The 69,701-nt window shown below is 53.1% G+C and overlaps 3 protein-coding genes across 6 annotated transcripts in view; 2 read left to right on the forward strand and 1 right to left on the reverse strand.

The window, feature by feature from the left end:
* Positions 1–20,116: 20,116 nt before the first annotated feature.
* MRPL14 (mitochondrial ribosomal protein L14) lies at positions 20,117–32,257 on the reverse strand. 3 transcript variants are annotated; one of them, XM_079713768.1, is made up of 3 exons: positions 32,138–32,257; positions 22,977–23,068; positions 20,117–20,602 (listed from the first exon to the last, which is right to left on the reverse strand). In XM_079713768.1, exons 2-3 carry the CDS (start codon positions 23,045–23,047, stop codon positions 20,236–20,238), a joined length of 438 nt encoding a protein of 145 aa, XP_079569894.1. In that variant the 5' UTR covers positions 23,048–23,068; positions 32,138–32,257; the 3' UTR covers positions 20,117–20,235. The 3 variants fall into 3 exon arrangements, with proteins under 3 accessions (XP_079569894.1, XP_079569895.1, XP_079569896.1); XM_079713769.1 differs by having other exon boundaries at positions 32,203–32,207; XM_079713770.1 differs by lacking the exon at positions 32,138–32,257 and adding an exon at positions 26,696–26,715.
* Positions 32,258–38,512: 6,255 nt separating this feature from the next.
* TMEM63B (transmembrane protein 63B) lies at positions 38,513–55,948 on the forward strand (the record flags this gene model as incomplete). Of its 2 annotated transcripts, XM_079712820.1 has the most annotated exons (23): positions 38,513–38,704; positions 38,984–39,063; positions 39,338–39,376; positions 40,353–40,443; positions 41,906–41,943; positions 42,920–43,062; positions 43,165–43,216; positions 43,678–43,786; positions 44,425–44,495; positions 47,496–47,576; positions 48,143–48,266; positions 48,883–49,016; positions 49,097–49,234; positions 49,375–49,528; positions 50,440–50,546; positions 50,791–50,877; positions 51,092–51,157; positions 52,397–52,559; positions 53,129–53,234; positions 54,223–54,390; positions 54,628–54,743; positions 54,910–54,990; positions 55,278–55,948. In XM_079712820.1, the coding sequence occupies 23 exons, from the start codon at positions 38,546–38,548 to the stop codon at positions 55,467–55,469; spliced, it is 2,499 nt and encodes an 832-aa protein (XP_079568946.1). In that variant the 3' UTR covers positions 55,470–55,948. The 2 variants fall into 2 exon arrangements, with proteins under 2 accessions (XP_079568946.1, XP_079568945.1); XM_079712819.1 differs by lacking the exon at positions 39,338–39,376 and having other exon boundaries at positions 38,546–38,704.
* A 4,136-nt stretch (positions 55,949–60,084) lies between these two features.
* CAPN11 (calpain 11) overlaps positions 60,085–69,701 on the forward strand; it is a gene marked incomplete at both ends in the record, with an annotated part of 17,999 nt that continues 8,382 nt past the window's right edge. Inside the window, 6 exons of the mRNA XM_079712648.1 lie at positions 60,085–60,115; positions 65,827–66,080; positions 66,439–66,508; positions 68,162–68,280; positions 69,302–69,435; positions 69,652–69,701. The exon at positions 69,652–69,701 is cut by the window's right edge and continues 119 nt beyond it. Of these exons, the coding sequence (XP_079568774.1) occupies positions 60,085–60,115; positions 65,827–66,080; positions 66,439–66,508; positions 68,162–68,280; positions 69,302–69,435; positions 69,652–69,701 (658 nt within the window). The remainder of the gene's footprint in view (positions 60,116–65,826; positions 66,081–66,438; positions 66,509–68,161; positions 68,281–69,301; positions 69,436–69,651) is intronic.

Genomic DNA, 69,701 nt, shown 5'->3' on the forward strand with positions numbered 1-69,701 from the left:
CAGACTGGTTTCTGCTTCCTCGTGCCAGAGGCCATCCTCCAGCAGTGGAGTGGGTAACACAGAGCCATGGCACTGTCCCCTTTACCAGGCCTCTGGTTCAGCTTAAGAAAGGACAAGCCATGTTCGGGGACCAATTTGCCTGTGAGCCAAATGAGGCTTCATTAGACTGCGTGGACCCCACTCAGCCTGGGCAACTCACAGCCCAAGCTCCCCGACCCGTGAGGAGCTGGTAGGCATCACTGGGACCTCCTGCCCTCTCCAAGTCCCTCAGGTTAGACCAGACCATTCTAGGTCACTGTCCTACCACCCAAGGCCTCTAAAACTCCAGTCAGAAATGAGACCCAAACTCCCCATTTAAAATCCTGTGTTTGGGGACTTCCCTGGTGGCACAGTGGTTAAGAATCCACCTGCCAATGCAGGGGACACAGGTTTGGGCCCTGGTCCAGGAAGATCCCACATGCCGCGGAGCAACTAAACCCGTGCACCACAACTACTGAGACTGCGCTCTAGAGCCCGCGAACCACAACTACTGAAGCCCACGTGCCTAGAGCCCGTGTTCCGCAATGAGAGAAGCTACCACAAAGAGAAGCCCAAGCACCGCAACCAACAGTAGCCCCCGCTCGCCACAATTAGAGAAGGCCGCAACAAAGACCCAATGCAGCCAAAAATAAATAAATAAAATAAATAAATTTATAAAAATAAAAAATAGGGGGCTTCCCTGGTGGCGCAGTGGTTGAGAGTCCGCCTGCCGATGCAGGGGACATGGGTTCGTGCCCCGGTCCGGGAGGATCCCACATGCCACGGAGCAGTTGGGCCTGTGAGCCATGGCCGCTGAGCCTGCGCGTCCGGAGCCTGTGCTCCGCAACGGGAAAGGCCACAACAGTGAGAGGCCCGCGTACCGCAAAATAAATAAATAAATAAATAAATAAATAAATAAATAAATAAATAAAATAAAATCCTGGGCTTCCCTGGTGGCGCAGTGGTTGAGAGTCCGCCTGCCGATGCAGGGGACGCGGGTTCATGCCCCAGTCCGGGAAGATCCTACATGCCGCGGAGCGGCTGGGCCCGTGAGCCATGGCTGCTGGGCCTGTGCGTCCGGAGCCTGTGCTCCGCAACGGGAGAGGCCACAACAGTGCAAGGTCCACGTACCGCAAAAAAATAAAATAATAAAATAAAATAAAGTAAAATCCTGTGTTTGACTTGGAAGCAAAGTAAATGGCAGAGACCTGGGGCCTGCCCGGGACATTCTCATTCTGGGAGACGCCAGGCTCAACCTGAGACACATTAGAAACCATCAGGGGCCACGAGGAGCTGTGAAGGGAAAACAGGGGCCAAGAACAAGGATGGGCAGGCAGCAAACACAGACTAAGTGTCCACTCTGGGCCGGGCACAGTGCTGGGTGCTAAGAAGGCAAACATGAGTGAGACACACACCTGCCCTGAGGGGCTGCCCGTGAGCAACCGGGGGAAGAGGCGAGGCCAGGAGTGACACTTAGCAAGCCTGTTCATTTCCCATAATCCCAGAGACAAGAGCCCCAGCCTAACAAAGCTGACAACCAAGTCAAAAAGTCGGAAAATTACAGATTGGGGTAAACCCTAGAAGAAAATAAACAGAACGTGAGACAAAGCAGAACGGGGTGTGGCGATTTCGAGGGTGGTTGCACAGGGCTTCTCTGAGGAGGTGACACTGGAGATGAAGTGGAGGAGGATGAGAAGGGAGAATGTTCTAGGTAGAGAGCAGCAGGTGCAAAGGCCAGGGGGCAGGAAAGGACTTGGTGAGTTCAAGGAAGAGCAGGGGGGCCGGTATGGTTGGAGTGTGGGGAGCCACGGGGAGAGAGGAAGGAGACAGGACAGGCAAGGCCTTACAGGCTGTGGTGAGGAATTTGGGTTGTGTAATAAGAGCTTTATCCCCATTTAGCAGATACAAAACCCAAGACTCAGAGAGGTTAACTACCTTGCCCAAAGTCACATAGCTGGTGAGTGGCCAAGTTGAGATTCCCAATCTGACGTCAAAGCCCCTACGTTTTCTTTCCTCTACCCACTAGCAGCACTAGGCTGGCTGTTCCATGACTGGTATATGATTAATGACAACAGATTTAACGACAGGGGCTTTGGGGTGGCCGGTTTGCCGGGGATGTCTTTGTGGAGGAACTGACCACTGAACCAGGCCTTTGAGAGTGAGGAGGACTTTGGGGAGTTCGCTGGTGGTCTAGTGGTTGGGATTCAGTGCTTTAACTGCTGTGGCCCCAGGTTCAATCCCTGGTTGGGGAACTGAGATCCTGCAAGCCACGCAGTACAGCCAAAGTAAAATTTAAAAAAAAATTTTTTTTTTTAAGTGAGGAGGACTGTACCAGGTGGAGAAGTAGGAGAAAGAGCATTCAAAACAAAGAGCACATGGAATGTTTGAGGGCAGTTGGGTTGTGGAGCATAGCAGCCGCAGTGTGAGAAGGCGTTGGGAGCTGGATTATAAGGGACCACAAAAGCCACCGAGGATGCCCGAATTGACTCACAGGCACTGAGAAGCCAAGGAAGGTTCTTGAACAGGCTAAGCTGTTCTGTCTTTAGGAAGATGATTCTGGTACAGGAGCCAGGAGAGGGATAGGGGGAAGGGACAGCTGAAATTAATGAGGGGACAGGGGCTGGTAGACAGGAGAGAGGGAAAAAGGAGGGAAGTGTGAACTGCAGAGGGAGGTAGGGGGCAGGGCAGGGCCCCTCTCACCCCAGAGACAATAGTACTGCTGGTCTCGGCTCCCCCGCCACGTGGGCATATTGATGCTGATCACACATAACCTCCACAACCTGGCTGGTGGGTATGTGGAGAAAGGGGAGCTCAGGCAGTAGATAGAGAGGTATTTTTGCAGACCCCAAGAATGGGGTAGCACAGCCTGGGTCCCCACCCTGCTTCACTCCAGGCCTGGTCTAGGTCCATAGTCCATTCCTAGCCAAGAGCCCCAGGCCCTGCTGTCAGTGACCCCCATCGGCCCAGGGCTTTCTCTTCTTTTTTTTTTTTTTTTGGCCATGCAGCTTGCAGGATCCCAATTCCCTGACCAAGGATCGAACCCGGGCCCCAGCACTGAAAATGACAAGTCCTAACCACTGGACGACCAGGGAATTCCCCAGGGCTTTCTGTTCATGCCCCTACGGCCCCCAGGCCCATCATCTTCCCTCAGAGCCCCCAGCCCCTACTCTCTGGGGAGCATGAAGGATGGGGTGCCAGCTTCACAGGGTTGGGTGACCCTCAGATACAGATACCAGCTTAACACTTAACAGCCCTCACTCTGAGAGGGGCCTGTTGTTTCATTTTTACTCATTTCATCCACACAACATCCCTACAAGGTAGATACAACTGTGTTCCAAAGAAGGGAAACTGAGGCACAAGGGACCTGCCCAAGGAATTGTCTGTGCTTATCGATTCTCCCCTGCGCTGGGTCTTCAGCCTGGCTACACTCTCTCTCCTCTCTCCTCGTTGCTTTCATGATGATCCTGACAGATGCTCCCATTCCTGCCAGGAGCAAGGGCTGTGTGTGGCGAGGTGGCATCTGGGCCTCAGGAACCATCTACCTGTAGCTCACCTGACGTGGGAAGGCCCCCCTGGGAGCAGGCCAAGTCTGTCTGAACCCTCCCCACCCTGGACCTGGAAGCCAGGCCCACAACCAACCCCAGCCAGCCCTCCCTGTCCCCTCTGCTCCAGTGCCCAGACAGGTAGCACCCACACCCCAACCCCCCAGGATGTCCTGTGGCCAGGGTGGTGGCAGCCCTGTGCCCACTAGGTGGCGCGATGCACACAGAAATACAGGTTTGACTGCTGGGCCGTTCTTCTCACCTGCAGCGGAGCTGAATTTTTCACTATGCACGCCCTCTGTATTTCTCTCACTTTTATCCCCATTCCTCACCCCCACCCCACAGCCAACCATTTGTGTGTGTGTTCTTGTGAAAACCTGAGCCTGTATTTTCTAGTTTCATACTTAATACATTGTATATATTCTCACTTTGTTCACTCAGCACCGTAGTTTTTAAACCCATCCATATTGCAATGGCAGGTGTCCTCCACATCTGTTTACCCACTCTGAGGGTGACGGGCACCCACGTCCCCTCCAACACCCCTCAACAATCCTGCATGAGCGTCCTTGTGCATGACACTCCCTGTGGCCCTGCCTAGGGAGCAGAATTGTCGGGTCACAGGGTATGTGTTGACTTCATTTAATGCAGCACCGCCAGCCAGCTTTCAACTCACCCATTTCTTGGAAGGTTCCTGGGAAAAGTCTCTCGGCCTCCCAGGACCACGCAGACTGGCATCCTCCCTGTGGGCTGCCCCAAATCCTTTCTACTTGGGCCTTAGGGCAGTTGGAAGGCTGCTGGTGGGTGGCCTCTGTCAAGAGCACCTTGTGGAATTCCCTGATTAGGACTCTGTGCTTTCACTGCTGAGGGCCAGGGTTCGATTCCTGGTCAGGGAACTAATATCCCACAAGCCTCGTGGCATGGCCACAAAAAAAAAACCAAAAAAATGGAAAACAAAAATAAAAGAGTGCCTTGTGATTGTAAGACCTGAGGTCCCGCTGTCCCCCTAGGCCTGCTCTGCCTGCCTCTACCGAGCCCTCACCAAGATCATGCTGGCCCGTGACACGGCCCCATCCCTGTCTTCAGGAGTCTTTCTGGTGCCAAGGCCCATTCTTTCCCACTTTCCTCTCCCACAGAACTACCCCAGTTTTCTGCATTTTCCTGAGTTCTCTGCATCAGCCCATCCCTTCCGTGTGATCAGTTCTACACTTCCTAGCTATGTGTCTATAGGCAACTTATTTAGACTCTCCAAGTATCTTTGTCTGTAACATGGAGATAGTAATATCATTACTGATAACGGGCACACAGATATGACCCCTCCTGGCCGCTGCACACAGCCCTCTCTCTGACTCACTGATGCCCTGATTCCCACACACTCAAGTAGCTGTAACTCCTCCTCCTCCAAGAAGTCACCTCTGATTGAACCAGTTATGGTCCCGAAGCCCTTAACCCAACTGTCACCTAGTGAGAGCTCGAATATTTGGGGGGCTGAAATTTAAAAAACAATAATGGCTATGATTCATTGAGCACCTACTATGTGCTAAGAGTTCTTTATCCTACTTCATCTTCATGAGAGCCCTGGAAGGCAGACATTATCATCCCCATTTCACAGAAGTTGGAGAGTTAAAGTGACTTGCCCAAGGTCACTGGCAGGTAATTGCCAAGGTCAAGACTGGAATACAGGGATGTCTGACATAAACGTTCTTCCCCTACCCCACCCCACCTCCTTCAGAATCCCTCCCTCCTGCCCTCCTTCCCCATATACCCAATGTGTGTGCTGCATTTGATAATTAGTTTTAAGTATACACATAAAACAGGGGTATATTGCCCTTATAAAAACATTAAAGCAGTATAGATAGGGCTGTGTCACCTGGGCCCAGGACCTTCTACTCTCCCCACAGAAACCCGCTATTAGCAGCATCCTGGATATCATTCAAGTCCATTTTCCATGCATTTTTCTACATGTGTAGGAAATAAGTAATATTGTTGAGTGTTTTCGTTTGAGTTTACATAAATGATGTATGTGTACATATCACTCTTGAACATGCTTTTTCCCAGTCAACAATATGTCTTGGGGAGCTGCACCTGTTTAGAGCTATACCATCCTTCCTTGGAACTGTCGTATGCTATTCCATGGCAAGGATGGGCTTTGCTTCCAGAACCACCCACTACTGATGTCCATTCAGGCTGCTCACAGCTCTCACGATGAAAAATGAGGCTGAGGGAATTCCTTGGCGGTCCAGTGGTTAGGAATCGCGCTTGCACTGCAGGGCGCATGGGTTCAATCCCTGGTCAGGGACTAGGATCCCACGAGCCGAGCGGTGCAGCCAAAACAAAGAAAAATGAAGCTGAAATGCCCGTCCACATACAAACGTTCTTGTGCACTGTGACGTGTCCCGTGAAGGGTGTGGAGAGTCACCGCTTCTCATCTGTCACACTGCTAACGACATGTGTCATGGGAGTTCTCAACCTGGTAGCCAGTGGAGGCCTCGGGGTGGGCCTCAAACCCCTGAAATCTCACCCAGAGTTATCTGCGTATGTGGACTATTCTGGGGAGAGGGTCCATAACCCTCACTCGTCTTGAGGTTTCCAAAGGGCCTTATAAAAGCTAAAAAGTGCTGTCCCGTGCTAACTTTTGTGCCTTTACGTAACACCACGGTCATGTGCTCACATGGACAGGGCAGGCGGCACAAAGCCTATTCCCTCCCAGAGGTTTTGCCAACAAGGATTCCATCTAGTGCTGAGAGGACCTTTAGAGCCAGATCTAGGTCAAAAATTCTGGCTCCAGCCCTTGTTGTGGGCAACTAAGTAACACCTGAGCCTCAGTTTCCACTTTACAAAGTCAGGTGAGTAATACCTGCTTGGTGGGGTTACTGTGAAGAGAGAATGAAATCACCTGCGCCAGGCATCCCGCCCCCCCCGCCACTCCACCCTCCCCCAGGGCCTCTGTCCATCAGACCCCCCGCCCTCCCCTCCAGCAGCATTGCAGAGGCTGAACACCCCAGCGCCACCAGTTCCTGGCCCTGGCACCTCAGCCAGGTACCAGGTAATCCTCCAATCCAAGCTTCAGCTCCCGCATCTGTAGCACAGGGCAAAACCCAGAAAGATTGACGGACCCTACCTCCTAGGGCCCTGGGAAGATGAGCTACCAGCGCATGAAGCGATTAGAAGCCGGGCTGGCCGACAGGGAGTGGTCCTCAATGTGCTCGCTGTTGCTCTGGCCCCTAGGCAACACCCACAGCATCTGAAGGGCACAAAGACACCGCTGAATGATCACCGGGTAATCAGGGATGCAGAGGCCAGGGGACGGCACCAAATGATTGCTTGCTCTCCTCATCAAATCATCTTTCAACCTAAGTCAGATGAACCCCCAAATCTGTCCCTCTTGGGGTCTTCACCCAGAGCCCCACCCTCCACCAGGCAGTTTTGTTCCACTCTCCTGTGAGGGGTGGAGGTCGGTTTCCACTGGTCTGGGCGTCCCTGGAGGCCTTCAGAGTGAAACACACACCAAGCTCGTGGGTCTTCTCATGCGGCTAACGTCAACCTCTTGGTACTCACCTTGCTAATATCTTCTTACCAAAGACCCCTCAAAGCCAGGGGAGAACCCATGTGTCTACAAAGAGTTGCTCAGGTCTCTCCATCCTAAAAAGCTCCTTCGGTCGCCCTCTAGCTACAGCCCCCTCTCCTCTTGAAGAAGTCCCCCGCCCCATCCCCTCCTCACCCCACCGTGGGCTGCCCCTGACCCAGCTCTGCACCAGTGACAGCTGTGTGGTCATTTCCCCGTCCCTCTACAGACCTCACTGCTAAGGGCCCGGTGACATGTGACCAGATCGACCACTTCCTCCTCAAACCTCGCCTCCCTGGCCTCCTGGCCTCCACTCCCCAGTCGGCCTCCTCCCTCCCTGGCCGTTTCTTCCAGATCTCCTGCCCAGCCGCCTCCTCCTCCACCCGCCGCCCAAGCATCAGTGTGGCCCCAAGTTCTGCCCTTGGCTCACTGCTCCCCCCTCCCTCTCTCCTTGTGACCTCATGGTCTGAAGTACCACGTATATCCTGATGCCTCTGAAATCTCCCACCCTGTTCTCTCCCCTGACCTTGTGTTGAGTGTAGCCCACTGTCCCCCAACACTTGCAGCTCGACAACCAGAAGATATCTCCCTTGCTCCTCTCCTCTCCTCTGCCAGGACCCCGGACTCCCTGAGGAGCCCTGCAGTGCCCCCCACCCCAGCTGGGAGACCTAGAAGGCTCCCTCGTCTCCTCCCACCTCCAGACATTCACGGGATGCTGCCCATCCCCCCTTGGGGCAGCTTGACAGTCGGGTGGCCCAGCAGCCGTAAGACTCAAGATGCAGGATGCTTGGATGCCTTTATTTCAAGGATGTGGCTCAGAGGAGGAGTGGCTCCGAATGTAAGGGCAGGGCCGAGAAGGGGCACAGGGCAGTGGAGGGTAGCAAGCCCCACGGCTGGGGTCACACGGCAGTCTGACCAGGCCATGCCATGGACCCCAGGGTGGTCTGCCCCAGCTGGACCAGGGATGTCGCAGCCATCTCCCCCCGCCCACCCAGCTCAGGCCACCACAAGTCACCCCTGAGCTGGCCGAGCATCTCACCCCCAAGCGGCTCCTCCCTCCCCACCCACCCTCTTTCACTGCTTCCCACCCCACCACACAGTTCCTCTGAATACAGACCTATCCCAAATAGCTTGGTTGTGCTAACTTGAATTTCTGGACCCCGGTCCTGTCTCCCAACATGACTCCTCTATGCCATGCTCCCCCAGCCTGCTAAACGCCTATTCCCCCCCACCCCCCAAATAGATCTTGACTGCCATCCTCCATCCCTGCCCTGGCCTGGTGTTCTTATCATCTCTTGAACTTACGGTTCCTGCTGCCCAGCTGGCCCCTTGCACCCTCCCTTAGAGGGGTCCTCTGCATAGCACCGGGCCATCTTGATAATGCACATCTGGGGCGAGGAGGCCCTGGCCGTGTAAAGCAGGGCAGTGATAGGTCTAAGTCTGGGCTCCTGGCTGGGCCCACCCGCCTCCACACTCACTGCTGCCTTCTAGGGCCCCCAAACTGCTGGCAGGTCCCTGTACACCCTACTGGGTATCACACTTCTGGCTCCGGCTGGGATGAAAGGTGCTCGGATGAAAGACTGTTGCTTGGCTAACTCTGACCAACCATCCAGCATCTAGAGATCCCCCCAGGAAGCCTCTCTGAATCTCCCAGGCTAATGGCTGCGTGGCACTTACCGTACAATGAACACATCTTGCCACCTCCTGGGAGCTTCTCCAGGGCAGGAACCATACTTTGCCCATCTGGGGACAAACAGTAAGTGTTTGCATGGGGCAGGGTCCAAGCAGACAGAGGTGCACATTCTATTAAGATCATTTGAGGGACTTCCCTGGTGGCACAGTGGTTGGGAGTCCCTCTGCCAATGCAGGGGACACGGGTTCGATCTCTGGTCCGGGAGGATCCCACGTGCCATGGAGCAACTAGGCCCGTGTGCCCCAACTGCTAAGCCTGTGCTCTGGAGCCCGCGAGCCACAACTGCTGAGCCCACGTGCCGCAACTACTGAAGCCCATACGCCTGGGGCCCATGCTCCGCAACGGGAGAGGCCACCATGGTGAGAGGCCCGCGCACCACAGCAAGGAGTAGCCCCTGCTCGCCGCAACTAGAGAAAGCCCACACGCAGCAACAAGGACCCAATGCAGCCAAAAATAAGTAAATAAGTTTATTAAAAAGAAAAAAGATCATTTGAGGAGGGTTTGACAAAGTGATGATTTACAAAGGTGTGGACCAGGGCAGTGGACCACAGGCTGTGGCCAATGCCCCCGGAAGGAGAGCTGCCATGAGAAGCTGTGACATATGCCTGAGGGTTGTGGCCAGCCCTGCAGGGAGAAAGCAGGGGTGACGGTGCCAAAGACCCCAAACCCTCTCTTTCTTCTGGTCCTTTGAGTTCCTGCTGGTGCCGCAACTGGCCAAACCCAGCTGGAAATCAGAGGGCCAGGGAGCCCCTGGTCCGTCATGCAGGTCAGCTTCGTGGGCACGGAGCAGGGTGGAAAGGGGGCAAGAGGGACTCTGAGGGGCAAGTTAAGATGTCAAGCCCCAGGCAACAAATGTGAGATCAGAACTGCACTGCTGAGACGTCTGATCAGGGCTCCATAGGCTGACTGGCCTCCACTCCAGGAGAAAAGGACATTCTGAGTGAAAGACGTGCACAGCCAGAGCTGTGGGCTCAGCGGGGCGTGTGCTGATGGAAAGGCAGGGGTCCAGTGGACGGGGCTGGAGAGACAAAGTGAGGTGCGGTTTCTGGGAGGGATAAACGACACTTCACGCTGAAGGGATGGGCGAGCAGAGTCTGGCCTCTGCAGGGCTGCCTTGGCCTGGGTTTTCCAGCTGAGGGATGGGTTTGGAGAAGCAGAGACAGCTTTTCCTGGGGGTGGGGAAGGACCCACGCTCTCCATCTGGGAACCCACTAAGGACTGGGTGCCGAGAGCTGCACAGTGAGACAGGGCAACATACCCCAGGCACAGTGACCGCAGTGTCACCGTAGAGACTACTTGGAACAGAAAGTGTAAAGCGCCTGGTACAACAGTGGCACAAAGTAAGCCCCCAATACATTGCTTTCTCAGTACAATAGTGTTTCTTTTCTGCTCCTACTGCCATGCGCTACAGACCCCAGGCCTCTAGATGGGATGATGGATGAAGAGATGAGATTTCTACACTGAGAGCTGCCTCCGGTGCGTGGCTGGATTGTGACAGTGACTAGGCAGCAGCATGCCCAGACTGGTTTGGGGCCCTGGGATGGACGAGGAGGACCACTGTGCTGTAAGAGAATGGGTAGCACTTTGTGAAAACTAAAAATGGACAGGGAACAGCAGGACAAACCCAAAAGTGACCCCAAAGTTGTGAGATTTGTAAGGTAGGAAGGCTGCTGGTGCCACTGCCAGGACAGTCATGGAGAATGAGCAGGGGCAGAAGCCAAAGTTTTGGGAAAAGTGACTTACGAAGGCAAGCCCACAAGCTGCTGACCTCGACCCCCAGCCCAGAGCCTCTCGTGTGGACCGCGTCCCACTATCTGCACTCTGTGAGCCAGATGCCCCAGTGCTCTGATGGCCTTGACTCTATTTTTCAACCCTTTGGCAAGCCACAGCCTTCTAGATTCTCCATCACCTGCTCTACCTCTAAGGCTCAAGTCAGGGCAATGGGCAGATAAATAGCAGCCAAGTGCAGAGTTGCAAGGGTTCCAGTGTGGGTTCCATTCCTATAATTCTACACTGTTACTTAGGAATCAACGGTTCACAGTGACTCCCAGGTGTCCTCTGTCCCCTTACACACAAGAGGTCCCACCGAGTCTCACACCAGGGTTTCTCACCCTTGGCACCATCTCCACTTGGGGCTGGTGGTTCTTTGTCGTGGAGGCTGTCCTGTACACTGTAGCATGTCTAGCAGCGTCCCTGGTCTCTAGGCACTAGATGTCACCCCCAGTTGTGAAAACCAAGTCTCCAGACACTGCCAAGTGTCTCCCGTGGAGAACCATTGCCTTATCCTTTGAACAGCTTTCTTTTTTCCTAAACATGGTGAAGAGTAAAAAATTCGGGCTTCCCTGGTGGCGCAGTGGTTGAGAGTCCGCCTGCCGATGCCGGGGACACGGGTTTGTACCCCGGTTCAGGAAGATCCCACATGCTGCGGAGCGGCTGGGCCTGTGAGCCATGGCCGCTGAGCCTGTGCATCTGGAGCCTGTGCTCCGCAACAGGAGAGGCCACAACAGTGAGAGGCCCGCGTACCGCCAAAAAAAAAAAAAAAAAAGAGTAAAATATTCAACATTAATCCATTAGTAAACTTGTTTATTCTACAACCCTCTGGGTAGGGAGAGTGGAGGAAACAAGACAAAGAAAGGTGGAAAAGCTTTGTCAAAAAGAAGCAACCGGCAGCCTGGGCACTGATGAACACTGAGGCCGATTTATGGTGACACATTGTCATTTTCCATCACGTGCACCGCTTTCTTTTCTCCTCCTACTCCCTTTCTTTCTGTCCCCTGCCTAAGCCTGAGGACTGCTGACTGCTTCCAAAGACATCATTTAACCCAATGAACTTGAGCCAAGGATTGAGCTGTTCATCTTCCCCCTCCCATCCATCCCACAGACATGCACCTGCCTGAAGGGACTGCTGCCCTCGGCACCCCGTAGAAACTATGGCCTTATAAGGTGCTTCATAACTATCTTTTTTATTGTTGCCTGAACATTTGAAGGTATTAAAATTTTTTGTGTGCCTGAAAGCAAGTTTAGGAATAGACTAAAGTAGTTTACGTTTGGAAAAGTTAGAAACCAAACTGCAGTTAAAGGCTCCTTGTTCATGCCTGGCTAGTCCTGGTAAGAGATACCCAAGGCATGGCCAAAAGCCATACCTCATCATGGGTTTTCTCCAAGGAAGCACACACTGATTCTTTGGACACAAACGTGAATTCCAGTTTAACAGGGTTATCAGTCCAGACTTGGCATGGGAAGACAGCCTATGAACAGGAAACGCTGGGCATCTCGCCAGCGTGGGTGAAGTCCACGGGGTAAGGATCTACATGCAGATCTGCAACGCTACCCAGCACCGGTCCTTGGAGATATACCATAAATGTCAATTTCTGCTGACTCCTATACTAGACATCTGTACAGACTCCTAAATTGAGAATCCAAATTTTAACCTTTGAGCTCTCAATATTTTTTTGATAGGTAAGAAGTGATTTATTAGAATAGGATGCTGGTGAGGCTTTCAAGCAGGCAGGCAAGCATTGCGCTGCCCTGACTACTTTAGTGGGTTACATTTTCATAATCAGAGGAAGACAGGGGAGGGGGAGAAGACCTTCTATATCTTTCTTGAATAGACATCATCGGCTCCTCCTCCAGGTTGGGCACAGGAGTTTTCTTGTCCCTACATGGTGAGGCCAGGACTGTCATGGAACTTTGGAAAAATTATTTCAGGTCTCAGTACAATGAGGGTCTTTCACTTTGAAATGTCACCTTTCCATAAATGATTGTTTTTGTGTGTGCGCAGAGCATGTGCTGGGGGTCATTAACTTGATGACACCACTGGGCAGGTTGTAGGTCTTATTCTCCAATATGTTTTATTGTTTTTAGGGCATTGTGCAAAGAGCAGGTCCTAGGGGTCAAAGAGCACATTTTGTGGGGTCATTAACTTACTGGGGCTCTCAATATTTTTTGTGCATTTACTGAGCATGGGGGAGACAGCCATGAACAAGATGGACACTGTTCCAGAGCCCATGGGGATTATCAATCATAAAGAGGTGTGAAAAGCACTGTGTCTGGCGGGGGCTGGGTACCAGTCATAGCAAGCACAGAGTAATAAGAACACTGGGCTCAATTCCACTGCACACTTACTCAGTTTTCAGGGGGACCTCAGCCCTACCTACCACCCAGCTGGAGGAAGCCTTAGCAGTAGGCATGAGGTGAGATCACAAAGATGGGGGCACCTGTACAGCGAAAGGGCTCTGCAGAGGTAGAGGTTTGCTCACAGCAGTGTTCAGAGACCACAAGGACCCCAGTGAGGAAGCACCTTGCTAATCAGCAGAAGGCTGTGAGGTGCTCTGAAGCCCTCGGACCCAGTGGGGGACCTAAAGGGTCAGAGGGGAGGTTTCAGACACAGCATCACAAACCTGCTTCCTCCCAATCCCATCACCGCTGCACACCCAACAGCCTGGTCACCACACCTTGGGAAATATGCTCACCAGGGAGCCCCGATCCTGCCAGCTGCTCACAAGCAATGCTGCTTCCTACCCCTACCGGCTGGGTACATATGGCCCCATCCAAATGTATTTTTCAGAAAGTTCCTCATGTTTTTATTTATTTTTTATTCTTTTCTTTATCATGTTTTGAAACTCAGTGGTGAAAGGAAGTGCTCAGTGATGCTGTGGAAAAGAACAGGACTAGGCACCAGAAAACCCAAGGTCTGATTGAATCTGCTACTTTCCTCTGTGGAATTCGGGGGGCTCCTCAGCCCCCAAGTCTACACAGTCATAGTGAAAGGTTCAAACCACGTGGGTGAGACAAAACCCCCAGTTTTGTTTTGAAATGAACTCAAGCCACAGGTGGGTTAGCTATGACATGCCCTTGGCAAGAGAGGTACCCTATGCCTTCCCCAAAACAAAGTACACATCGACTAACAGTGTTACTTAGGAAGCGCAAAGTTCTCCTCACCTTGAAAAGCGCAACACAGACTTGAACAGAGGAAATCTATTAGTTTGACATTTACCGCACACCTACTATGTGCCAGGTGCTGGGAACACAGAGTTAAAAGAAATAATATAGCCACGTTCCTAGAGAATACAACCCAAGGGGCCTCCCTGGTGGCGCAGTGGTTGAGAGTCCGCCTGCCGATGCAGGGGATACGGGTTCGTGCCCCGGTCTGGGAGGATCCCATATGCCGCGGAGCGGCTGGGCCCGTGAGCCATGGCTGCTGAGTCTGCGCGTCCGGAGCCTGTGCTCCGCAACGGGAGAGGCCACGACAGTGAGAGGCCCGCGTACCACAAAAAAAAAAAAAAAAAAAAAAAGAGAATACAACCCAAGCCCTGGCCCAGAAGTGGGGAGGGTGGTGAGAACGGCCAGGTCAGAAGCTGGTGCGTGGGCAGCAGTGAGTGGACTTGGCATCCCTGGCTCCTGCTGCCTGAACTGTCCCGTCCCCATCAGCCAGTGCACAGCCACAGCTCTGGGGGCCAGCCAGGGCCCCGGCCAATGCAAACACGTTTCACACACAGGTTTGGTTTTATCATCAGAATTTTTTTTTGTGGGAGGAGGTGAGAGCCACATCCTTCTATTCTGCCATCTTGATTCCTCCTCCCAGAATTTATTTTTTAAAAAGCAGTCATTCTTTTTTATTACTTTTATTAGTAACATGTTGAAAATGTCAGACCTTTGAAAAGTTGAAAAAATAATATAATCTCCAAATACTCCTCATTTAGATGTATCAATTGGTAATTTCTTGCAGATATCATGACACTTCACTCCCTAAGTGCTTCAGCACCAGACTTTTTAAAACCATAAATATATCTTATAAACAAAGGGAATGGGTAAGACTAAAATTAATTTTTTTATTTTACAAAAGAAAAAATATATATCAGTGGACTGTCTCTCTGAAAGCAGTTACCTACTAGAAAGCAATTTAATTAATTACAAAGGGAAGCCTATGGGACAGCAGATCTGCAGCAAACACTGCTCAAATAAATGGAGAACCATGTAAGTAATTCTTAATCGTTTGTCTATTGTAGAGACCTAGCCTGGAGAAACGAAATCCACAGACAACTCTAAAATCTCTTTTGAAGCAAGGGTTTCATTCTTCTTCCCTAGCGAACCTTTAACCAGAGCTAGCAGCAAACCGATGAGTTAATGTAACTGGGTAAGGACAGTGCCAGTGAGGTATATGAACAAACGAAACCTCTGCTCTGTGCCAGCCAGGAAGGGCACTGGGTTAGCCCATGGGGATGGGTCAGTACCGCCCACTCCCAGTCCGGGAAACCATGGGAGGCCAGGCATGGAATCCCTTGAAAAGGCCAGCACTGGGAGAGAAGTTCTCTCTTTCTCTCCTCTTCCAGCCCTAGGAGGTGGTACAAATCACCAGGGAGCCCAGAGCAGGGAGAGGGCAGGATGGCTCTGATCCCACACCAGATCATCAGTCTCGATTGACAAAGAGTTGCATCTATTTGCCATATAAATATTTGGCCTAAAATCAACTGCCAAGCAGTTTCATAATATCCAGGGGTATCCCAATTATTCAAGGGTTCTTATGAAATTCTCAAAATAAGTTTAAATTCATTTTCATTTAAAAAAGAAAAAGCACGGACTTCCCTGGTGGTCCAGTGGTTAAAAATCCTCCTGCCAGTGCAGGGGACACGGGTTCGATCCCTGGTCCGGGAAGATCCCACGTGCCGTGGGGCAACTAAGCCCATGTGCCACAACTACTGAGCCCGCACTCCAGAGCCCACACACCGCAACTACTGAGCCCTCGTGCCACAACTACTAAAGCCTGCGTGCCTAGAGCCCATGCTCCGCAACAAGAGAAGCCACCGCAATGAGAAGCCCGCGCACCACAACGAGGAGTAGCCCCTGCTCACCGCAACTAGAAAAAGCCCACGCGCAGCAACGAAGACCCAGCGCAGCCAAAAAAAAGAAAGAAAAAGCTTGTGGTATGTCTTACAAGATAGTCTGTCATGATATCAAGCAAGTGACAACAGGTTACCACCGAATCTGGCTGGAAACCACTGGCTTTATAAAGTCATAATGAAACTGGCTTGATGCTGAAAATTGAGAAGCAAACTCATTTTCACTTTGAGCCTAGAAAGTCCACCTAATTTGGAAAATTACCTAATATTTGGCAAAAGAATTCAGCAAGCGTCCAAAATACTGAGGGGAAGTGAACTGTGGTCCATCCTCCAGGTGGGAAAGAATAAAATGAAATCCTGAAATTTTTTGTTAAAGGATTGAATCACAAGACTAGGGGAAGGAAAGAAATGCAGCTGCTGGGACAGATTTGAATTTCAGGTAAGCATTTGATTCCAATATCATGCAATTTTCGTCAAAAACAAGAATCCTCAGCAACTGAGAAAGAACAAGAGAGAACAAGCGGCCAAGAAAGGCAATGGGAGGATGGAGCAGGGAAGCTAAGGAGGCTGTGCCCAGCTGAGGCCCAGCCATGCCCCGCGGGGGCCTCCTCCTCACTCTGATTCTGGAGGAACCAGGCCTCTGGGGCATCCTGCCCACCAGGGGGCACCCCCTCCCTTCTGCCCCCACCCGGCACCTCACTAAAGCAGGGCTGGGCTTGAGGGTTTCAGGAGGGAACTGCCTGCTATGCGAGCAGTGCTGTAGCCTTGCCACCCAGATGGGAGGTGGTTGGCTTCTGGCTACTTTTCCAGGAGTATTGATGGTGACAGGGTGAGCCCTGCATTCTTCGGCCAGGTCCCCATCTGCAGCCAGGGGCACACCCTCCAAGGTCGCTGGGGCAAGGGTGCAGTCAGAGCCATGCCTGGTGACCCTGGAGGCATGCCCACCAGTGGAGGCACCAAGCCCCCAAGGGGTGAGCTCCCCAGCTCCCCAGGCGGTGACTCGCCCAGGGTCACATGGCTAGTTAGCACAGGCCCAACTGGAACCCAGGTCTCCCAACCACAACCCCCAATGTACAGCTTTCCACGTTTCTTCAGCAGTGGGGCAGCAGAGGGAGTCAACCTGTGGGTGGAGCTGGCCGCTGCAGCAGACGCTTGGATGAGGTCTACGAACCCAGAGAGATGAGGCTCTTTGACTTGTCTTAAGGGCATAGAAGGGAAAAAAACAAAAGCAAGTTTATACTCATAGGGAAACATAATCTGTGATTATAAATATTTCATGAGCAAAGAAAGCGGTACTGACTGAGAGACTGGGGCGGGGAGGGTGGACAGCAAATTAGATTCCAGTTTGCAAAGTGATAGGGCAGCTGGGAAAGCAGCAGAGCTGAGGCTATTCTGGGCTGTGTGCTGCCAGGGCCTGCGTCACGGTCGGGGAGCGGTCTCTGGCCCCCAGCCCCTGGAAACCACAGCCTTCCAGCGGTCAGCACAGAACACCTTGGGAAGAGTGTTTAAGCCCATGGAAGACCTGAGCTGAGGGGGGATGGCAGGACAGTCATTTGAAAGACTCCCGCAAACCTCCACAGGAGGGAGGCAGGAGCGGGGCTGGAGCAGGGCAGCTGGTGCCCTGTAGACCCGTGAACGGATGGACGCACGTTCTGCTGACTAAGGGCAGGGGAAGAAGTGAGCCCGACCCTAGACAGCGAGTGCCCTTCAAAGCTAGAGGGCAGCTTTGGTCAAGCTGCCCTGGTCAGAGCAAAGGCCATGCCCTGAGCAGGTGGGGCCAGGCTGAGAATGGCAATCCCGCCCTTCCTTTCCCTCAGGACAGGGGTCTCTTCCTCCCCCAGCCTTCGGGAAGCAGCCCAGAAAGCAGAAGAATTAAGAACTTGCTGAGTAGCAGCTGCTGCAGCTGGGGAGACACTCCCCCCCTGGCAAAGCAGGCCCCGGTGCAGACGATTCCTCCTCCGTGGCCAGCGTCAGCTGCTGAAGCAGAGCAGGTCAGCCAGAGTATGCCGGCCCTTCCAGAGGGCCCAGTGAAGCGGGCTGCTAGCTCCTAAAATACCCAGAGGCACCTTGAATCAGCCTTTAATCAGAGCAGCCCTGGAGAGCGGTGCACGCCCCGACCAGGAAGATGGAAAACGAAGAGCCTTCGCTTCCCAGCAGTCAAGGCTGAGCTGGTGAGGCTCCAAGTGTACCCACTGAATTCGGGAAAACCAGATTATTATCCCCTAGACTCACAGCTAGTGAGAATCAGCTCAAGATGGCAAGGACTCATCAACCACAAAAGTAAGACCCCCGGACATTGTGGGAAGACCCCTGCGTTGAAGTCATAGGATCTGGCTTTGAGAACAGCCAGAACAGCCACGTTAGCTCTGAAACTCAGTGTCCTCATGTAAAACACGGGACCAGTGGCCGCCAGACCTAAGGACTGTGAGAAATACCAAGAATGCACGTACACATAAATGCTTTCAAAATAGACACTGAGTGCTATTCCAATTTAAGAGACTATTTACATCCAGCTACCTACTTCACACCTCTTGGACATCTCAGAGGTGCCGCCATGCAGACGCCATTCAGCTGCTCGTCCTCCCCCACCCTCGGGCCTCTCCCAGAGCACCCAGCTTGGTGTTCTGCAAGACCAACCCTCCAGGCGCGGAAGCTGGACACCTGAGACACATTCTTGGCCCTTCCCCACCATCCTAACGCACTGCCAAGCCCAGTCAACTGCACCCGCTAAAGGCTTCTGCTCCCCTCCTTCACCACCGCCCTAGGCCAGCAGGTCATCATCATGCAAAGCCTACATTTGTCCACTCTGGACTCCCTCAGCCCCACTCCACAGTCAATCCAACCATATCTCCCCTCCCACCACCCTGACCCTCCTTGCTGAATACCCTCCAACAGCGTCCCAACGCCCTCAGGATAAGGAAGGCTTCCCAGGCTTGGCCGGCCCTGCCTCTCCAGCCCCATCCCACACCACAGTCCCTCCTGCTCGCCCTGCTCCAGCCACATCGGCTTTTCCTTCGAGTCCCTGGGACTCACCCCATTCCCTTCTGCCACAGGGTTTTTGCATATGCTCTTCCCTCTGCCTGGAACACTTTCCCCTCCTCTATCACCTAGCTAATGCCTATGCATTTATTTTTACTAAGGTGTAAAGTACAGTGCACTGAAGTATATAGCTCAATAATTATTTAGATGTATACACTCACGTGACTCCCACCCAGATCTAGATTTAGAACATTTCCAACACCCGTAAGTTTCCCTTGTGACCTTTGTGGTCTATGCTCTTCCCCACTCCCCCAGGTAGCCACTATTCTATCACAACGCCTATTCATTCTTCAAAAGGCAGCCGATGCAATCTTTTCTCAGGGAAGCCACCTCCTGTCCCACGGAAAAAGTCTAACCTCTCCATCGAAGGCACTTGTTACACTTGGGGATCTGCATGTGTTGGAGTCATTAGGTGATCTGTGTCAATTTGCCCAGGAGAGCACGGACATGTACTTATCCTCACCTCTCTTTCCCAGCGCTGGCAGCCGCAGAGCAATGATGACAGAAAACAGCTGATGCCCATCAAGTGCTTATTATCGCCAGGTACTCATAGGCACGAACTCATTTCTTACATCCACCGTATCAAGCAGGTACCATTATCATATCCCCATTTTACAGGTGAGGAAACAGAAGGTGTAAGAAGCACAATAACCTGCCCAAAGGCATTACGTGTAAGTGGTGGAGTCAGGATTGGAACCCAGGCAGTCTGGCTACAGAGCGTGTGTTCTTAATCATCACGCCACTCTGCCTCTCAGAGGCCACTGGAATGTTTAATGAGACGTGCCCAGGACAGTTTGAATGAATAAAGGAGTGACTTGAGAAATAAGTTGATGAGATTCCATTTAAAGAGACTAAGGGAGTGCCCCCAGAACCTCCCCAAGGAGACCAACAAACAAATGGGAGGTAAACTGTCACTGAATCCCCTGCACAGGCCCACGATTTGGTGCTCTGCAAACACCGGAGCTAGTGCACTTCCCCACGAGTCAAGGCAGGAAGCTGTCTGCTCTGGGCACAGAGAAGCAGCTGGTGCCTAGCAGAGGGCACCCCATGGTGGAGGAAGGATCACGGTGCGGGTTCTCTCGGAGGCTGGAGGCCACGCTGTGCTGGAGGAAACGGTCCCCCGGCTCCATTCACGCTAACCCAGCAACCCAGTCACCTTCATACCCATTTAGCACCTCCGGCCCTCTGACACAGGAAGATGACACTCTGGAAGGCAAATAAACAGTTTGCCTGGCTAGAAAGTGAGATTCCATTGCATATCTACAAACTGGCATTTGGCTTGTACCCCAGTTTTCCAGAGCCTGATAATCCTGGGTGAGTTCACAGGCTACTGCAGGCAAAGACCACCATCTCACGTGGGACCTTTTAACTGTTTCAGTACCGTTGACCCCATGGCCACACCCAGAAAGCTCAGGAAGAAACGTACAGGAAAACATTTATTTTCTCACAGCACGCTGCGCCCCGGGCTCCCTCTCAGCAGAGGCACAGCTCTCAGAACGGCTCCATCCATGAGCCCCCAGGCAGCCGGCGCCTGGGCTCTGCTCACACAAAGTTCTGGGCGATGGCCAGCACCTTGGAAAACTCGCCTGCCCTCTGGCGTAGGCTGGTGGGGATGGGTGTCTTGATTCGGGTCCCCACAGGGTTCCCGTTGTCCTCGATGAGGACCACGTTGTTAGAGTCGAACCTGGGGGTCATCCTGGGACCGGGCATACGATGCCCCACAATAAGCGCCTTTTTCTTCTGCCCCTTGATGGCCAGCAGGATCCGGTCGCCCACTTTGCCCACCCCGTTCTTGTTATAGACGTGGATGCAGCGAGGAGGGCGATGGTACGGGGTGTTTCCCAGGGCACTGTTGTCCACCACACGCACCCGCGTCATCTTCTGAATGGCACCAAGGCTCCCAGTGGTGCTGGCAGAAGAGGAAAAGAGTCTGAGGTCTGCATCTCTGCTGGTCAGGGCGCAGAGGCCTCTGCCAGACCAGGCTTGGCAGCGTGCACGTTAGCAGGGCCCTGACAGAGGTGGTGACTGGGAAGCCTTCCCTGTGCCCAAGGCAGTGCCCTCACAGTCCTTCACGGCTTCTGCTGCCGGGTCAGGACCTCGACCTGGATGGGTTTTAAAGAGGACCTGATATTCTGTTACAACAAACTGCACAGCAGACTTAATTTAAAGCCTTTGGTTTCCAAAAAGCCTCTGAGGATTAAGGGAATACCTTATGGGCCAGGCCTCGCCCACTGCATAGCCTGCAAAACCTGCTCCCCCGGAACACACTGACTACCAAGTGTCCCATCTACATGTTGCTGAGAAACAGAAGGTACAAGTGAGTATGTCTGCTAAGGGAGTCCTTTGACACAACATAGCAGAAACTGAAAATAAGTCAAGGTAACAATCTTTTGTTTTAATGTACTTTCCCCCACTATAAAGAGTACCTATTAAAGGCAAAAAAGCTATTATTAAGCCACCTGATGACAGTGGGAATTCTAGTTTGCTGCCACTAGGACCCTAGTGCTGGTGTTCTCCCGGGTGACCCGGCGTCCTCTTCTGTCATTCCACATGCCTACCCTGGGCAAGGTTCTCTATCCCCATTGTTTCCAGCTAGTAAATTCCATCTCCAGCCCCACTTCTCTCCTATCTTTCGGTCCTATATTTCCACTCTAACTCCTCATGTGTCCTACAGATGCTGCAAACTCAGTAGGTCCTAAAGTGACTTCATCGCCTCCCCCTGCAAACCTCCTCCCACTGCTGTGTTTCCTGCCTAGATGATGGCTTCTCCAGAAAATTCAGCTCCTGAGCCATAAACCTCTCTCCATCACCATACACTGGCTACCCCGTTCTACTGACACCACTCCTAAACACCTCTGTCCTTTCCCTCCACCCCCGTCGACACTTCCTCCATCCAGCAGCTCACTCTCTTACACCAAGACTGTTACGCTGGTGTCCTAACCAGCTCCCTGCGCACCTCACTCTGCCAACCAAGAGCTCTTTTTAGAATATAAAACGGAGGCCACTCCCCTGCTCAGGACTGGTCAGTGGTTCCCCACTGTATACACTGTCAACAACCTGGCCTCTACGTACCTGCCCTCTGAGGTCCTCTATCCTGCCACTCACACATTCACTCTGAGCCCCGACGGCCGGGAATCCCTGGAGCTCTCCAAGCGTGCCCAGCCTCTTGGCCCTCCCTGGGGGCCTGGACAGGACCTGCCCCCATGTGCCTTCTGGGAAGGCAGCTGCTACCCTCCTCCTCCGTTAGCAGCCCCTGCCTCAGGCCTTCCAAAGAACTGTACAAGCCTCTATTATTATACTGGTCACATTTTCTTAGAGTTATTTGTTTCCAACTTTGCTCCCGTGGCCAACTGTGAGAACTCTTCCAGGGCAGGAAGCAATTCTTATTCATCTCTCTATGACCAACCCTGGGCACAGGGCTCAGTAAACACTTGTGGAATGAGTGCACGAACAGGGCCAAAAGGCATGTTTGCCAACAGGAATGCAACCTGTGCTCTCCGCCCTGGCTTAGCATCTAAACGGGGAGGGGAGAGGTTGTCAAACTTCCATCATGCTTGAGTTTATGGTAATAAGTATGTGATTTTTAAAAAAATATATATATATATTCCATTTTTAAGAGAGAAGGGTTTTTTCCCCCTTTTATTTTGTTTATGTTTTTTTAAAATGAAGCATTATAGTTGATTTACAATGTTCTGTTAGTTTCAGGTGTATAGCAATGTGACTAAGAATGAGTATATATACTCATATATATATAAAGTATACAGATATATACTTTATATATATATAAAATGTGTATATATGCATATATATGTATATAGAGTATATCTGTGTAAATATACACATATATAAGCATATAGAGAGTATATATTTATATATACACATATATGTATATATAGAGAATATATATGTGTATATATGTGTGTGTATATATATATAAAGTGTATATAAAATGTATATATAGACATTTTCTTAAAAGAGAAGGTTTTAATGCACTGGAGGAATGAGGGTTGAGAGACATCAGATTCACTGTAAGAGTCTGGCAAGGATGGAGGTTTCATCATTCTCCATATCCATTCCCAATCCCATCCTCAACAGCAATATCGCCTCCTTACCTATCCCCCTCACCTGGCCTGACCAAACCCCAGGTCCATCTCTGCCTTTAGATTTCCCTGACCCCAAGCCCACCTCCCTGAGTTTCCACTCCCACTCTAGTCACCAGTACCCCACCCTGATGGGAGGCTCACTTAAAGACACAGCTGTCAGAACTGAATAGGAAAAGTTACCCGAAACAGCGCTGGCTCAGTGCTCTGCTCACGTGGGCGAAGGGGCCCCAGAGCCCAGTAAAGAAAGCCATGGGGTCCCAAGATGGCAAATCCTGCAGGGACAAAGAGGGGAAAAGGATTTATTTCTAAGTCAATGTCCACACTCAGAGCCAGTAGTTTTTGGTGTTTGGTGTTTTTTTTTTTTTTAAAGACTTTTGGGGACTTGTGTGGGAGATGGCACTTTGAGCACAAGATCATTAGTCACTAAATATATATCTTAGTGGTTAAAAGATACGCAGATGATTAGATGGAACTCCAGCCACAATTTTGCTGATTCATATTCTAACTGGGGTCAGAGAACTGGAATGGCCCACCACAGTTCTCGCTGTAGCTTACACAACAGCACAGAGAATGCCTTCATAATTATATCACCTCCACAGCACGAATCCTCTGGGACACACCCAGGGAGGAAGCACTTCCCACATCCTCCACAGAGGAAAACCTGCACACTGGCCTCTTGTTGACACTCGTGTGCCTCTTGAAACCAGAACTTTTACTCCCTGGAGGAAAGTAGATTATCTGAGCAGCTGCCCAGGTTGTCTGTCACCACATCACCTTTCCCCCAAATGTAAAAGCCAGAACACCTGGACAGCTCAAGGTTAGCAAAGTAGTGCCAAAGGATGCCCTTGCCAAGTCACTGACCAAGGCCTCTATTTGGGTCGGTCTCCCAAATGACAACGTAACACAGAAAAACTACCTACTCGCTGTACAGCAGAAACTAACACAATATTGTAAAGCAACTATACCCCAATTTAAAAAAAAAAAGAAAGAAAGAAAGAAAAAGAAAAACTACCTACCCCACACTGCAGCTGAAAGTGGGCTTTGGGAGAGCAAGCTGGAGACAAAAGAGCAAACGCCAGCCCAACACTGGTGACAGTAGCTTGCAGAACCTCAACCCTGTGCTCCCTAGCACCAACCTATATGGCCATCGCCAGGTTCCTGAAACACCTGGGCACCAGTGAGGGGAGTATTTAAGAAAAACCTACAGCCAGCTGGTAATTCCAGCTGCAAGACATGCCTGTTTTCCACCCACATGTTTGGCTACAGAGGGCCTCATTCGAGAGCTCTGCTGAGAAAGCCTCTACCACTGTAGTATTTACACACAGCTTTGCCTTGCATAAGTTCAAAGCACCTTAGATAAGATTTTATTTAATAATGGTGGGGGAAAATTCACTATTCACTTTCACAGAAATACCTAAACACTCCAGTAATGCTTATTAACTACAATTTAGCCTCAAACCTCAAACTTATTCGCCATTGTTTTCCTTAAGACAACCCAGGAAGCGTTGGCCAAAATGTAAATATGATCAGAAAGATATGCAAAAGAAGGCGGCCTACTTATAGAACTACTAACATCTGACACACAGAATCAAAGACTATCAGATGAGGCCAGCTTTACCTTCACAGCTTGGTAGCCCTGGAGAAGAAACTATGAGCTTCGGCTTCCCCATCTGTCACACGGGGTTTCCCCACCTGTAACACCTACTCACAAGACGGTCGTGAGGTAAGCCACGCAAAGCACAGAGCATGATGCCCGCACTCAATACGCACTCAATACCTATTAGCCCCCTCCATCATCATCGTCATCACATCACGTCCCGTTTCGAAGATTAGGAAACTGAGATACAGAGAGAGGAAGGGACTTGCATAAAGCCCCATAACTAGCCAAGGGCAGAAGCAGAACCAGAAGTGGACTCAGCTTAGGTCCAAGGGTCTTCCCTCCACCCCCTATGGCCTCACTCTGCCGTACAAAGCCCACTTCACACAGGAGCTCAGGGTGAGAAGCAGCTTTGACGGTCACCTGGTCTTTTTCTGCTTTCTTTCTTTATGAAAATGTATCGACTAGTTATAATGTGTCTAAGTGCTTTACATTATCATCTCATTTAAGCCTCACAAAAACTACGAAATGGAAACTATTATTAGCCCCATTTTATACAGGAGGAAATGAGGCCCAGAGAGGTTAGATAATCTGCCCAAGTCGCACAGTTAGGAGTGACAAAGCTGAAATCTGAACTCCAGTAGTCGGCTTCCTGAACCCACCCTCTGAATCAGCAGAGTTAACATGGTAACTTTAACTTAAATATTAATATTTTTCCAACTGTTAGATCATCCTTGTTCCATCAAGAATACTGATGTCACATGAACATTTTACTCAGACCTAACTCAGTGCTTGCTGAATCAACTGAAATGTAGACAAACACCAGGTTAAAGTCATTCACTTTCATCCAATTTAGGTTTTGAATACAATTTGAAGTGTAGGTGGCAAGAAGAGCTGCACACTCTGAGCAATAATGGAAAATTGGCTTTTAAAAAAAGGAATAAAAAAAGTAGCTCTGAAAAGCAGTCCTTCTGGTCCAGGCTGCAGTTACGTCCAATCTCAGCCAAGCCTTCCCATATGATGCTGGCGGGCCCCTACTCTCACCCCCTGGGAGAAAAGAGGCTCCTCGGTTCCTCCACAGAACCCTCAAGGTTAGTCCAGCGCCACCCACATTCCTTCTCCTGAGAATTGCAACATCCAGCCTCTTCACACTGCATCGCTTCCTCCAGAGCATTTATGTGAGTCCAAGAAGTGCAGAAGTGCCTGGAGGCTTCCCAGAACTTTCCCAACTTGGGCATAACAAACCCCACCATTCAAGGAACCTCCCTAAAATCTACAGGGCAGCCTGTGCACAAACCACACCCAGGCCCCCTCTCTGTGCCTTGCTGAGAAGCCACCACCACAACCTGGGTCCATCTCTGCCCAACCAAACTGCCCTGGCCCCAAACACACCTCCTGCGAGCAGCTCTGTGTAAGGCTACAGCATCAGCTGTCACCCCTCCTGCACACCAAGGACATCCGGGCGTCCTGTGCCAAAGGAACTCTCACTGTTCCAATTTTCACTATCCAAACTCAGACATGGAATAAATCTGGATTTTTTTTTTTTTTTTGGAGATAAGGCTGATAGCCCTTAACATTCTAGTTCTTGCTACTCACTATCCACAGAAACCACAGAGATCTTGACAACATGGCATCTGAACTCACTATAGGAACTCAGGAATCACACAGACTCCGGATTACCTGTACTACCCTCAAACACAAAAGTAATACATTCACGGCTGCAGGGAGCACCTCCATTTTCACAAATAAAGACCAAATTCAAAGACTTTTCACTAGCTCTTTGGTGGATCTGATAGTGACCTCCAGACCCAAAGGACTTAAAGACATCAAATGGACAGCAGTAAGCATTCCTATGAACTTGAAAGCTAAAAGAAGCAAATATACTTGTATATTTGTATACAAAAAAATCTGTGGTCCCCTCCACTGTCACCCCAGCAAAAGATCCCAGCAGGTCCTGACAGAGTGTGAGTACAATAAATACGTGTTGAATAAAATAAATGAGGTAGCCAACAGAAAGACAGATTCCCCCACCCACGGCTCGACACAGGGAAATCCAGACACTGTAGAGACCTCATCTGTATATCGGGAACCAGCACATCACATGCAAACATGCTTTAGGAGAACCATGGTGCTGGTCATGAGAGGATTAGCTCATGCTATGTCTACAGGCCCGTGGAATCATCTCCTGGGTCTGGTGCTTACACCGCCCACTGTGAAAAAACACCATTGCACCACTAAACAACTGGCTCACATCAGGTAAGAGTAATGAGGGCTGCAATTTATTTCAAAGCAACTGACTGACCTTGATGTTATTTCCTAGGATAAATCCATCCTGTAGACATAGGCCCTGATTCACTTCAAATCAGTCTGTATAGAGTGCTTTGTCTCACAAGCAATGTTATTCTGAGTCCTGTGTTTGCACAGGAAGCTAACTCCAATGATATTTCCTCCTCTACTCTCACTCAGAGGAGGCCAGGTATTCGGAAGACTTCAGCGCCAGAGATGGCTTTTCATGCCACTTCTTGGTCAGCACTAGTACTGCCATCCAGGTTTAGAGTGTGAATCATAACCTCTGGGGGTGGGGGGATGGGGAAGGCAAGAGAGAGTGAGAGAGGGACAGGGAGAGAAATTACTTAATACAATCCAAGAGCCGTGCTTACTTCAAATCTTAGTTTAACTTTCAGATCTCCCTTCAGTTCTGGAGGCCAGGGAGGACTGTAGATTTTAGGGACACACAGGTGAGTTTTTCACTTGGCATCACCTTATAGGTCCCATTGGAAGAACATTGCTCCGTGAGAGCAGGGACCATGCCTGCCCTGTCCAGTGCTGCATGCTCAGGACCTAGAACAGTGCCTGGCACACAAATGGAGCTCAGTGAGTATCTGTTAAATGTATCAAATTTATCTGCAATTGCAATTCATCCTCCAGCTCCAGAGAGGCTCCATGTTGGTGGGTTGGTGGTCTTTCTTGTGCCCTTCACCCAGGCTCTCAATAACTTGGGGGAGCTTCCTAGACACTGAGAGCTCATTTTTAGCTAATTGTAATACATAGAGACTGAACTAGAAAAGCAGACAGAAAAAGCCTGATGCTTTGTGAAAAGTTAGAAAGTACCATTACTTGAACTTTAGGAATCAGTAAAATGTTGAACTTAGTATCACAGATCCACATATATTTATACATTGTTTCTACCTGAACAATTTCCATCTTTAGGTGCCTGGCACATTTCATAAATTTTAAAGGCCTTTCAAGAGAAACAGGTTCTAAAGAAAAGAGACAAAACAAAAAGTTCAGCCCAACTGCAAAAGAGTGTTTAAAGGAGATTCTGTTAGTAAGTGACAGAAGTGAAAAGAAACACTAGGAGAAATCAAGTGCAAAGCCCAGCCACAAAACGGACAAACTCTGCCTAGTGTAAGGATATAAATGTCCTTCTTAATTAAAGCAGGAAAAAGCAGAGGCCTGGCAGCTTCGAGGAAACAAAAAACAAAAGGGAACTCCCTGGACCCTCTGCCCTGTCATGCTGACAGCCCTTCCCATCTCCTGCAGGTTTCGCCCCAATCATTCTGGACCAAAAAGTACTCTTGTTTGTTGCTTAAATACTCATTACTGATTTGTCCCGGAAGGATTCTCTTTCAGGAAGTTTTGTGAATTTTTTTTTTTAAAAACATCTTTTGTGAGTTTTTTTAACCTCACATAAGTATACATGTTACAGTTCTCAAAGTACTTTCACACAGATCACTTTCTTGGTTGATTTCATTCTTGAGCACCCAGTGGAAACAGAAAGATGAATAACAGAGCAACAGTTTGGCACGGTTGATTCCTAAGGATTTTGAACAGTTCTGAAGGTTCAACAGAGTAAGTGCCATTTCGCAGGTGAAGAAATTAAGTCAGAGTTGCTAAGCGACTTGTCGGCTTGTCCTAGGAAGGGAAGAAGGGTAGGAGGCTGTTTCTACTACACCCTGCACAATACTCGCCCAGCTAAGGTGCTGCTTTAACCACTAATAAACTTCACAGAAACAAAAACGCCCCACACACTGCAAGTATTCTTTCTCCTCTCTTAAAGCTGCCACATAATCTTTTAAAACTCAGGAATTAAAAAGCTGTCTTTTCAATAGATATCTGCACCACAAACAGCACAGCCTGGGACCAATGCAAAGGTGTGAGTTTTCACAGCGTTACTATCAAGAAGCAATAGCAATCCCTCATTAGCACCATGGGCCGTTTCTACCATGGCTACCAGTGAGGACCCCAGTTCTCAATCTGGTTCACAAAGGAAAAAACGTTTGCAGGGTTCTTGTCTCTATCTGTTGGTTAACTATACGTGTTTATTTACCTGTATATTTGTTTGCTCAGCCTTGTTACAGATTTAAAATCGTGGTTCTTAAAAATATCTGACAGTTCTCCATTATTCAAGTTGGCTTTTCAATGTGTAGATCTTACCTATTTCTAGCTTTGCTCCCCTGCCATCCCCACCTCACAGGTGTGCAAACACCTATAGTTCCAGAAATAAGTTTATAACATTCTTGGTATGGTCTAACTCAGAAAAACTGCACAAGGCAAAGGTAAATTCTACTTAATCACGTACATATTTCTTTCCTATTAGTACCTCTACCAAGCCAGTGGCAAGGAGCCAGGTTTATAGAGATGTCAGGTGGGCAGGCAGGGGGATGGGGGTGGGATGAAAAGCCCAAAAAAAGGGTATCTCCTCCACCCCTCCTCCCCTCCTCTCCTGCCAAGTCTGTTTCCTTGGAATCCACTACTCCAGGCCTCAGTGACTCTGTCAAGCAAGGGTCACTGGTAAGAGCAAAGAGGCAAGGAAATGAACGTGTTTTAGCTTCACTCACATAAGGGATGGTTTTTCAAGTGGGAGAACCCCTCTCTGAATTAACCAGTAGGGCCCAGGTCTGCAGCATAAGCAGTTTGTTTCCCAGATTCTGACCAGGGAGAAGAGTCTCACTCCCTGATTCTCAGGGCAGCACTATGGGTGTCTCTTTAAGATCGCTCAGTCCTGAAAGTGTTTTTCAGCTTAAAGTAGACTAGGAAAAGTACTCCTCTTTTCTAAAGACATAGATGATTTTTTTTTTTAAGTTTTCGACAAGGAGACTTTCTCACTCTGAGTTGTGTTTCACTGGTGAATAATAAGCTAGCTGGCACTTTTCTTAATAAGAGAGCATATTACCTGACCCAGAGCAACATTTCTGGGATGTGAATCATAGCCCTCTCTTACAAGCTGGTTGTCATTGTTAAATACACATGTAAAATCACACCAGGGTGAACCAGAACAAACCACTGGCCTCTAAAAAGAATCAATTGTAACCTGATTTTTGAGACCCTCCCAAGTTCCCACATGGCCATAAGAACTATCCAAGTAATGAAAACAATAGGAAAATCCATCTTATGTGGGTCCAGGTGTCATAATCCCCTAAGACAGGGGTGGGGTAAGACAGGTTTCAAAGGACTCTTGCATCATGTAAGATTCTAGATGATGAGGAGAGTCTAAATAATTATGTTCAGTGCTCAACAGAGCACCTAAAAAATGGGCTCCAGGGAAGGTTTTTATCCTTCATATTCAGGGGCACTAATAAAACATTTTGGCCATTGTTCCTTCATGGATTCCACAGTGTACTTCATTCAGTTCTCATTTCGGTCTTTCTGAAATGTTTCCTCTTCTCTCTGTCTGTTAGTATGTGGTGACCCTAATTAGGCACAGGCAGAAATAGATCTGGAATCCACCACATGTTAACACGCCTAACTGCATTATTAAAAAGATAATAATACATGAGAAGTGCCTCCTAGTGGTCCTCAGGGGTCCCAAACCCAGGTAACTCTGGACTCCCATTTCCATTTTCCACATATCCATTACAAGGGCTACTTGGCAATGGATCACACCAGATTTACAACTATAAAATCAACACAACGTGTAAAAACTTCCATAGAAAATATACATCCAAGAAGCTCTAAGGGCAAAATGGACAATTCCATAAAAGGGAACAACAACAACAACACAAATAGGACAGATTCCTTTTCATCTAAAGGTCTTGCTGCTACCCAAAACAGCTCCCAGAATTCAAACCTACAAAGACTCCTCTCACCAGGCAGTCTACCATACACAGCTTAACCCCACCTCCCTTTCTGGCCTTCTTAGTAAGGCAACCTACTTCCTACCCCAACAAAATCCTTGCTCTTCCATTGTACGTATTTCCATGAGTGAAGGGTAAACTGTCTTCTAGCGTAGTAACCTCCCTGAAAAAAGAGACCCACTCTGTTCTTTATTCTATATCCCTGGTGTGCTAACTGCATCCTCGTGGACAATTTTAAATGACTCTAAACGCAGGCTGATGAAGGCAAGAGCGCAAACAGGAGAACACAGGAAACCAACGTTTCGAACTTTTCTGTGACACACAGAAACGCATTGCATAACACCTCCTAATACACTCACACACACTCACACGTGTGTATACCTGAAGCAAGTGTCCAGAAACAATACTTACCCTAAGTACAATGCTCTCTGATATTTTCTATTCTACTTCATTTTTTCTTAAACGATGGCCATGATCCACTAAACTGATTTCCAACTAACCGATGAGACTCACTTTGAATGGGAATTCAGTTTGAACTGCATCAAAACCTTACAGCTGCATTAAACAAGCTACTAATGAACCCTTGAAAAAGCCAGCAGACAGCAGAGACACTGATCAGCCACAAGAACCAGACACACCCAGGTAGGCAGTGCCCTTCCTCTGTCCAGCAGCCCAAGTTCAAGTATCTCCCAACTTCCCACCTTTTCCTAGTAACCCGAGGTGACTCTGTCATATGCTCTTTTGTTAACCTCTTTATAAATTCAGTCCATCAATCTCTTTGGGTAGCAAAGTTCATTTACTGCCCACCGTGAAAAGCAATACTTCCTTTCTGTCCCCAGACCATCCCCCATCAAGCCTGAAGGGAAGAGAGCCTTCCAGGAACCCACAATTAAATGGAAAAGTTGGTATTCCGTGTGCCTCTGTGATCTATTTTGTGGGTAACATACAGGAGTTATGCACACGCGCAGACACACACACACACACACACACACACACACACACACACACACACACACACACACACACACACACACACACACACACACACACACACACACACACACACACACACCTCTCTCTCCTTCCCCTCTCTCTCTCTCTTCCTTCCAGCCTTAATCCCTGGCAGGTGCAGCCTCTGATGAAATGAGAAACCAGGGAAACCCCTTCAGCCAGGGTAGCCACTCATCGGCATGACAGTGAAAGCGGTGGACTCACTCTCCACACCACAGAAGCGCCTGGCAAACGAGTCACAAAGTCATCTCAAGACCCAAGTTGGGAAAGGAAAGGGAGAAACAGAGAAGTAGACAAACCCGAGGAGCCGCGCCAGAGTGACCGGCCGAGGCCACCTCGGGAGACCTAGCGGCAGACCGCCCAGTCCCCGGGAAGGCAGGTGAGCGCGGGCCGGGGGCACGGGGTCGCAATGGCCACCGGAGCCCTCGCCGCCCTTGGGGGATGGGAGGGAGGAGGGCCCGGGTCAGAGGCCTCCTTCCCCGTCGGGACCCTCCCACTGCCCCTCCACCCCCAGAGGGCCCACGATCCTCGCACTCCGGCCTTTCCTCACCCATCCCGAAGTGCGCGCCACCCCGCCTGCGGGGAAGCAAGGGAGAGAGGAAGCAGAGAAGTTAGGAGAGTGACGTCCCCTCCGCCCCCCCTCCCCCACTCCATACCGCCTTCGCCGCCCTGGAATATCCTGCCGCGGGCCCCCACAGGCCCAAGGCCGCCTTCCCCTTACGCGGCCTCTCGCCCTGCGCCTGCGCGTCGGACCCAGCTAGGCGGACGGCGATCTGAGAGTGCGCCCGCTCCTTGCGTATGCCGGCGTAGGGGGAGGGACCTGCGCGGCCCCGCCCCCTCATCCTCCCCCTCCCTCCTCCCGCTCCCCCTCCCCCAGACACTGCCGCGGCCGCCGCAGGAGCCCGGAGCTCCAGCCGCCCAGCGACTCCCCTCCCCCTCCCCCAGCCCCGCCCCGCCCCAACCCGGGGCTCCGAGCCGGAGCTGAGTCTGCGCCTGGGGGTGAGTACGAGACCCTTCCCCAGCCCCCTCTCTTTTCTTTGAGGATCCCACCACCACCCAAAGAAAAACCCCGGTCTCAGCTGCGCGTCCCCTCCCTTCAACCTCCTGCGGGACCCAGAGGTGCCCGGGCCCGCGGGACCAGTGGTGCCGCGCGCTGCCCCCAACCCCGCACCGTCCTGAGCCTATCATGTGAGTGCTCCAACCCCTGCCGGGGGTCCAGAGGTACACCTACCTCTATCCCCACCCCTCGAGAGATCCGACGGGTGGGACCCCCGCCCCCGGCCCCCTAGCGCCACTCTTCTCCCACCTGCCCGGTCCAGGTGCGCGTCCCCTCCGCGGTTCCAGCAGCGCCCCATCAGCCCGCCGCCGCTGTGAGGAATCTGCCGCCCCCGCCCCCGAGTTTTGAATTCCAGGGTCTCCAAGTCCAATGTCCTCGGTGTCTTTTATCTTTTCTCCTGCTCCAGGGGCCGAGTACCCCAGAAGCCGGCCCGGGGCAGGGGTTCGGGCTTCGGCAAGGGCAAGGTTTGCGAGGCCGGCCGCTGCCCCCGGTCCGTCTGGGGACTGGTCGGAGGACTGGGGAGGCGACTGGCCCCGGTAGTGTGTCCTCTCCTTGCACCCCACACAGTACAGTTCATTCATGAGCCGCCCGGGCCTGCGTTGGAGGGTGCGGTGGGGAAAGGATTCGGACTCGGAACCGGAGTGGGGCAAAGGCCCTGTTGGGGGGAGGGGGGGCTGTGTGCTTTGTCCCTCCTGGCCTGCTGGACCACCTAGGGAGGACAGTCCCAAAGCTTTGGCGCCTTCTTTCCCAGAAGAGGAGGACGCTTGGGAAGTGGAGAGGAGAGGTCAGAGGGGCCGGCTGCCCTTGGGGCTCTGTGCTGCTTCCTGCCTGGGTCCCCTGGGTGGAGGTCTGGCCGCTCAGCACTCCACTTTCCTGGAGGGGGGGCGGCGCACAGGCGGGAGGGCCAGGACTTCTGTACCCAATACTACTCTCTAGCCTCTCCCTGGGTCTGCAGCAGCCCAGGAAGAGTGAGGCCGCCCTAGCCCCTCCTGAGGAGGGGCCCCCAGACCTGCCTCCCAGGAACATGTGAGGAGGGGAGTGACAGTGTCTGTCAGGCTTCCAGTGGGGGGCTGGGGGGTGGGGTGCTGGCAGCATGACTGTCCTCCAGGGTACCAGAGGGTCCAGGCCCTGGCATGCCCCAGGTGGCACATGCTGGGGCCTGCTGTTGGCTCACCCAGTTGGGTCTTGGCCTATGGGTGGGTGGGTAGGGATGTGTCAAGGCAGAAGGCAGGTGGTGAGTAGCTAACAATCCCCTTTTGGACACCCTACAAGTTCCCTCCAATTACAACAGTTTTGAAGACCTGGGTTCAAATTCCAGCTCTGCCATTCTTTAGCTGTGCGACTTTGACAAGTTACTTAACTTGTCTGAACCTTAGTGTCAGTTAAAAAGTATGTTTACTACCATCTCCTTACGAGATTACTCATGGGCATCAAACTAGATAGTACAGGTAAAGAGCCTGGCACCCTGCCTGGTAGTGTATCAATAAGAGTTCTCTTCCCTGAACTTCTGACCCATCCTGGCATAGCACCACCCTCCCATGCCCCCACCTCTCAGCCTGCTATAGATGGATCAGTTTGTTTGAAGAGTTTGGAAACATTCTCTGCCACTCGGTGGCAGAGTCCTGAAAGCATTGTAAGCCCTTAGGTCTAGACAAGAAGCCCATCCAGACTGAGGGGTTCTAGCATATTAAATTCTGTTTTATTTTGCTTTTTACCAGTTCTCCTTCATTAAACCAACCCCTTTTATTCCACACTTTATTGATAACAGTAGCTAATTTTTTTAGAATCCATTTGTACCTTGAACTGTATTAAGAGCTTTACCTAAATCATCTTGTTTAATCCTCAAAACAACCACATGATTGAATTATTATCCCCATTTACAGACGAAGGAACTGAGGCCCGGGGTGGTGAGGTAGTGTCGCCAGGTCAGAAGCCAGATCTGTCTCATCCTAGAGCCTGTACTCTTAACCACCAGGCTCTGTTGCTGGTCCCCTACACCTGTCTCAGAACCTGAAATCACAAACCCAGGGTGGAAGGTCTGGGAGCTAGAAGCAAGAGGGAAGGCAAACAGGTAGAAATAGGATGTGGCATTTCTCCAGAGCTGTAGCTGGCAACCCCCAGCCCCCAACCCCCAGCATCCTGATGGAAGTGGCTCCTCTGTTGGCTGAGGCCGAAAAGTGCAGTGGTTAAAAGCATGGGCTTGAGCCCGGTTGCCTAGGTCCATACCCAGATCTATCACAGACTAGCTGTGTGCCATTGAGCAGGTGATGTACGCTCTCTGTACCTCAGTGTCCTCCTAGGGTTGTGATGGCGAGTAAACAAGATAACATTTGTAAAGCACTTTGAACAGTGCCTGGCGCAAAATACGAGTTAAATAGGTATTTGATAAATGCATTCTTTTCCTACCACTTTTATCCCCATTTGTGGATACATTTTTGCCCATCTCTCTTAATAGAGCATTAATATCTCTTTGTTACATATTGAAAGACTGAGGCCCAGGTTACATAGTAACAGAACTAGCCTCCATCTTCATCTCCTCCCAACAGACCACACTGCCTTCCTATGATCCCAAGCCCTAAATTAAATCTTTCCTAGTAACTCTTTAAGAAAAAAACTTTTAGTTTATAGCTCCCTCCCCACCCCACCCCCACCGTGCAAACACTTCTTGATGATAAAGTAACCATCAGTTAGCTAGAAATAAAATCCCCCATCACTTTCCCTGCACACTTCCAGCTAAAGCCTCAGTGTCAGGCTAGAGAAATTCTGGGATACCACTGCTCAGGCAACCCTGTGGAGTGGATAAACTGCCCCTCCCTCCCCCAAACATTCTGCCTCAGTCTCTTCCCTTCTCTCATCTGCTCTCAGTGAAGGCTTTGAGAGCAGCTGCTCTGGGTGAAATTGAGCCCAGCAACCCCGCCTCCACAATTAAGAGCTTGGAGTACCCTGTCAGCAAGCCGAGCCACCAGCCCTGGCTCCACCCTTTCCTGCCCTGTGACCTCCCTGTGAGTGGCTTCTCCACCTCGGTCCCTGCTTCCTGCCCTGTCAAATGGGGAGTGTGCCCTGCCTTCCTGTTGGTGCAGGTGGGAAGAGCAGTGCAGTTGCAGAGGGGAGAGTGCTTTGTGACTGTAAAGAGGGAGGCAGCAGATGGACCTGGTGACTTCAGTTACTAAGCACGTACCTGGACCCTCACCTACTCTACTGGGTCCCCTTATGTAGGAGCTCCCAGAATGTTCCACCCTCCTTGGAGTGGAGAGGATAGAATGGAGGGGGGATGCTGCTCCAGGGGTTTGTACCCATTACATTCTGGCCTGGTGGAGCCTTGGAGTTTTGGAAACAGGCAAGGGGTGGGTATGGGCTGGATCAATTTCTGGAGTGCATTAGAGTTGGGACTTAACGGAGGGGGGACTTGTGTAGAGGCCCCCCAATTACCACAGCAAGATACCTATACCTACCTTTAACCTTTCCTGGTGCACCTTATGTTTACATACCCAGGCTCCCAGACACACCCACATACACACCCCCACTTAGAGACCAACGACTCTCTTCATTTCCGTGGACTGCCATGTAGTCACCCAGCTCCCCACCTCTCACCCCACACACACACAGATACACATATCTACACAAGTTTACACACCTAAACACACACATTCTCACAGAGCTGTGGTGTTCTCTAGCCAGAGAACACGTAATGAGTGTTCGTGAAGCTTCTGTGGTCTGCAGAGTCCTGTTCTAGGCGCATCAGAAAAGCATCAAGGTACCCTGAAAAGTGTTAAAGCTTTAGAAAGAAGTTGACCTAGGTTTGATCCCCAGGTCCATTATTTTATGAGCAGTGTGACTTTGGGAAACTTACTTAACTTCTCTGAGCCCCATGCCCTCATCTTAAAATGGCAATGACATCCAACCCTGGAGTGTCAATGATTAAATGAAAAATGTATATATTCTTGAAACAGTGGGCGCTCCATACATGGCACCTGCTACAACTACTAAGTTAATGGGGTTTTTTTTAAGGCAACTTGGGCTGGAAAGGAAGAGGGAGGCATAACACACAGGGCAGTTATTCCCTTAGCCTTCCTAACCCAGAGACTCCCTGGGACCAAGTGAGACACACAGACAACCCCAGCTTCCCTTCCATCTGAGAGCTGGTGCGTCTTGCCCTGCAGTTGAAATTTTAGGAAGAGGCAGGGGAAAATATGGGATTGGTGAGCAGGAGAAACCCTCCAAACCACCCCAGGGGGCTGGGGGACGCTTGCTTTCCAGTTACAGTCACCGATTCTAGGTTTGTTGTTCTCTGTCTTTGCCTGGTTTCCTTTCTTCCCTGGGGATTCCCCACACACACCCCTACAAGGCAGAGCTTCAGTGTTGTCAGCAGAAGGGGCCCCCAGGGGCCCTCCAGTAGGATGGGGGTGGGGCAGTGGTGCCACAGCCATACTTCTCCTCCACCCCAGGAGCCTCCCCAGAACCGGGCTCAGCTCGGTCCCCAGGCACTTGCAGAACCCAGGCATCCAGGCTGGCTGCCCCTTTCCTCCTCCTCCCTACCCATCCACCAGACCCTAGAGGGCTGGACAACCAGACAGTGGCAGGGAACCAGGCCGGAGGACACTACCCTGGCTGCAGGGGGCTTGGGCCAGGTGAGAGGCCGCCACCCACTCTCCCTTCCTTTGCCAATGGAAAAGCTTGCTGCAGGGCATGGCATTCCCAGCCTGCCCTGCTCCAGGGGCAGGAGCAGGGCACTCTGGGAGTTGTAGTCCTCACAACTCAGGTGCAAAGAAAATTGATAAGAGGTGAGGAGGCTGGAGCGGGGAAAGGTGTAGTTTCTGCCATGGCCCAGGAAAAAGAATGAGGGTAAACAGGTATAGCTGGGGTGAGTGAGGCAGGTCACACAAACCCAGAAGTCCTGCTTTTTTTTTTTAATCTCTCAGAGATTACTTTTTAAAATAAATTTATTTCTTTATTTTTGGCTGCATCGGGTCTTCGTTGCTGTGCACAGGCTTCCTCTAGTTGCAGCGAGCGGGGGCTACTCTTCATTGCGGTGTGTGTGCTTCTCATTGCGGTGGCTTCTCTTGTTGCGGAGCACGGGCTCTAGGCATGCGGACTTCAGTAGTTGTGGTGAGGGGGCTCAGTAGTTGTGGCTCGCGGGCTCTAGAGCGCAGGCTCAGTAGTTGTGGTGCACGGGCTTAGTTGCTAACAGCATGTGGGATGTTCCCGGACCAGGGCTCGAACCCGTGTCCCCTGCATTGGCAGGAGGATTCTCAACCACTGCGCCACCAGGGAAGCCCCAGAAGTCCTGCTTTTTAATGGACCTCCCACTCTGACTCCATCCTCAGACCCCTACTCTGAGGACAGAGGGACAATTCTAAAGCTGAACATCTTATTTTGAAGCCAATTATATTGGGAAGGTGATTAACAGAGTTGAAAACTGAACAAATGAAACCATGCCATTTTTCTAATAGGGGTAGAAAGAAAAGATCAAGATTAGGTAACTGGCTCCTGACCCATCCTCCTCTGGCCTAGAAACCCCTCCACTTAGACCTAAGAACCCTCCCCATCTTCCCTCAGGCTCAGCTCTGCCCCCTGCCTGAGACAGAGACAGAGACAGAGACAGAGGCAGAGGGTTTGTGTTGGGAAAGAGAGAGAGAGAGGGAGGGAGAGGCAATGTGTGTGTATGGAGGTGGTAGGAGGTAAATGCTAGAGACTCACAGACAGCTTCCAGCTTAGAAAAACCAGTCTCCCTAGTCCAGACCTGAGCCAAGTTCTCTAGATCCAGGGTGGGGTTGCATCCCGAGAGCCAGTGAAGGTAAATCCATGTGACTCAACCCTCCCCTCCCCAGGCCCTTATCTCCAGAGGCCACAGCTTCCACCCACCCAGGCAGCCCGGGGATCTGCCCTCACTGTCCCCTGCCCACGCCCATCCTGCCGGAGCCATGAACAGAACCGTGAGGGGGACAGGGGCCGAGCCCAGCTGACTGCTCTGCCCTCTTCCCAGGAGGACCATGCGGCAGTAGCAGCCATGCTGCCCTTCCTGCTGGCCACACTGGGCACCACAGCCCTCAACAACAGCAATCCCAAGGACTACTGCTACAGTGCCCGCATCCGCAGCACCGTCCTGCAGGGCCTGCCGTTCGGGGGCGTCCCCACCGTGCTGGCTCTGGATTTCATGTGCTTCCTTGTGAGTGCCCACATGCCACCCTCCACCCTTGGCACTCACACCCTGTACATAGCTGGCCAACATCTGCAGCTCTAACCACTCTCCCACCTGCCCCTGACTCTCCAGGCATGACTGCAGGAGGGAATGCCCATCACCCAGCCCAAGCCTAGCCTCTGACCATTCACCCCAGCCAGAGTCATCCCTTTCTAAGACAAAAATTCTGCCCCTCTGCCCTGCCGTCCTGGCTAGTCCAGGGGATGAACGACCTCTCCTCCTGCCAACCACCCTCTCCTTCCTCAGGCACTGCTGTTCTTGTTCTCTATCCTCCGGAAGGTGGCCTGGGACTATGGGCGGCTGGCCTTGGTGACAGATGCGGACAGGTAAGGCTCCGGGACCCGCCCCTACCCGTACACGCAGGCTTGCGTGTGCACGCACATGCGCACACAACACACGTGCACCCACACATCTCGTCCACACTCCTCGGGGATAGGAGAAGAGCCAGCCCGTTCTCATCCTCTTTGGTGGGGGGATGAAGAGGGACTGGTCCCCGAGCGGGCGTGGGGGCATGAGGGCCCACAGCTGGGCCTTTGTCCCTTGCCAGTCCCTGGAGACCCACCCCTGCCCCCGCTAACTCTGTCTGTTCTCTGTCCCCAGGCACCAGCGGCAGGAGAGGGACCGAGTGGAACAGGAATAGTATGTGGGGCAGCAGCCCCCTCATCCCCACTAAACCAGCTTTCCCTTTTCTTCTCTTTCATGCTTCTCTTCTCTTCCTGCCACGTTGCCGGTTTCTCTTTTCAGCTTTCTCCTCTGCAGGCTCATGTTCGGATTAACACAGGTGGTGTGCTTTGCAGAGCAGGGGGCTCCCCAGCTTGTCTCTGCCACACTCCCCCATCTCTCCCTCCGGCCCCCAGCCTGGGAGAAAACCCTCCCCATGTGCCCCATACACGCAGGCCTCAGCAGTCCGGGTTCGCTGGGGTGGAGGAGCCATCCTCCCGAGAGCCCACAGTATAGTCATCCTGTTGGTTGCAGAGACAAGATTGGGTGTCTCCAGTGGCTTCTCACCCCCTAACAGCTAGTTCTTCCTATTCCAGGGTTCCCTGCTCACTTCTGGAGGCCTGGGAGGGGGGCTGCCAGAGAAGTTCAGAGTCTGGCCTTCTGTGTCCATCACCGTCTCTGTCTATAGGCCTGGCATTGGAGTTTCAGCAGCGGCTGGGGTCAGGGAACAGGGAGGGTGGAGGACACCCCCCAGCCCCCCTCACCCCCAGCCCCTCTAGGGCTCTGCTGGCCCAGCCTGTCCTTCACCGCACGCCCTCCACTGCCCTGTGCCCGGTGTGGGCTCTGCTCCCCCATCCCCCACTGGTCAGCTCCGGAACTGCAGGGCCAGCTCACACTCTTCCTTCAACCTCCACGGGGTGCTGATGAACACTACCCCCTCCCTTCACCCCCATGCCCTGCATCAGTGCTCCCCAGGTCCCCCGGGTCCCCTGAAGGGAAGGGGCGGGTTTAAGGGAGGCAGGGAGAGAGCAGTCACTCATCCCTGCTTCTGCCTCTGTGCTTTCTGTGCCTTGTCGGGACCCTGGAACTCTGGAGTGGAAGCCCACCCACTTCACCTGGCTCCCCAGGGACTCGGACTCACCAGCTCTCTGATCTCTCGTCTCCCCACCCCCAGTGTGGCCTCAGCTATGCACGGGGACAGTCATGACCGGTATGAGCGTCTCACGTCTGTCTCCAGCTCCGTCGACTTTGACCAAAGAGACAATGTGAGTGCCCTCTCCCCAACTTCTTATCACCCCCTCCTCCAGGGCAGGTGGGCTCAGCAGCCTGTAGCTTCCAGTGTTATGGAGTCAAGGGCCTATGGAGTGTGGCCTTTTCCTCAGCAAGCGTAACGCTTGTCTGGGAGTCACGGGGTAGCCCCTGGACCCAGAACTCCTGGCTCTGTCTTCTATGGCAGCCTCCAAACCAGCATAGGTTGAACATCTGTGATTTCTAAATGTCATTTGCCGTGATAGAGTTCTGTGCCCGCCTCCAGTGATCGATGCTAAGGGCGACTTTTTTCTTAGATGTGGTTCTAGAAGTAATAATGAGCCTTCCAGGCCCACCTAGCAAAACACACAATCCATTGTGCTGCTCAGAGGTTGCAGGCTGGCAGCCCCTGGCTGCCTGGGGCCAGCTGACCTGCTTGCAGATTGGAGCTGAGGGGCAGGGGCCCCTGTAGACAAGGCATGTACTTGGTGATGCAAGGGGACCCCAGACCCCTTTCAGGTCAGACACCACACTCCGACATTACCTGCCTGGCCCTCTGTCATTCTGCCGGGGTCAGAACTCTAATCCTGGTCAGAACTCTAATCCTCAGGCCCTAGGGTGGCACTGATCAGTCCAGCTTAGGCTATGGGCCCTGGGGGCGGCAGCTCCTGTAGCCGCTATAGCAAAAGAGGCCTGTCAGCTTCCTGAGTTGGACTCATACTGGTAAGTGGCAAAGCAAAGCTATCACCCCTGCCAGCCAGAGGTGTCCAGATGATCCCCAGACTCAGGTGATGTTGGCAACAGGTAGCACAGTCCTGCATCTCAGCTGGAGGGCACCTCTCTCCCTCATCCCGTGTTATGTCTGTACCTCCTCCCGGTAGGAAGTTGGGGGAGGGTCTCTCTGTCCAACCCTGCCCCACGTATCCCCACTCTGCCCTGAGTGGGGTCTCTGTCTGAAGACAAGCCTTGGGGCTTGAGAGCAGGAGATTGCAGCTCACAGTGACCCTGGGTTGGTCCCTCTGGGGCATCCTGGAAGGTAGGTGCAGGACCTTGGGCAGCGTGGCCCACCACTCTGCTCTTGGCAGCCACGTTGCAAACTCTCCATGTTAGCTGCAGGCCTGAGGTCCCTTCCTAGAGCCCTGAACCCCACCCATCCCCACCCTGGCCCACACAACTTCAGGACTTTCTCCAGTTCTGCTGCCCCCTTGGGTGTTTGTGGGGATCTGCACTCTGGGCACGAGGGTCCGCCGATGACCCCCTTTGGCCTTGGTCCTTTTTCTTCTCTGAGGGCTGGCACCTTTCCTGTCCCCTTCTCTGGGGATGAGCTAGTTTCTGTGGGGACTGTGGGAGCTGTGACAGGTGAGCCACAGCCTGCAGGTGGGTACGAGGTCGGGGTTGGGTGGAGGGCAGGCTTGAGGGGGAAGGGAGGCTCGGGCTGGTGGGGTGAGGACTCTAGCCGATAGCCCTCTGTCCCCGCAGGGTTTCTGTTCCTGGCTGACAGCCATCTTCAGGATAAAGTAAGTGAACGGTCTTCAGGCTCTAAAGAAAGAAAGAAACAGAGAGAAACTTCAGACCTGTCATCTCCCTACAAAGTCCAGAGACCAGCAGCTTTGAGGGCCTTAGCACTCCTAGCCAGCCCAGCACCTTCCTCCCTGCTCCAGGCAGCCAGGCCCCTGCTGTTCCTGCAAGCCGGCCTCACTTTACCCCCCGACAGTCTCCTGTGCACCCCCCTGCCTGGGGTCCCGCTCTGCCCTCAGCTCTCCCCACCCCTGCCACCCCATGAGAGCAGGGGCTCACGCCACCACCTCAGAGCCTCGGGCAGCTAGCGGGTGGGGGCATCAGGTAGGCTGGGAGCAGCCAGCCAGCAGCAGGCAGGAGCCAGGATCTGGCAGGCAGAAGTGAGGAGATGGAGCCAGAGTGCGGCAGGCAGGCAGTGAGCCCTGAAGGAGGCAGGAAGCCCGGACAGGTCAGCACCACCACCGCCCTCGCCCCTGGGCCCCTGGGGCCCCTCCCCAAGTCTAAAGGGCTTCGCCAGCACCCCTAAAGCACCACTGCTTCCCAGACCTCCCTCCTCCCTCCCGCCTCTGCCTCTACCTGCCCCCATCCTCGTCCTCCCTTTCCAGATTATCCTCTTACTTTTCTCCCCATTCCTCACTGTTCTTCCTCTCTGCAGTCTTCCTTCTTCTTTTCCTTCTTTCTTTCCCCCCTTCTTTTTCTTTCTTCGCCCCTCATCCCTCTCCTCCTCCCCTATTTTCCCTTTCCCTCCCCTTCTCTCTGCATCCTTCCTTTTTCTCCCCCCACTTCCCTCTCTCTCTTTCCTCCCTCCCCTCCCAGAACATGGGGGACCCAGAGCTCCCCCTTTCAACCCCGTGCTGCTGCCAGACTGGCAGGGGCTAGGGCGGACGTGGGCTGGGGTGGGCAAGGGCAGGCGAGCCAAGCGGCCCCTCTGTCGCCCTGGTCCTCACCGCATCCCTCTGTCCCCGGCGCCTGCAGGGATGACGAGATCCGGGATAAATGTGGCGGCGACGCTGTGCACTACCTGTCCTTCCAGCGACACATCATTGGGCTGCTGGTGGTCGTGGGCGTCCTCTCCGTAGGCATCGTGCTGCCCGTCAACTTCTCAGGGGACCTGCTGGGTCAGTGAGGGCCAGGATGGGCGGGGCGGGGAGAGGAGGGGGCAGGAGAGGATGTGCCCTGACCCCACCGTCGTCCTCTCCCTCCTCCCACCCCCCCCCCAGAGAACAATGCCTACAGCTTCGGGAGAACCACCATTGCCAACTTGAAATCAGGGTAAGGGTGGGAAGCTGGTCAGTGAGGCCTGGGTCTGCGGCCAGGGTCTGGGTGGGAACAGGGAGGAGAGGAAAAGGGGAGTGTTCAGGAGAGAGATGCTGAGGCTGCAGAGATGGCTGTGGGTCCCTGAGGGCTTGGGATGGAAACAGAAGGAGCAGATCCCAGGGGTGGCCGACAAAGAAGAGCCGTGTGCGACCCCGGGCCAAGGAGGCCTGGCTGGTGATGGTTGGAGGGCGGTATAGCCAGCAGGTAGGGCATGAAGAGATGACTTCTTGGGGACATTTCAGTTGGAATGGAACAATCTTGGGGTCTAGAGGATGTGGGGTGTGGGGCCCACCTTGGGAGGGGATCAGAAGTGCTCTAGAGGGGCCTTGTACCAGGGTTTAATTAACGGTGGGAGGTTGGGGGTGTCTGAGAGTGTTCCCAACCCCGGTGGCTCCACGCATCCCTCTGCCCGCCAGGAACAACCTGCTCTGGCTGCACACCTCCTTCGCCTTCCTGTACCTGCTGCTCACCGTCTACAGCATGCGCAGACACACCTCCAAGATGCGCTACAAGGAGGACGACCTGGTGAGTGGAGCCGAGCCCAGGTCCGCGCCCGAGCCCAGCCCCTCCCCTTCCCTCCAGGCCTCTCCTGCCCAAGTCCTAAGGCGTATCGGCTCCCGGTGAGGCCAGCTGGCTTTGAATCCTGGCTCAGCAGCTCAGGATTCCTCTGCCCCACCATCCTGCCAGTTAAGTGACCTCTCCCAGCCTCAGTTTCCTCATCCGTGAAATGAGAGAACAGTCCCTCTCCCGACGTAGGTGGGGGGTGAGGTGAGGCCGTGCGTGGAAGGCACCGGGGCAGGAAATATCTGCAGTGGATATTACGGGAGTGATTGTCTCTCTCCTTCAATATTCACTCCCAAAACCAGTACTGAATACCCACTGCATGCCACCCACTGTGCTGGGGCCTCACAGCCTGAGGATCTGAGAGTAGAACCCCCTCTTCCCACTGTGTAACCCCTCAGGGAGCAAGGGGCCTGGGGCTCTCACTCTGTTCACTGCCTGATTTCTATTAGAAACACTCCCCCTGCTTTCCCTGGGCCTGGCTTCTCCCAAGGCCTCCTTCTACTCTTGTCTGCTCCTCTCTGCTCACCTATTCCCCACCCCTCCCTGCATTCTCCTGGATCGGAGCCTCAGGAAGGCCAACCTGCCCCATCTCACCCCAGGTGAAGCGGACTCTCTTCATCAACGGAATCTCCAAATATGCAGAGTCAGAGAAGATCAAGAAGCATTTTGAGTGAGTAGCTCCTCCACCCCCATCCCTAGGACCTGTGGACCCTTCTTTGCTTTCCATCTCCAAGCGCATCCTCACACGCCTCTCTCTTGGGGGGGTCAAGGGCTGCAGTGAGGGGTGGAGGTTAGGCTAAGGAAGAATTCTCTGACTCCAGGGTGGTCTAGCACTTGGGCTAGACTTCAGAGCCCTCAAAGAGCAGGAGAAATACTTGAAAAATGAGTCCCCTGGGCCTCTCCTCCTGGCTTGAACAGGGTCATGGATTGTCTGCCCCAGGTCCACGGGCCCTTGGGGTGTGTGGCTGTCTCAGAATTGTGCGTGGCATTCCAGAGCTTGCGTGCAGACTAGCAGGGAGAAGCTCCTCGGCTTTCAGTGGATCCTCAGGGAGCCCAGGAGAGCCTGGACTGCATGTTCTCCGAGACACTTTTTAGCTGGAAGTCTGTCTAAGTGATGGGGTGGATATACACCTCCAGGTGGCCAGAACAGTCTGTGTACAGGATTAGGGATCCTATCACACATCCATCTGTCCATTCAGCAAACGTTCTCAGGTGCTGTTGAGGTCACTGTGATGGCCTGGGGACTATAAAAATGAACACGAGACCATCAGGCTCTCGGGGGTTTGCAATGCAGAGGCCAGCTTTAGGGGCCAGTCCAGGGGCTGCTCAGGGATTGGTCTGGGGTCAGTATTAGGAGTTGTCCAGTAGTTCTGATTAGAGACATTGGTGGTCTGGATCAGGGCTCCGTCTCTGGTCAGGATCAGGATTTAGTGAGGTCTGGATGAGAAGTCAGTAGTCGTCCTAGATCAGGACTGGATTGGGGTTGGATTCCAGGCTCCTGTATTACAGGAGAAGGACTGGTTTGTGACAGGCATTTGTGGGTGAATACTCTTTCATTCCACATGCATTTATTGGTCACCTTCTGTGCGCCAGGCATAAATCAATTAGAAACAAGTCCTACCCTCATACAGTTTATAGAACAGCAGCCAAAATTAGATCATCAGTCATTGGTCAGTGTGAGAAAATGATTTGGGGTCCCATCTGGGGTTCAAGCGGTGCTCAGCATTAGGGGGCAGGCTGGGTCAGGATAAAGGACAGTGTGTGCTGAGAATTAGGTGACATCTTAATGTTACCATTCAAGTGGAATCAGCCGTCAGCTTGTACAGACAAGTCCTTTACTAACAGGGATCCTTTGAGCACCTGCTATGTGCCTGCACTGGGGCAGGAGTTTGGGGATATGGCAGGAAACAAAGAAAAAGCCCCTGCCCTCATCTGCTTACATTCTAGTGGGGCGAGGCAGTTAGCAAAGAAATGAACTAGTCAAGTAGGGGTAGGTGCTAAGAAGAAAACCAAAGCAGGGAGAGGGACAGGGTGAGCAGGGTCAGGGAGGGTTGCAGTTTCCGATGGGGTGGGCAGCAGGGGTTCTGGCAGGGTGAGGTTAGAGCAGAGCCCTGAGTGCAGTGAGGGAGTGAACCCTGTGAGTCAAGCATCCATTGATCCAGTACACTGTTTATTGTGCACTTACTATGTGCTTCATCCCAGGGAGACAAAGAAGAGCCAGACTTGATCGGTGGGGAGCTCACTGTCCAAGTTGTCTGTTTCAGGGGTCAGTGGGTGATTTTGTTTAGGAAACAGTCTGATTAAAAATAGCAGTCAGCCTATGAGCAGGGGTTGGGGAGACTGCAGTCCTAACTGGAGTTTTTAGGATCGGTACGGTGAGCATTATGGAACAGCCATTTCATTGACCCGTTCATTCCACAGCACAGTGGGTATTTACTGAGCACCTACTATGTGCAGGCTGTTGGCCCAGGCCTGGGTATATGGTGCTGAGCAGGAGGCAGCCCTTGTCCTCATGGAGCCCCTGGCTAGCTGTCAGCATCAGGCAGGGTCTGGGGTCCAGGTCTGCAGTCTGTCTGGGTTGGAGGACTGACCCAGCACAATCAGGGGTTATCCTGTGTACAAAATCAGGGAACCTGTGTGGTGGGGATTAGGGGATTAGAGATTAGTCGGGTGAAAATGAGAGCTCAGCCTGCCACAGGGCTAAAGGTCCTTCCAAAGAGGAACCCTAAAATGGTTTGAGCAATAGCAGTGTCTGGGGAAAAGTCTGAAGCCTCCTGGGAAGTGCTTTTCAAGGACCCCATCCCAGATTTAAGTTTCCAAATTCTCGTGGGTTTGGTCCATCTTGTTACTTTAGAAGCATGTCTCCTGAATCTTTAACACTTGGTATTTCCTCTTTAAAAATTAAAAAAAAAGAAAGAAAGAAAGAAAGAAAAAGACAGGGACTCAGTTTAGATTAGGGATTAGGATCAAGGAGCCCTGTGTGATCAGGATGAAAAAGGAAGTGCTCCTCCACTTAGCCTGCAAGCATCACTCGAGCCCTGCCAGGTACCAGGCACTGAGAGTCTATCTGGTCAGTCTTAAGTCAAGGTGGGGTCAATCTCGGGTCAGGATTTGAGGGTCAGTATTGGGTCTGGGTTATGGATCAGTTTGGGTCAGGTTAAAGGATCAGTCTCCGGCCAGGGTTAGAGGTCAATCTCAGGTCAGGTTTCAGGATCAACCTCTGGTCGGTCTTGGGCCAGAGATCATTCTGTAGCCCAGGGTTGTGGGTTGGTTGGGGTCAGCTGATGGTCAAGGTTAAGTATTGGACTGTAATCAGGTCTTCTAGGAGCAGGGTTAAGAGAACAACCATACTAGAAACAGTTTCTCTCAACTTAAAGTTCACAGCCCCAGACAAGAATCAGACCACAGCCGTGGTGTCCCCAGCGCCCCGTAGGTACACGCTCACGTCTGGGTCCATCCATGCCCCCGCCTATGTGTGTACACTCCCCCAACTCAGATAAGCATGAGGAAGAATTTCAAAGTTTTATTCTCGGGAGCTGTCATTTTTGCAGACTCAGAAAGAGGGAGCTTGCATTGGGGCTGTGTGTCTTGAAGGTGATGGGGTCACAGGGGAAAGTTGGGGGCAGGTGGGCAGGGTCCCTGCAGAGGATGATGGTGGACTGTGTTTCAGGGAGGCCTACCCCAACTGCACGGTTCTGGAAGCCCGCCCATGTTACAACGTGGCTCGCCTGATGTTCCTTGATGCAGAGAGGTAATGGGGCTGGGGGCAGGGGCAACACCCGAGGGCCCCCTGCCCATTGTGGAGGGCATCTTGGCTGCCACTCAAGAGCCTGGCTTCCCTTCCAGGTGTTTCCCAGGACATTTGATTTTCCATGCCTCATGGCATGCAGGATCTTAGTTCCCCAACCAGGGATCGAACCCGTGCCCCCTGCAGTGGAAGCGCAGAGTCTTAACCACTGGACGGCCAGGGAATTCCCAAGGGGCATTTGATTTTAATTCACCCCCTGGAATGCCTGTCAGTTCAGCTCTGGAAAGAGCAAGGCCTGGAGGTTAGAGGAAAGGGGCCCACTGTTACCCTTCCTCAGCTACAGTGTGCGAAACTTAGGCCAGACTATGGGAAGAACTTCTGCCCCTCAAGGGATGGTGGGGAGACACTGGGCTGGGGACATGTCTGAACTATGCATCCTAAACAAACCAAAGAGTAAGGTGGCCCCTGTCCTTGGGGAGTGGACTGCATGACCCCCTAGCTGGGCTACCTACCCATCCTCCAGCCAGACCCAGTTGGGCAGTAGGTGACCGGGCACCTGGGTCCCACAGGAAGAAGGCCGAGCGGGGAAAGCTTTACTTCACAAACCTCCAAAGCAAGGACAACGTCCCCACCATGATCAACCCCAAGCCCTGCGGCCACCTCTGCTGCTGTGTGGTGCAAGGCTGCGAGCAGGTACAGAGCGTCCTGGCCTCAGCTCAGGCCTCAGCGCCCCCAGACTCCTGATGGGTGAGGGTGGGAGTTGGAAGGTCCCGGGGAGACAGGTCACAGTGAAGATGGATGCACCCCACGGTGGGGCCCGTCCCACATCCCCAGGAACACACACACACACGCACACACACACGCACGCACACCCACACACACGCACGCACACCTTGCACATAAATACCCCAAGGTGAAGAGACTCCCAGAGGAAGCAAAGCTGGGGTGCGGACCGCAAGCAGGTCCCCATCTGTTCCTGGAAGCCCTAGTCCCATTGTTGGGTTTGCCCCCTATCCCTACAGTGACCAAGTTTTCAAACCCTAAATCAGAAGAGGTCAGCCAAGAAGACAGCTTGCTGTATTTACTAGCTCTGTGGCTTTAGGCAAGTTTCTGGACTGCTCCATGCCTCAGTTTCCTCATCTGTAGGACAGAGCTACTTGTACCCACCTCCCAGTGTAGTTGTGAGGATAAGCGAGTGGACGGACAGCTTAAAGCAGTGCCTGGGCTGCAGTCAGCTCTGGGCAGTGCCCGCTGGGTGCTGCAGGGACCGGCGGCTCTGACCAGGGCCCTGCCTCACCCGCCCTGGCAGGTGGAGGCCATTGAGTACTACACGAAGCTGGAGCAGAAGCTGAAGGAGGACTACAAGCGGGAGAAGGAGAAAGTGAACGAGAAGCCTCTCGGCATGGCTTTTGTCACCTTCCACAATGAGACCATCACCGCCATGTGAGCTCCACCCACCCGCCCCGGCCCTTAGGGACTAGCTGGGGCTCCAGGTCCCAGGTAACCGTGCCCCCCTCCCCCAGCATCCTGAAGGACTTCAACGTGTGTAAGTGCCAGGGCTGCACCTGCCGCGGGGAGCCCCGCTCCTCCTCCTGCAGCGAGTCCCTGCACATCTCCAACTGGACCGTGTCTTACGCCCCTGACCCCCAGAACATCTACTGGTGAGCAAAGGGGGATTGCGGGGTGGCTTCGTGGGGCCGGCGTGGGCTCCAGTGGGGAGAGGGAGGAGAGGGAGGCCCTAGGTGTCGCTGGGGACGGATCAGGCGTCCAGCCCTGGAGTGACGCCTCCGGACCTTCCCAGGGAGCACCTCTCCATCCGTGGTTTCATCTGGTGGCTGCGCTGCCTGGTCATCAATGTTGTCCTCTTCATCCTCCTCTTCTTCCTCACCACCCCGGCCATCATCATCACCACCATGGACAAGTTCAATGTCACCAAGCCCGTGGAGTACCTCAATGTAAGGCCCACACCCCAACCCTCCACACCGTGTCCCCAAACGCAGATACCAGGCCCCAAATCCCTCCTGGCAGTGGCAGGCGGGGAGTGAACCACATGCCCTCCAGTCCAGCTCCTGTTCCGCTTTTCTAGCCCAGCCCCGCTAAGTAGGTCCCACATGACCATGGGCTGCAAACCCCTCTGTGCACTTCCCTCGGGCTCCCTGCCACCTTCCCCCTAGGAGAGGCCTCCCTTGGGTTTACACACGCCTAGAGGGGCTCTGAGGGAAGAGAGAGCCTGGGCCATTCCAAACTGATCATGTGACCTTGAACAAGGTCCTTCTCCAAATCCCTCGGTCTCTCCAACCAAAGAGTGAAGGGTCAGACCAGACCCTTGGCTTCCAAACTTGGATTCTGATGGCCTTCATCAAAAGGAATCTTACATGAAACCCAATGTAAGAAAGCGAGGTCGCTCAGATGGCAATGAGTGTGGGGGCATTTCTGCTGCTCTCCCCTCACCTCTTTTGCAAACCTCCTTGGAACCTCGAAGTTCATGAGAAGGCACTTTGAAAATCATTGAGTGATGATAGCATAATAGATAAGACCCAGGCTGCCTGGGTTCAAATCCCCCCCACCCACTGCTTACTAGCTAATTTACTGACTCTCATTTTGCTTCAGTTTACTCATCTGTAAAATGGGGTAATATCATTAATGTAAGAATTAATACATGAAAAGTACAGGATCAGTAGGTGTTCACAGATGATAACTACTAATATTATTCATGCTGGGATTGTACATATGGCCCTGGCCCCCAGATGTTCTGGACTTCTGACATGAGGCCCTGAGAGCTGGGAGGCCCAGGGCTCACTGGGGAAGGGGGCAGGTAAGCAAAGCAAGCTGGGCCCACTAGACTGCCCCCCTCTGCCCTTTGCAGAACCCCATCATCACCCAGTTCTTCCCCACCCTGCTCTTGTGGTGCTTCTCGGCCCTGCTCCCCACCATCGTCTACTACTCTGCCTTCTTTGAAGCCCACTGGACCCGGTGAGACACCCCCTACACACACACCACGCCTCACTGTGGTCCTCCTGGGCGCACAGCCTCTGCCCTCAGGCTCCGTGCCCTGGGCAGTCCCAGAGCTGGCAAGGGAGGGATGGTGACCAGCATCCTCACCTTGGGAAGCCCCCCTTCCTTCCCAGGGAACCCTCCTGGGACACCATACGAGCTGGGGGAGCAGGCATGGGGGCTGGCTCATCTGACCTCTGCCCCCCCATGTCCCCCGCCCCAGCTCTGGGGAGAACAGGACCACCATGCACAAGTGCTACACCTTCCTCATCTTCATGGTGCTGCTCCTGCCCTCGCTGGGACTGAGCAGGTGGGTTTCGGAGGAGGGGATGGGAGCTGGGGTCCGGGATTGCTCGAGGGGGAGGGGGAGCTCAGGCTCCCACCTCCTCTACAGAGCCAGGGGCCCCATGTCTGGGGGGATCCCCAGAGCTTGTGGATGGGCCTCCCCCTCCCCTGGTGTTCTGGGCCATTCCAGCTCCCCCACACCTCCCCTCTCCTCCCCTTTCCTCGCCTCTCCTCTTCAGCCTGGACCTCTTCTTCCGTTGGCTCTTTGACAAGAAATTCTTGGCTGAGGCAGCTATTCGGTTTGAGTGAGTGACCGGGGTCCCCAGGGAAGGAGACCAGTTGGTGGGGGTGGGTATTCCCCCATGGGATGGTGCAACAAAGCTCCCACCCCTGCAGCGGGGATGAGGAGGGGGCTTGTATCACAGTCAGGATCATCCCAAAAGTTGCCCCACAGGCTGTCCTGGGTGTATACATGGGATGTCCCGGGGTCTGTGTTGGGAACCTCTCTGGATTCTGAGGTCACCCCCGAGGTGTATTTGGGGCTTTGGGGCCCACACTTGGGGGGTTTCTATGGTGGGCTTTGGGGCTTGTATCCTGGGACTAACCATGGAAGTCTGGAGCTTCACTCGGGAGGTTTGGAGAGGTCTATAGTGGGATCTTGGTTGTACTGTGGGAGTGACATGGGGGTTCCTAGAGGTATCCCTGAAGGTCTCTGGAGCCACACCTTTGAGTATCTATGGAAGGCTCTTGGGCTCACACCTAAGAGTGCCTATGGGGGGCTCTGGGGCTCACACTTTGGGGTGTTTCTGGGGCACAAGTTCCAGGAACACCTCTGAAGTCTCGGGCTGTCATCCAGAGTTGTGACTCTGCAGTTCTCTGGGAATCGCAACTTCCCCGGGAATCCCTTTGAGGGGGTCTTGGGGGACGTGAACCTTGGCTGTTTATGTGGGCACCAGCTCTAGGGGTCTTGCTCTAGGCCATCTGTGGTAATCTTGGGCTCACACTTGGGGTGTCATGGGTACTGACAAAGGTCCCTGGGCTTTCCCCTCTGAAGATCTCTGGGGTAGGGTCTCTGGAGCTTGAGTTCTGGAGGTGTCCGAGGCTCATACTCCGGAGGTGACTCTGGGTTAAGTTAAGGTCTAAGGCAGGGAGCCTTCTGGTTATTGCTGGGGCTCCCACCCTTGGGGGTCTTCGGGGTCACGGGAGGGTTGGGGGGAACCTCCGGCATCACACCCTGGACACTGGTGGCCTTAGGGGTCTCAAGCACTCTCTCCGGGGGTCTTTATGGGGCACAAGTTCTAGGGGTGCCTCTGGGCTCACTCACGCTGAGGGGGTCTGGGGGCTTACTTTGGAGTCATCTGTGGACACTCTGGCGTCTGCCTCTGGGGTTCACACTCAGGGGGCACTGGGACACAGGTGCTTTGAGGGCTGACCTGAAGGGTCCACGTGGAAGAAGGCACGTTGGGGGTGCTGGCACGCTGGCAGTGGGCAGGGGGCCACCGGGTCCCCCAAGGGTGCAGAGCTGGAGCACCCGGTGCCTGCAGGTGCGTGTTCCTGCCGGACAACGGCGCGTTCTTCGTGAACTACGTCATTGCCTCAGCCTTTATCGGCAACGCCATGGACCTGCTGCGCATCCCGGGCCTGCTCATGTATATGATCCGGCTCTGCCTGGCGCGCTCGGCCGCCGAGAGGCGCAACGTGAAGCGGGTAGGGCCACCCGGGGCAGCCGCGGTCCGCACAGCGCCCCCTAGTGGGCCCAACCAGAAACAGTGGCCGCCGTGCTAGAGTGTGGGGGCACCCGGGGTGCTGAGACTTGGGCAGCGAGTTCCGCGGTCCTGGGTTACCCGCTTCCCGTCTGGGGCCTCAGTTTTCCCATGTGTACAGTGACAGGTTGACACAGCTGACCCTGAAGGCCCCCGCCAGTTCTGACAGTCTAGTCTTCTGTGATGGGGGTTGGGGGAGGTGTGGGTCTAGACCTAGGGTCCCTCTGCCCTAACCCCACACGAGGGCTCTGGGCATCCCATTCCCAAGCCCACAAGCCTGCCAGCCCCTCGTGCCTCGAAGGCCCCTCCTGATGCCCCATCAGTGTGACCACCCTGACCTCTGTCTCAGCCACAGCCCCTCTCTCCATCGGCTTCGCCCTGCCCTGCCCTGGACATTGGGTTCCTTTTCCCCCTGGCTTCTTTCCTGCCCCCCTCCCACTTCCCACCTGCCCTGAGCCCCTCCAGTCCGCCCCGCCCCTCCCCAAGCTACCCTCCTGCCCATCTCCCCCCCAGCATCAGGCCTACGAGTTCCAGTTTGGCGCAGCCTACGCTTGGATGATGTGCGTCTTCACGGTGGTCATGACCTACAGTATCACCTGCCCCATCATCGTGCCCTTCGGTAGGCACCGCCGCGCCGGGACCTGGGCCCTGCTCGGGGGGACCCAGGACCTCTCCCGCTCCACTCTAGCAAGGCAGGCCACCCGAGTGGACAGGGCCCCGGCTGGGAGACCGGCCCCTCGGGCCTCCCGCCCGGTCCCTGGCTCAGTCTGGGGCTCGGCCAGGGGGGAGGAGGGGAAAAGCCATCTCAGCTCAGGCTGGACTCAGCTGGTGTGCTGGGCCCCTGGGCCAAGTCTCTCCAGCACAGCCACGTTTGCACACACCAGTGCCTTCACTCAGGTGGATATGCTTGGACACACATCGCATGCCCACTGAGGTGTACACACACATACACACACGCAGTCCTACACAGAATCTATGGGCACACTTGTACACAGCCCCGTAAAGTCAGGAAAGACCTTTGGGTTTCAGCGTGGTCCTTACTACTCATGGAAATACCCTGCTGTAGCGGTACCGTGTGACCTGGGCAAGTCCCTCTTCCTTCTGAAGAAATTTAGCAAAGTTTCTCTTCACCCCAATTATCACCCCCACTGGTGGCCTCTCCTTTCCCCCCACTAACATCCTAACCCCTCGCCACCCTCCCTGGTTATTGAAGGCTTCAAACTCCCAAACTAACCACCTTGTCCTCATCTGAAATTTCCCATCCCCTCAACCTCCAGGAAAATGGAACTTACCACCTAATTTATACTCACCTGTTTAAGGGCAGAGATAGGAAGAACGATATGGGTTTTAAGAGGATGCTTGCTGACCCAAACAAATGGATTTCTAATAGTAGAATTCCTAGGGAGGGGCTGCAGAGTGAAGGGGTTGAGGCAGTGGAAGCTGAGGTTCCGTGATCCTGCGAGGGGCTTGGGGCTCTATTCTCTACTGGGCCTGGGGCAGAAGAAGGGGGACCAGCCCTTCAGTGACCTCAAAAGGCCCAGGACAACCCATGACAGACACACAAAGGTCCGGCAGCTCAAGGTCAGGGCCCATGTGGCTTCCCCCAGGGCTCATGTACATGCTGCTGAAGCACCTGGTAGACAGGTACAATCTCTACTACGCCTACCTGCCGGCCAAGCTGGACAAGAAGATCCACTCAGGGGCTGTGAACCAGGTGGTTGCTGCGCCCATCCTGTGCCTCTTCTGGCTGCTCTTCTTTTCCACCATGCGCACGGGTGAGGGCCGCCCCCCACCCTCGGGGACTGGGGTGGGCGGTGGGCAGAGGAGACTCCCGCCAGAGTCGAGGCAGAGCAGGCCACGGGAGGCCACGAGGGCCGGGGGTCGCAGGCCCGGGGCCTGGGAGAGGCCCCAGCATATGTGAGTGTGGGAGTGCGTTCAGAGGGATCAAAAGCCCGTGGGACGGGGACCCGGAGGAGAGGTAACGGCCCTTTCTCTGCCCGCCCCGACACCAGGGTTTCTAGCCCCCACGTCCATGTTCACATTCGTGGTCCTGGTCATCACCATCGTCATCTGTCTCTGCCACGTCTGCTTCGGACACTTCAAATACCTCAGTGCCCACAACTACAAGGTGTGGGGCAGGGGGGGCAGGGAGGTGGCCGAGGGCAGAATCTCAGCAGGGTGGGGTTGGGGGATTGGGAGCTGAGGGCAGGGATGCCGAGAGAGAGTAGGGTCGTGATGATGGCTGAGGGCCAGGGCATTCCCCCCATTGCTTGACTCGTTCTGGGCCCCTCAAGATTGAGCACACGGAGACAGATACCGTGGACCCCAGAAGCAATGGACGGCCCCCCAGTGCTGCCGCTGTCCCCAAATCTGCGGTGAGTGCCCTGCTCCATGGCCAAGTGTGGGGAAGAGCCTCTGGTGGAGATCCAGCCCCAAAGCTGCGTGTGCCATTAGTCATCCAGAAAGGGAAGCCTGTTCCAGACCCCGGGGGGGTGTTGAGCAGGGGCAGGGAGGGATCTGGCTTCAGCAGCTGGGGGCTGCCCCCACCCCGCCCTAGGAAGAGGGTCACCGCCCCTCCCCTCACAGGCCATGAGGTCCTCCCTCACCCCTTCCCCACGAGGGGCAGCTGTCCACCCTCACCCCCACCCTTCTCCCCCTTCAGAAATACATCGCTCAGGTGCTGCAGGACTCAGAAGTTGACGGGGATGGGGATGGGGGTCCTGGGAGCTCAGGGGACGAGCCCCCGTCATCCTCGTCCCAAGATGAGGACCTGCTGATGCCGCCTGACGGCCTCACGGACACAGACTTCCAGTCTTGTGAGGACAGCCTCATAGAGAATGAGATTCACCAGTAAGGGGAGGGAGGGCCCTGGAGGCCACGCCCTGCCCCCACCCACCCCGCCCCCCACGGACACTAAAACGCTAATAATTTATTAGATCTAAAGCCCCTTCCTTCCCCATCCCCTGCTTTCATTAAGGTATTTAAACCTGGGGATTTCACCGCTCTCCCCCACCATGGAGGGAGGGAGGGAACCCCCCAACCTCAGTGAGGAGAGCCCCGAGCCGGCCCCGGGGCAAAGAGGGGTGTGGACAGGGTTCCCCCCAGATCAGTGTCCCCCTGGGCTAGTAGTATGATCAGGAAAGGGTTAATAAGAGCCAGGGGGGTACTGGCTGGAGACCTGCTGGGGGCAGGTGGATCAGGGGCTGCCCCCCCAGTTCTTACCTCCCTCCCACACCAAGTCCCCCTGGGATCTAGCACTCCAGGGAAGTAGAGCCTCCAGCCCCTAAGGGGTTGCATGAGAGGGGAGGGGGTGTGGAGCGGGAGGAAGAGTCAGGCCCCAAGCCAGGGGGGGTGACCTGGGGGTGGGGGGTGGGCGTGGCCGACACTGGAAAATGGGGTTTTGCACTGTTGTTTTTTTTTTTTTTCCTTTAAAATAAAAATGGAAAGAAAAACTCCAAGGCAGGTGTCTGATTTGCACTGCTGCCCTGGACACATGGCTGGCATCCAACCACCCTTCTGTTGGTCTGGAGGACCTGTGAGGTCAGCATCCCCATGTGACCTGGGCAAGAGACTTCTTGTGTGGAGCCTCAGTTTCTCCATCAGGGAGAGGAGAGAGTAGCAGGAGGGGCCTGCTATATTCACAATGCCAGCCTCTCCACCACCCTCCCCCTGCATCCCTGTCACCTCTGCCTCTACCCCCTGCCCTGAGGAAATTGTGGGACCACTCAGAATTAGGAACAGGGACATGGGCGCACACTCTGAATTGCTGAGACCCACACAAATGGGACAGAGATTCAGGGGAGAAAGGCCGTGCAGAGCCACAAGTTCCACACTGGTCCAGGAAGGCTTCCTGGAGGAGGAAGATCCCAGGACAGCTGCTTCCAGAGAGGGACTTTTAGTGGGCTGCTCTGGAGGGGGAGAGGCAAGAAAATAGGGCCACAGTAGTCGACCAAATACTGTCATTATTATTTGTTGTCATTGTTGATGCAATTTATTGAGTGGTTATTACGTGCCTGGAATTACACTAAGTGACTTCTATGCTTTTTAAAGCATTTACTCCTCAGAGCTGGCTGTGAGGTCAGGCGTGGGTTTGCTATCAGAGTTACATGAGATAATACATGTCTAGTGCTCACTTGGCCCAGTGCCCAGCACATGGTAAACACCCCATAAACGTCAACTGTAATTAATACTATGCTCATTAATAGTACCTACAAAGCAGGTGTGGTTTTCCTCTTTTTATGAGTGAGGACACAGGCTCAGGGAGGGTATGGGGTTTGCCCAAGGATACTGGCCTGGGAGGGATCTTGGAGAGGTTCTCCTGAGGGAGACTGGAGAGGGAGGGAGACTGGAGAGGGAGGGTCTCCAGACCCTCCAGTTCAAGTCTGATCCATGCTCTAACATCCAACTCAAATTCACCTTCTAAGAAATTTCCTGTGACCATTCTAGCCTGCCCTCCAGAGGCCCACAGGGTATACAGCGTGTATAACAGGAGCCAGACGACCTGGGCTCCAGTCCTGGTTCTGCCGCTCACTTGCTGTGCATCCCCAGGGGAGCCACCTCTCCTCTCTGGCCCTGTTTCTGTATCAGTAAACTCAGGGAGCATGACCAGGTGACCCCTAAGGCCCTGGAGCATCCTCCTGCCCACCTGCCACCCACCACCCACTGCAGAAAACAAGAAAGAGAGTCAAAGAACTCCCAGAAGGGAGGGGAGACTCAAAGGAGGTAGAGAAGGAGGAAGAAGCAGGTACCCCAAAGGCCTGCAGACGGTCAGCAAGAAACGGCCAACAGTGGGGACAGCAAACAGAAAAGCCTGATAAAAATCGCCTGGATGTCCTGTGTGCCAGATCCGCAGTCTTGGGAAATGTGGACCCCAGGGGGCAGGCATCCCAAAGTCCCAGGGCTGGAGTTGCTGCCGGGCCAAGGGCAGGGGAACAGAGAGCCAGCCGGTGGATGGGCAGAAATTGGCTGAGTTTCCAGCAGGGAGCACACACAGCAGTCCCCGGAGGCCACAAACAGCAGTCTCACCCTTGATCCCTCCATCAAACTGTCCTGAGGACCTACTGTGCACCGGTGACACAGTGAAGAGCAAGGCTGCCTCCTGGGCACCCACAACCGAGGGCACGACAAGCCAGACAGAGATGGGATTGCTCGCTAGGGCCAGCACTGTTCTTAGCACTTTCTATGAGTGAACTACAGGCAGACCGCAGAGATACTGGGGTTTCCATTCCAGGACACCACAATAAAGCAAATATCGCAATAAAGCAAGCCAGACGAATTTTGGGGGTTCCCAGCGCACATAAAAGTTACGTTTACACTGTAGTCTATTAATGTGCAATAGCATTATGTCTAAAAAAATGTACATACCTTAACTTAAAAATACTTAATTGCAAAATATGCTAACCATCATCTGAGACTTCAGCAAGTTGTAATCTTTTTGCTGGTGGTAAGTTCTAAATACTAAAATGTGACCCAAAGACACAAGGTGAGCAAATGCTGTTGGAAATATGGCCCCGGTAGGCTTGCTTGACTGACACAGAGTTGCCACAAACCTTAAATTTGTAAAAAACGCAATATCTTCGAAGCACAATAAAATGAGATGGGCCTGTAACTGAGTCCTCAGAGGTGCCCTATTCCAAATTTATAGATGAGAAGCGTGAGGCCCGTGGCCGAGATGTCACTTGCCCCAGCTAACGCAACCTGTACACAGTGGAGCTAGGACAGGGTGAAAAAATCTTAAGATGTTATGGGATCTTAAAGGCAGGACATCTTGCCTCATTCAAACATTTTAGTGTTCACCTGAGAAAATTGACATAGAGAGTGATGACTCAAGGACCCACAATTAGGCCAAAATGACTGGCATGGTACCAGACACCTTCCCCCGGGGTCATGGAGTTAAGCCAGAAACACCCCCATCACCTGCTCTGAGGCATGCCAGTGGCCTAACCATGCCAAGAATAATGTTATGGGTTGAATTGCATCCCCCAAAAAGATTTGTTGAAATCCTAATCCCTGATACCTCAGCATGTGACTTCGTTTGGAAATAGGGTCATTGCAGAAGTAATTAGATAAGATAGGGTCATGCTGATCCCACTACTGGGCATATACCCAGAGAAAACCATAATTCAAAAAGACACGTGCACCCCAATGTTCATTGCAGCACTATTTACAATAGCCAGGTCATGGAAGCAACTTAAACGCCCATCAACAGACAAATGGATAAAGAAGATGTACATATATACAATGGAATATTAGCCATAAAAAGGGACAAAATTGGGTCATTTGTAGAGACATGGATGGGTCTAGAGACTGTCATACAGAGTGCCGTAAGTCAGAAAGAGAAAAACAAATATCGTATATTAACGCATATATGTGGAACCTAGAAAAATGGTACAGATGAACCGGTTTGCAGGGCAGAAATTGAGACACAGATATAGAGAACAAACATATGGACACCAAGCGGGGAAAGCTGTTGGGTGTGTGTGTGTGTGTGTGTGTGTGTGTGAGATGAATTGGGGATTGGGATTGACATATATACACTAATATGTATTAAATGGATAACTAATAAGAACCTGCTGTATAAAAAATAAATAAAATTTAAAATTTTTAAAAAGATAGGGTCATGCTGGTAAAGGGGGTTCCCTAATCCAATACAACTGGTGTCTTTGTAAGAATAGGAGAGAGACACAGAGAAGGCCATGTGAAGACACAGAGATTCACAGGGAGAACGCCATGTCAATGGCTTCTGGAAACGAGGAGGCTTTCAAGATAAAGAGGTCTGGTTGGGGTGTCAGGGACAGCCCCTTCCTGGTAGCCTTGGGCAGAAGAAGAGGGTCTCAGACTTATCCTGACGGGATGATACGGTGAGGACAGCCAGCCTCGTGGTGACCTCCAGAGTGCGGGTGCTGGGTCTCCTGTCCCCACGGGGAGATGGCCCTTGGAATGGTGGGTGGGGACCAGGCAGATGGAAGGGGCCAGGTTAGCGACAGCACCAGCTTGTGGGGGGACAAATGGGAAGGAGGCAGCTGTTAAAAACGTGCCACTGGACTTCCCTGGTGGCATAGTGGTTAAGAATCTGCCTGCCAATGCAGGGGACACAGGTTCGAGCCCTGGTCTGGGAAGATCCCACGTGCGGCGGAGCATCTAAGCCCGTGCACCACAACTACTGAGCCTGCGCCCTAGAGCCCGCGAGCCACAGCTACTGAAGCCCGCATGCCTAGAGCCCGTGCTCCGCAACAAGAGAAGCCACTGCAGCGAGAAGCCCGCGCACCACAACGAAGAGTAGTCCCTGCTCGCCACAACTAGAGAAAGCCCACGCACAGCAATGAAGACCCAACGCAGCCAAAAATAATAAATAAATTAAAAAACAAAAACGTGCCACTGACCTAGGAATCCCACTGCAGTTGGAGAGTTCTGGGTGGGGGTGGGAGTCCTCCAGCCCCTCCCCCCAGAACCTTCAACTGTCAAGCACCATGCGAGCCACCAGCACGCTGCACTCCCCAGGTAAGCGTTGATGGGGTTTTTCCCACTCCTGTCCCTGGCAGACTAGGACCTCCTCCCAGGGAAGGGGCTGTGTCCCCTTGAGGGTGACTCCTCCATCAGACTGGATGCTCCTGAGGCACAGGAACTAGGCCTCTTTCTCAGCTGGTTTGGGAAAGAACGGGCCACGGATGGTCAGACCTGCAGGAGCCCAAACTCGTCACCACTGAGAGTTTAGAGTGGGGGAGAGGAGAGGGACCAGCCAACACACTGTCACAGCCACCTGGGAAACAGGCTTGTGTGAAGGAAGCCCCCGTGACCATGGCCGTGGCTGTTAGAGAAATAAGGGGCACCCCTAGGCCCAGCCTCCAGGCTTCTTGGGAAGTGCAGGCCGAAGGGGAGGCCCCAAGCCCAGTCGAAACAACATCTTCATTTGCTCTCTGCTCTGGAAATTCAGCTGTCCCTAAATCTACAGGTCTCCAGTCTGATGGGGGAAGACAAGACATGCCCTGTCTTGTCCAAAAATCGTCCTATACATTCATGCCTTGTTTTCACGTATTGCTCTGGCAATCTGCCTGTCCTTCCCACAGCCAGTCTTGTGTGTCTGTCTGTCTCAGCTTGCCCATGCCCCTGGCCCTGAGACATTCTGGGAGATAACTGTGGTGAAGTGTGTGTGTGTGTGTGTGTGTGTGTGTGTGTGTGTGTGTGTGCGCACGTGTGGGTCCTCCCTGCCAGTCACTGAGTCAGAAGCGCAGACCCGGCCGACAGAGTATGCAGGACCTTAGGCAGACAGGACAGTGAGCAATCACTCCTCAGCTGGGTGATGGTCCAGGGATGGAGGACTCCCGGGAGATGAGGGAGGTGACATTTAACCCTCATCGCCTTGGTCTGCCCTCGGATGTTCTCCAGTTTTCTTAGACACCAGCACCTTCTGTGGTCCTTCCAGAACCCCTGGAGAGCTCAGCATGTTCACTCCTGGGGGCAGCCGGGCAGAGGGCAGCCCCATGGTGGAAGGGCACAGAGGGTTCCCTCACCATGCGGGGTCTTGGGCTATTCACTTAGTCCAGGTTTCTCACCCTCCACACTCTTGACATTTGGGGGCAGGATAATTCTTTGTTGTAAGGTCTGTCCTGTGCACTGTGGGATGTTTAGCAGCATCCCGGCCTCTACCCACTGGATGCCAGTAGCTCCCACACCCCAGTCCCCTGTTAGGACAATGAAAAATGTCTCTAGACATCGCCCAGTATTCCCTGGGGATGTGATCACCCCCCCCACCCCTCGGTGAGAACCGCTGACTTACCTTCTCTGGGCGGGCCCTGGGTTCACCCACCCAGGTCAGCTGACAACATGGGGTGAGGACCCAGAGGTGAAACAAAACAAGTTCTGTATTCTCTTCTCTCTTAGGGATGTTCTTTGTCCTTCCTCTCAGGACCCTGTCCTTATGATCATTAAGTCCTGTGACAGAGGGGTATGCAGGGGGCTACGTGATCCTGCTAGGAGCTCAATAAATACTAGCTAGTTGGGAGAAGACAACTTACATTGTGTGAGCACTACCGGAACACCTGTCTTTTTCATGTATGTTGCATTATTTACTCCTGATACATACTTCAAGATAGGATATAGCAACCTCTTCATGCAAATGAGGAAACCGAGGCTCAGAGATGTAAAGCAACTTGCCCAAGGTCACACAGCTACTCACTCTGTCTTGGTGCAGCCCAGGGCACTAGCTCTGCTAAAGAGAAATAAGCTACCTCCTGACCCCTTTTCAAACACCATCATCAACCTCTCCTCCCAGCCCAGGGAAGGAGCTTAAGAAAGGCCACCTAGAGGCTGTAGTAAGATGGAAGAAGGGATGGCCTCAGACCGGCTGACCATTTGTCCTTCTCTCCAGCACAGCCTCTGCCCCTCCACCGAGGCTCCCTCCCTGAAAGGCGGTAAGGGTAATGGGTGAGAGCATGGACCAGCCTGCCTAGGTGTGACCCTGACTCTGCTGCCAGCCAGGTGTGCAGCCTTGAGGAAGTTCAGCCTGTGTGCCTCAGTTTCTCCCTCTGAAGCAGGGAGACGATAATAATAAACCTAACTAACAGGGCTGTTGTGAGGATTCAATGAGTTAATGCACATAAAGTGTTTAGAGCCATGCAGGCATGCGCTGAGTCCTCAAACTCTGTTAACTATTATTACTTTTATAAATGCTGTGTAAGTGCTAGTTACTTTCACAACTGAGGGAGGATTCCTACTATCTTCTCATCATAAGCCACAGGCTTTATGGAAGAAACAAAGGACAGGATTCCAAGTCTTTCTTCAGCAAACTCACCCTAATCCTTACAGCCAATGAAATTTTCTTAGTGGGGGCCAGAAGCCTCCAGGCCTCAGGGACCCCAAGGGACCCCAGAGAGACCTCTCTGCTGTAGCCAAGACTTTTGTCATTCTCTGCACCAACACTCTGGCTTTCCTGGGATGAGCTGAGCCCTTTTGGGTCCCCAGACCAGGCATAGCCTGTGGACAGTGCTGGACTGGAGTCTGCAGGTCCCACCATTTACTGGGCACCTGCTAGGGGGCTCTCCCTAATGGATGGGGGTGTCCCAGGGATGAACCACATGCCCACCCATTCCCTTCACAGATTGTTATTGGGCCCTCTTCCTGTGGGGGAAACTGAGATGCACCGACCTCCTCCCTACAGAAGCTGCCAAGAACATCCTTCAAAATATTTATTGATCACCTACTATGTACACAATACAGCAGCAGGAATACAGCAGCAAACAAAACAGACCAAAATCCCTGCCTGTGTGAGCATTCATTCTGTGAGGGAGGCAACCAATAAACAAAATACATGTGGAGCTAGAGTGGAACAGGGAGTTGGGGAGCGGGGCAGGAGAGAGAAAACATAGATTTGCAAACATAGATGAAAAATTACTACTGTCTGCAAAGCAGACAGTCACTCATTCATCCCCTGAAAGCGTTTCTGAGCCCCTGCTGGGTCAGGTGCTGTGTAAGACTGAGGGAACCCAGCAGTGGACAGGGGACCCTACCTCCACCCTTGAGAGCTCATCACCTCCGGGGGGGCAGAACAGACAGGCCAGGCAGGGATGGGTGTCATAATAAAGGAGAGTGTTGAGGCTTCCCTGGTGGCGCAGTGGTTGAGAGTCCGCCTGCCGATGCAGGGGACACGGGTTCGTGCCCCGGTCCGGGAAGATCCCACATGCCGCGGAGCAGCTGGGCCCGTGAGCCATGGCCGCTGAGCCTGCGCGTCTGCAGCCTGTGCTCTGCAACGGGAGAGGCCACAACAGTGAGAGGCCCGCGTACTGCAAAATAAAATAAAATAAAATAAAGGAGAGTGTTGGACACCAGGGCAGCCCCGACTCTGGCTTCACCGAGGCGTCAGGGGAGGCTTCACCGAGCCGGTGGCATTGAGCCAGGACTTTCCCAATGGACAGATGTGTGTGTGGGATGAGGAATGATTCCAAGCAGAGGCACCGAGGCAGGAACAGTCGATGCAGCTGAAGAACAAAGGCAGCCTGTGCTCCAAGGCACTGGGCTGGTGGGTGGCAACCTGTGTGGGTTTGTCAGGCTAATAAGTGGAGGGAACGGGAGTCATTCCTGGACCCAGGGAAGTCCCAGGAGACGCTGGTGAGGGACGGGAGAATGGGTTTGCTTGCTTGGGCAATGGGAAGAGTAAGGGGGTATCAGATAAGCTGAGCCACAAATGGCCCGTGACCTCCTTAGTTGACTAGGATGGGGAGATGGCTATGGATCCCCAGGCCTTCCCACGGTGGAGAGGCACCTCCTTCCAGGGCAGCATAGGGTGAAGGTCACAAGCCCAATCTGGGGTCTGAGGTCAGGCTTAGTCCACCCCAGCTCTCACTCTGTGACCTTCGACCCACTACCGACCTCCGAGCTCCGGCTTCCTGTTCCGGTCACCCTGGGCACCACGTGGCCCTCTCTCGGGGCCCTGCACAGACCAGGTGCTCAGGACTGTCATCTCTGCTGTTCTAACTCTTCTTGCCTGTCCGCTAGAGGGAGGAAGCGTAGCTGAGACCCCCTGCTCCCCTCTCTGCAGCTGCCCCCCTTCTTTTCCTCACTCTGGATTCCTCCCACACCCCGGCCCCAACTGGGCTCTGTTTAACTTAGACCACATCCTTTCTCCCTTCCCTCAAGTACTTCCTTATTCCAGAGGCAGCTGAGAATGTGGGGAGACGCGGGGGCACAGGCCCCGGGTGCCTGGGGGGGTAAGACCTGAGATTCAGAGTGGACCTCTGCTCCTCTCGCCCCTCCTCCACGCTCTCCTCCTGGGTCCCCTGCCGGTGGCAGGGGGGAGTCAGTCCCACGGAGGGCGGACGGGTGTGGGCAGGCATACTCAGGAAGGGTGTAAGAGGTTGCAGTCCCTCTGGGGGAGGAGGAATCCTGGGTCCCCAGCCGCCAGCTGGCTCAGGACCTGTCAGCCGGCCTGACTTTTCCTCTCAGAGACCCAGCCACCCCACCCACTGAGCCATTCCCTAACTGGACCCTCCCCCGCGAGCAGCCCCTTCCCCTCTGCCCTCCTGCCCGCTGCACTCCATTATTTCCACTCTCCCCAAAAGGCAGTGTCTGTTTGCATGGTCTGGAGGTCATTTTTTTTAAACAGCTTTATTGAGCTATGACTCACATACCACACAATTCACCCATTTAAAGTGTACAATCAGTGGTTTTCAGTACATTCATGGAGTTGTGCAACCCTCCCCACAATCAATTTTAGAACCTTTTCGTTCTCCCGCAAAAGGAACCCCATACCCTTTAGCCATCAACTTCCAATCCCCCAACCCTCTAAGCACTAGGCAACCATGATTATACTTCCTGTCTCTATATAGATCGGCCTGTTTGGGGCATTTTACATAATTGAAATCATACAATATGTGATCCTTTGTGACTGCTGTCTTCACTTAGCATAATGTTTTCAAGGTTCATCCATGTCGTAACATGTCTCAGTACTTCATTTCTTTTTTTTTTTTTTTTTTTTTTTTTTTTGTGGTACACGGGTCTCTCACTTTTGTGGCCTCTTCCGTTGCGGAGCACAGGCTCCGGACGCGCAGGCTCAGCGGCCATGGCTCACGGGCCTAGCCGCTCCGCGGCATGTGGGATCTTCCCGGACCGGGGCACAAACCCGTGTCCCCTGCATCGGCAGACAGACTCTCAACCACTGCGCCACCAGGGAAGCCCTTCATTTCTTTTTATTGTTGAGTAATAGTCCACTGTACGTGTATTCCTCATTTTGTTTGTCCATTCATCAGCTGATGGACATTTGGGGTTTTCCCCACTTTTCGGCAATTGTGAGTGTTGTTGCTGCTATAAACATTTGTGCAGAATTTTTTGTATGGACATATATTTTCATTTCTCTTGAGTATATATACCTAGAGGTGAAATTGCTGGATCATATGGTAATTCTGTGTTTAACTGAGGGACTGCCAGACTGTTTTCCAAAGTGGCTGCACCCTTTTACATCCCCACCAGCAGTGTCCGAGGGCTCCAATTTCTCCACACCCTCACCAACACTTGTTATTACCAGTCTTTTGGATTAAAGCCATCCTAGTGGTTGTGAAGTAGTATCTCATTGTGTCCTTGATTTGCATTTGTCTGTTGACGAAGGATGTTGAGCAGTTTTTCATGTGATTATTGGTCATTTGTGTATCTTCTTCAGAAAAACGCCTATTCAGATCCTTTGTCCATTTTTTGATTAGGTTATTTGTCTTTTTATTATTAAGTGGAGACCGTTTTCACCAACAAGGGGATGGCGGCTCACATAAGCCAGAACCGACTCAAGGCCAAGGGCGTGGGCCAGCACCACAACGCCCAGAAATACAACAACCAGAGCTTTGAGGAGCTGCGAGCACTCTGCCTACGGAAGGGGGAGTTGTTCAAGGACCCCTTTTTCCCCGCTGAACCCAGTTCACTGGGCTTCAAGGAACTGGGCCCCAACTCGAAACACGTGCGGAACATCAGCTGGCAGCGGCCCAGTGTGGGCACTGGGAAGGGAGGCATGGACTCCTGGGGGGTGGGGATAGTAGCAAGGTCCCAGTCACTTGGATAATCTCCAATCCCCCACCGTCCTATCTTAGCTCTGTACTAGACTCCATTTCCATCAAGGCAGGGGACGGTTCGGGACATGCTTAAGTAAAACCTCTCAGAAAACCCCTGGGAAGGTCACTCATTGACCTTTGCCTTCACAGCCTACAATTAGGCCAAGTTCCCCCTGCCGTCCCCCATCCAGGTTTCCCCTAGAACTCCAAGAGACAGCAGCATTCCCCAGGAAAGTGGGAGGGAGCTTGGGAGGGGGGTGTCCTGGGCTCTCTGAAACCTTTATTCCTTCATTGCAGCAAATCACAAGCAATCCTCAATTCATTGTGAATGGGGTCAGCCCAACCGACATCTGCCAGGGGGTGCTCGGTGAGTGGGGGGCAGGAAAGCTGGGGGAAGGGGGTGAATTGGGAAAGAGTGCCAGGGTGTCTCCTGAGGCTGGGGGACTGGGAGCCCTGGGTTCAGACAGCTCTTCTGTGTCCCTTTTCCTCCTCTAATCCGGATTCCATCCCTACCTGCTGCCATCTGGGTCTGGGAGTAAGCAGGGTGCTATATTAGTTATCAGTTGCTCCAAGAGTCAGTGACTAAAAGCAATAGCAAACAACTATCATCTCACAGTTTCTCCAGGGCAGGAATTAGGAAGCAGCATAGCCTGGTTGGTCTGGCTCAGGGTTTCTCATGAGGTTTCACAGGAGCTGAAGGATCCCCTTCCAAGATGGTGCACTCACGTGGCAGGAAGCCCCAGGTCCTTGCCACATAAGTTTCTCTGTAGGACGCTTGAGTGTCCACACATGGTAGCTGGCCTCCCCCTGAGTGAGCGGCCCAAGAGAGAGAACAAGGAGGAAGCCTGAATGCCTTCACCACCTGGTCTCAGGAGAAGCAGGCGATAACCTCCCCCACGTTCTGCTGTTAAAAGCAAGCTCGCAATCCGGCCTAAGCTCAAGGAGAGGAGAATTAGGCTTCCGCTAACCACTGCATGTGACACAACTTCCTCAGTCTGGGGTATCAGGTAAAGGAGCAGCCACTCTCCCGCAGGCTCCCATGGACAGCCCCCAGAGAGAGCTTCCTCCCCAAGCCTGGTCCTATCCCCCGGTTTCCTCCAAACCCCTCATTGCATCATAAGGAAGAAGGCCAGAGTGGGCTTCCTCTGGGGCTGAATTGTGTCCCATTTGTGGCAGAGAAGAGGGCAGGGTGTGGGTAGGGCAGAGGCCAAGGAGACAGCAGGTCCCACAGCTGCTGCTGCGGCTCATTGGGCTGGAGGGCCCAGGGTTACCAGAGGAAAAATTGCTTCTCCCTAGGTGCCCTTTCCACGATGGTGACTAGAGTGTCCTTAACATTCCTCTCCTCCCTTCTGCCCCCCTCCAAGGGTTCCTCAGGCAGCCAGAAGGCCTTGGTAAACACAGAAGCTTTGCCAGTGCCCTCAGCCTCAGCCTGGCCCATGTACCCCCTCAGGGCACCACCCTGCCCCAAGTCCCACCCGTGGTCTGAGATTCCCCAGGAGAGATGGCAACAGATGACTTCAGCCCAAGAATCCTGCCCCTGTGTCCCAGTGAGGGTACAGACTGAGCCCCTTGGGTCTCTATTATTACGGGGCTGACAACAAGGGGAGCCGTCTTGATCACCACACCACTGTAATCACGGGGTAGAGGTGCGGGGCCATGGGGAAGGGGATTGGACTGGTTCAAGGGACAGGAGACGATTGGCTGTCCCCCAAAGATGGCAGGTCCCAGAGGGGGGAGTAAGACCAAGGCCAAAAACACCTTCTCCCCAAATCCCAGAACAAAAACATCTGGCTCTGATTTGTGAGTCTCTCGCCTAATAGAACAGGTGGAGAACTCACCCACCCCCAGAGCTGGTCCTTCTACAGCTTCTCCCTGCTTGCTTCCTCTCTGAAGACTCCTCAGTGGGAGAGCATCTCTGTCGGGGAGGGGGCCACAGAGCAGCTCCTGATCCTCCGGGGCTTGGACTCTGGGACCCACACACATGGAAGTGCTCAAACGGGGAGCCCTTCTGTCTTTCCAGGGGACTGCTGGCTGCTGGCTGCCATTGGCTCCCTTACAACATATCCCAAACTGCTGTACCGTGTGGTGCCCAGGGGGCAGAGCTTCAAGAAAAACTATGCTGGCATCTTCCATTTTCAGGTGAAGGGCGATTTGAAAGCCACAATGTTGATTTGTGTGTGAGGGGTGTGTGTGTGTGTGAGAAAGAGAGAGAAAGAATTAGTACATGCTTTGAAGTTTACCTTTTTTCTTTCCTTTTTGAAAAAAACATTTATTAGGGTGGATTTTTATCTAATTATCAGAGAAATATCCTCTCACTAAAGAAACTGTGTAAGCTAATTTTTTTTTTTTTTTTTTTTTTTGCGGTGCGAGGGCCTCTCACTGTTGTGGCCTCTCCCGTTGCGGAGCAACAGGCTCCGGACGCGCAGGCTCAGTGGCCACGGCTCACGGGCCCAGCCGCTCTGCAGCATGTGGGATCTTCCCAGACCGGGGCACGAACCCGTGTCCCCTGCATCAGCAGGCGGACTCTCAACCACTGCGCCACCATGGAAGCCCTAAGCTAATTTTTTAAAGCCCCCAAAGGAAATAGTTATCAGTTTGTGATTCATTCTCCTCCTCCTCTTCCTCCTGCTTCTCTCTCTCTCTGTCTCTGTCTCTTTCTCTCAGTAGATACACTCACATATGTATATGCACGTATACGTGTGTATGTGCATGTGTGCATATGACACTGAGAGTTTCTGTCATGTAATTTTTGTAATCTGCTCTTCAAATTATTCAACATGTGGACAAATTCCTCATGTCATAAAAATATTTCTGAAAGTCACAAGAGTTTTTAAGACCTCAGAAGTCCTAAAGTCCAGCCAAGGTCAAAAGGTGGGTGGGTCCCTCTGGAGGCCATGGCAGAACCTGGAGGTGAGCCTGGGGGGAGGTTCAGGCCTTTCACTGCCTTTCTTTGGCGGCGGCGGCGGCGGAGGGGTGGGGGGCCCTCTGTTACTGGTGTGTCACTGAACCTGACACCAGGAGGCGCTCATGTAACAGAGTCTTCATGCAAGAAGGGAGGGGTATGTGCGCGTGCGCGCATGTATGTGTGTCTGAGCTCGGAAGGGGGCCTGGGGCATACAGATGCCCCACGCCCCGCTGAGACCCACCTTGCCGCCCGCAGATTTGGCAATTTGGGCAGTGGGTGGACGTGGTGGTGGATGACCGGCTGCCCACAAAGAATGGCAAGCTGGTGTTCGTGCATTCAGCTGAGCGCACCGAGTTCTGGAGTGCCCTGCTGGAGAAGGCGTACGCCAAGTGAGTGCCCCAGCCTGGCGATTCGCCTGGCCTCCAAGCTTGCTCTGCCAGTTGGCAGTGACGGGGGGGGGGGGGGGGCGGGTAGGGGAGCAACTGGAATCAGGGGAAGAGGCAGGGGGACAGCAGGGCATCCCTCCCTTCCCTCACCACACCCTCTGAGGTCCAAGCTCACAACTGCATCCCAGAGCCCAGACGGTGCCCTCTCTGTGCCCACAGGCTGAACGGATCCTATGAAGCCCTGTCTGGGGGCAACATGGTAGAGGGCT

The sequence above is a fragment of the Hyperoodon ampullatus genome (assembly GCF_949752795.1).
Source record: "Hyperoodon ampullatus genome assembly, chromosome: 10".
NCBI lineage: Eukaryota > Metazoa > Chordata > Mammalia > Artiodactyla > Ziphiidae > Hyperoodon > Hyperoodon ampullatus.

Coding starts and splice junctions, on each gene's coding strand:
- MRPL14 (XM_079713768.1), bottom strand. CDS start 23,047: ATGGCTTTCTTTACTGGGCTCTGGGGCCCCTTCGCCCACGTGAGCAGA. Junction 20,603..22,976: donor CTGAGCCAGCGCTGTTTCGG/GTAACTTTTCCT, acceptor CTCTTCTGCCAG/CACCACTGGGAGCCTTGGTG.